Below are 72,089 nucleotides of genomic sequence, written 5' to 3' on the forward strand. Positions count from 1 at the left end.
GTATTCCAAATGTGAGTTCTGGCTAGACGAAGTGACTTACCTTGGTCATGTGATTTCCAAGGATGGTATTGCGGTCAACCCCGAACGAATTCAAGCTATTCTTGACTGGACTCCCCCGAAGAATGTCAAGCAAGTCAGAAGTTTTCTCGGACTCGCCAGCTATTGCCGTCGATTCGTCGAGAACTTCTCCAAGATTGCGAAGCCCTTAACCAACCTGCTTCACAAAGGTGTTAAGTATGAATGGACTGATAAATGTCAGGAAAGTTTCCAGGCGCTCAAGGACAAACTGACGTCCGCTCCAGTACTTGCTCCTCCAGATACGAAAAGGGATTTCGTCATATACTGTGATGCTTCTCGTCAAGGCATAGGTTGTGTCCTAATGCAGGATCGCAAGGTGATCGCTTATGCTTCACGTCAACTGCGTGCTCATGAAGAGAACTACCCAGTTCATGATCTCGAGCTTGCCGGAGTCATTCATGCATTGAAGGAATGGCGACAATACCTTGTCGGTAATCGTTGTGAAATCTACACCGACCATCAAAGTCTGAAGTACTTGTTCACTCAACCGGAGCTGAACCTGCGTCAACAAAGATGGATGGAGCGTATAGCAGATTTTGACTGTAGTATATCATATACCCCTGGCAAGGCTAATGTAATGGCTGATGCCTTAAGTCGCAAGTCATACTACAACCACCTCCAAGTTCATCAGGTTCACGATCGACTACAAGAGGAATTCCGTAAGCTGAACCTCCACATTGTTCCTCAGGGTTACCTTGTTTCCCCCCTGAAGAGTGTCAACAAATGAACCTTCGTGTTGTTAATCATTGTTCCCTCAGTAACCTAGTGGTTGAACCAGATCTTGTGAGCTCCATAAAGAATCTGCAAGACTTTGACGATGATGTCGACAGGATTAAGTGCTATATTGCGAAGGGTAAGCCCTCCTTTTTTACTGTTGATGAAGGTGGCGCCTTGTAGTTCAAGGGTCGCCTATTCGTCCCAAATAAGAAGGAAAATCTCAGGATGACTGGGAAGGTGATGGAAGAAGCTCATGACACACCACTGTCTATTCACCTGGGTAGTACCAAGATGTACCAAGACATCCGGCAAAGATTCTGGTGGCCCAATATGAAACAAGACATTGCACGCTATGTGGCAGAATGTGATATATGCCGGCGTATCAAAGCAGAACACCAAAAGCCTGCTGGAACTCTGCAGCCTATCTCTATTCCTGAGTGGAAATGGGACCACGTTGAAATGGACTTCGTCACTGGTTTTCCCAGGTCTCAGAAAGGTAATGATACTATTCTTGTCGTCATTGATCGACTGTCCAAAGTTGCACATTTCCTGGCCGTCAAGGAAACGATTAATGCTAGTCAGCTGGCAGATCTTTATATGTCAAGAGTTGTTTCACTTCACGGTATTCCGTTGGTAATCAGTTCGGACCGTGGCAGCTTGTTCACTTCAAAATTCTGGGAAAGTTTTAAGAAGGCTATGGGGACTCATCTGTCCTTCAGCACTGCATTTCATGCTCAATCCCAGGGACAAGTTGAACGAGTCAACCAAATTCTTGAGGACATGCTTCGAGCTTGTGTCATTTCTTTCGGTAAGAAATGGGAGGAATCTCTCCCGTATGCCGAGTTCTCTTACAACAATAGCTATCAAGCTAGTCTGAAGATGGCCCCTTTCGAAGTATTGTATGGGCGAAGGTGTCGAACTCCTCTGAATTGGTCAGAAACAGGGGAACGATCACTCTTCGGTCCGGATATTATTCAACATGCCGAAGATCAAGTACGCATTATTCATGAGAATCTGAAGGCTGCTCAGTCTCGTCAGAAGAGTCAGTATGACCGTCATCATCAAGATATGGTCTATCAACCTGGCGAAAAGGCTTATCTTCGTGTCACACCAATGAGAGGTGCACACCGTTTCGGAATCAAGGGCAAGTTAGCTCCTCGTTATATTGATCCTTTCACTGTTCTCGAAAGGCGTGGAAGAGTGGCTTATCAATTGGAACTGCCGGCGAACCTTTCTCAGGTTCACGATGTCTTCCATGTTTCTCAGCTCCGTCGCTGCTTCAAGGACCCTGTTCGAGCAGTGGATCACGATATTCTTGAACTACAACAAGACCTCTCTTATAAAGAGCATCCGGTCCGCATTCTCGACCAAGCTGAACGTAAGACTCGTCGCAAGGTCACCAAGTTCCTTAAGGCACAGTGGTCAAATCACTCTGAAGATGAAGCCACTTGGGAACGCGAGGATCATCTTCGTGATGAATACCCCGGGCTCTTTCCCTCTACCTCTTAATTCTCGGGACGAGAATTCTTGTTAGTAGGGGAGAATTGTGACATCCTCGACTTTTGCTACAGTAATGATTGTAATTAAGCGACACTGATCCCGCGCTAATGATGCCACGTCATCGGAAGTGATATCAATGATCTCGTGTTGGTTGAAACCGAATCAAATTCGAAGCTTTAAAATAAAGTCAGACGAGAAAAGATTTTTGTGTTGTTGAAATAAAAACGTCGGGGAGTTATCAAAAAATTCCCTAACGGATTATCATATCAAATCGGGCACTTTAGGAATTATCGGTAAACACTATATATTTAAATGTGGATATTGAATAAGATGAATAAAGGAAATATAGTATATGTAAAAGAAATAAATAAAAGAAAGAAGTAAAAGTATATAAAATAAATTATAAGAGATTGTAAATAAAATTAGGTACTAAAAGGACTTATAAATAATAGAAAAATAAAACCAAAAACAAAAAAAGGGAAAAAGGGACCCCCACCCCCTGGTCCAGCTCGGCCAAGAGGCCCAACCGGCCAGGCCCCAATCGCTCCCCACCCGAACCCTAGCGCCCCCCCGTGGCGAGGGAGCCCCTGCCTCGCTCCCTCTCCTCCCCTTAGCCGCCGCCACTCCCCACGCTCCCCCTCTCGGTCCCCCTTCTCCCCCCACGACAGAGCCCCCCACCGAGACCCCCATGACAGAACCGCCCCACCTCCCCACGACCCTCCTCTCCTCCCGTCGCCCCCCCTCAGATCCACTCCCTCCCTGGCCGGCGAGCCCCCGTCAGCACCTCCCCCCCCGACCCCCTCCCTTCGGTTCCCCCCCTCGGCCCTCCACCCCGTCGGCAGGAGCCCCGGCCCCCTCGGCCTCCAACCCGCCGGCAGGAGCCCCGGCCACCTCGGCCCTCCACCCCGCCGGCGAGCCCCTCCCGCTCGGTCCAAGAGGGACCGGGCAGGGAGACTCCCTCTCCTCGTCACGCCGGTTGGTCACCTCCGGGAGGCTTCTCCGGCGACCATCCTCACCGGCATCACCACCACCGCGTCATCACCGCCCTCAACCCCGCCTTTCCCGCGAACTCCGGCTTCATCGGGCCGTCTCATCAACGTTGGTGAGCCCCTCCTCGGGCTCCTCCCACCGTCGCGTTCCCCTCACCGTCCCGGTTCCGTTCCGGCAAACGGGACCCCGATCCATCGACGGTAGTGACCGGTAGAAGGATTTGAAGAAGTGTTTTCCTATGTTGAGTTAGCAGAGAGTTCTTTGTCTCTTTGTTAAGAGAGAGAGATGAGAGTGTTGTTGAGTTAAAAGAAAATAAAATAAATGATGTATTAGATGCGTATGAATGTATGTATGTATGAGATGCGATGTATGTATTTGCGTATATGGATATTTGGAGGAATACGATATTTGCACGGTTATGTATCTGTAAAAAAATGAGTAAATAGCCTTAGGTCACTTACCGGTGGGGCCAACGCACCCGTTGTCTATGACAGGGAGGCCCCACGCGATAGTTAAAATAAAAATAAAAATAATGTTTTTATTAAATAAATAAATAGATATATTAGTTAAATTAATTAATTAGAATAATTAGAATATGACACGTGGGTCCCCCACTAAATTAATCTGATTAATTAATAATTAATCTTAATAAAAACTTGTGCCTATGACGTTCGGGACCCGCTGGTCAGTTGACCAGTCAACTGCTGATGTGAGCCTGACATCGCGATGATGTCATAATGGGATTTTATTAAAATAATTAAATCTGTGTTTAATCCCTAATTATTAAATAAAACTTTAAAAATTAATATTAAATAATCCGTAAGTCAGATCGAAATATTTTCAACATGAAAGTTGATCAGCAAAACGAGACGAACCCGGATACACGGTCCATTCGTGTGTCACGCGTCCCTAGCATAGCAAACATGGAACATTTCCATCGTTTCCAGTACTACCGGTAGTAACCCGAGACCGGAAAATATCATCAGATATTCTTCCGACCCGTCTATGACGGATGTTGCTGCGTTAGCTCATGTCTAGCCTGCATCTTGCCATGTCATGCTTTGTATTGCAACAGTGCTATTATTTATTGTTTCTTCCCCCTCTTCTTCCCGGTAGACCCCGAGACTGACGCTGCTGCCGGGTACATCTACGACCCTGCCGATCAGTCCTTTGCCGCAGAGTAGCAAGGCAAGCAAACTCCCCTTGATCATTCCTATATCGCCTATGTCTTTCTTCCTACTGCTTGCATTAGTATTTTGCTACTGTTGTAGATAGCTCCTATATCTGATGCATAGCCTATTTTTGTTGAACTGCTACTTTCAGTCCTGTACCTTTACCCTGCTTAGTATAGGTGGAGCAGTCATCCCCTCTGACCCCGTAGTTCAGTTGCCCCGCTTGTTTTCAAATCTCGATCTCTGATCGACGAGCCAGACCCGACACAACACATACTCCCCTTCGTTGTATGACGCTACAGGGATACTATCGGGTACCGAGGGTGACACCTCGCTAAGTACTCGTGATGATATCTCTGTAGTATAGCTAGTCGGTCATGGTTATCGAGGGTGATTCCTCTTTCACCATTCCCGACGATGCCTCTGTCGTACAACCCCTCAGGTGTGGGACCCACGAGGGTGATTCCTCTAAGCCCCCCCCTTGATGGATACATCGTTCGGAATCCAACGAGGGTGATACCTCGGATCCCCCTCGATGTTACAACCACACAGTTACTCGACCATGTTACTGGGATCATTGGTGTTTAGTTGTAAGACGGGTGGATTCCCGTGAGACTGTGTTGTTGGCCTAATTAAAATGCTAATGGATTTGGGTATTTGATCTGGGTTGGTCGGAGACCTTTTCGCACTAACTGGCTACGCGGGAAGAATTATGGGTACTCGACGTCGCGATATCAGCCGAAGCTTTTCAGATGCCAGCAATGTAGCGGCGCGCGCCCGAGTGGTCCCAAGATGCATCGCGCTTGTGATTAAGGGATGCTAGGACTGACGTCGGCCGCCCACGCCACGTGCAGGAGCGTGAAGGGGAACTGGGCCCACGAACCCTTTGTGCTTAGGATTTAGACCGACGGGCTGGCCTCTCTGATTAGTCTTAGGTGGGGCTGCGACGTGTCGATATTCCGAGGCCGGGCAGGACCCAGAAAAGTATGTCCGGACAGAGTGTTATCGAGCGTGACGGGACATGTGGTGCACCCCTGCAGGGATTATTAACTATTTGGATAGCCGTGTCCACGGTTACAGGACGACTTGGAGTTGTGCCTCGATCTTATACAACTACAATTGTTACTTAACTAGAACTAGTTTGCCTCGGAATTGCTTCCTCGCAGGGAGTTGAGGGAGGATCTTTAGGCGTGACCTCACTTTAATATTGTTGCAACAATATGACTATTAATGTTATCCCTGTTCTACTCTCGTCTATTGCTGCAAGACCCTGAAGATGCTAGTCTTCGATAGGACTAGGCCTTCTCTCTCTATTCTCGCATTGCTGCAGTCAGTCCACATATAACCCCCTTCTTTGATACTGACGCATAATTCGAATAGTTCTGATGTAAGACTTGCGAGTACTTTGGATGAGTACTCACCGCTGCTTTGCTCCCCCTTGTTCCCTTGATCCGTTTGCTGCGACCAGATGATGGAGCCCAGGAGATGGAGGTCCCCGCCGCCGACGACTGCTACCCCGAGGGTGCCTACTACTACGTGGAGGCCGCTGATGATCAGGAGTAGTTAGGAGGTTCCCAGGCAGGAGGCCTCGCCTCGTTCGATCGTTGTATCTTTTGTGCTAGCCTTCTCTAAGGCACCCCATGTTTATGTCTGTACTCAGATATTTGTTGCTTCCGCTGACTCGTGTGTTTACCGAGCTTTCGTATTCTATCCCTCGAGGCCCCTGGCTTGCAATATGAAGCTGATGTTATTTTTATTTGTGTCTAGAGTTGTGTTGTGATATCCTCCCGTGAGTCCTTGGGTTTGATCGTACGCATTTGCGTGTATGGTTAGCGTGCGATTAAATCGAGGGCGTCACATCCTACCTTTAGATATTCATTGGGTTCGACACTCTTATTTATCAAAAAAGGCTACAAATGATCCCCTATACTTGTGGGTTATCAAGACCTTTTTCTGGCGCCGTTGCTCGGGAGCTAGCATAGTGGTTTATATTCTCGTGCGCGCTTGTTTGTTTTATCACTAAGCAATTTTTATTTTGTGTTATTAGTTGTTTTATATCTTTAGTAATGGATATGGAACACGAAACATAAAAAAAATTTGTATTTGCTAGTCATGGAGATGGGGAACCTCCTAAAATCCTCGATGCTTGTTATGTGAAACACATTAATTATTGATTTGATAATCCTCAGAAATACACATTCAACTTGATAATGGGAGACACGTTGGGTCAATGTGAGTACTTTAGGGATTTTTGCTTGTCTCAAAAAGGGAATCACTTATGGGATCAAACTAAATATTGCGTTGGTATGCTTGGGATTTATGCGTGAGAAGTGATTATACTTGTTGCTCTAAGAATAAGGGTCTACACCTCCCCTTTCAATGTGAATTTAATAATAATAAAACCCTGTCTTCTTATGCTAATGGTATATATGATTACTATGATGTGGAAAGGATATAATAATTTGTTGCTTTTAAGAGTGCATATGAAATTGCTTCTTTGATTGAAAAGTATGATGATATTCCTTACAAATCTGAATTTTTTCCCATACTTAAATATTGCTATGAGAATTATGAATACCATGGCGGTATTAGTGAATTTATTGAAAGAATGACCGCTGCCTTTGAAGAGACTAATATTTTGTAGGAATCTATGGAAGAATAAATTGCTGAAACTGTGAGCTCATTAGATGAAAAAGATGAGGAGGAGAACGAAGAACAAAAGGAGGAAGAGCAGATCAGCTACCCGTGCCCACCTTCTAATGAGATTAACTCTTCAACTCATACATTGTTTAGTTTCCCTTTGTGCTTACCGAAGGATGAATGCTATGATGATTGATATGATCCCTTGGTTTCATTTGTAATATCCCTTTTTGATGGACTTGATGCTTGCTATGCTTGTGGCCATGATGCCAATATAAATTATGCTTATGGAGATGAACTTTCTATAGTTCCTTATGTTAATCATGAAATTGTTGCTATTGCACCCATTCACGATAGTCCTATTATCTTTTTGAATTCTCCCAACTACACCATATCGGAGAATTTCACACTTATTAAGGATTATATTGATGGGTTGCATTTTACAAATACACATGATGATTTTGATGGATATAATATGCATGTGCTTTCTGCTCCTACTTGCAATTATTATGAGAGAGGAACCAAGTCTTCATCTTTCTATGTTTCCAATACGATAAAATTGCAAGAAACAACTTCTGCTATGAATTGGCCTTTACATTGTGTGAATGAATTGATGACATGCCAATGCATAGGAAGAGAGTTAGACTTTGTTGCTACAGGATATATATCACTTTGTGCTCACTACTAAATTACAAATCATTGTTAATTAAAATTGGCTTTGATATACCTTGGGATTCGGGTGGATCCATTACTTGAGTAGTGAGCACTATATGCCTAGCTTAATGGCTTTAAAGAAAGCCTTGCCAGGGATACAACCAGGAAGTTTTAGAGATTCATGTACTTCTGTTGTGTGATTTTAAAATAATTGAAAATAAAAAATAAAGTGGGGAACTTAAGACTTTTTCAAAAATAAAAGTAAAAGTGAGAAAGATGAGCATCGTTGAAGTTGGGGCTAGCCTTGAACATGTTCATGCACATGGAAACTTTCTGAATCTTGATTATAGAAACTTTTCAGCAAAAATAATTACCCCCTTCCGTCAATCCATTTTATTATAAAAATAATGTGCCAAGATTTACCTTTAGGATGTTTAAATTGCTTGTTCGATATGTGTTGTGCAAAAACAGAAACTTTAGTTGTAGTGTTCGATTTTTCATATTTTAGTGGAACATCAAAAAAATATGAAATGTTTACACAATACCTTTATACAAATTACCACTTACTAAATTTTCAGAATTTTCCAATTTACATAAGTATACGTTTAATCTTCGTCTATCCATATTGTCCTGTTTTTCACAGATTGTTGTTATAGTTGCTTTGCGTGCTTATGTTTTGAATTATTGTTGAGCCCCATTGACTTGGGAGCCATAGAATCGTGATAGCATACAGTGGGTAATGTTAGATTATAATTATGTCATAATGTTATGGAAGTACATGATGAGATTTGATGTTATATGAACTAACCTCTCTAATGTAAGTTTTGTTAAGTTTTGTGTGGATGAAGTGTTCGAAGATCAAGGAGGTATCGATATGCGAAAATAAGGAGAGAAAAGAGTTCAAGATTGGAAATGCCCAAGGCACACCAAGTAAATATTCAAGGAGACTCAAGCATCTAAGCTTGGGGATGCTCTGAAAGGCATCCCATCTTTCTTCTTCCACAATTATCGATATGTTTTAGTTTTTGTTTTGTCCACATGATATGTGTAAATTCTTGGAGCATCACGTGCCTTTTATTTTACTTTTACCAATTCACCATGCTGATATGGGAAAGTCCATGGTTAATTTATAGAATGCTCTTTGCACTTCACTTATATCTTTTGAGTTGATTTATAGAATGCTTCATGTGCTTCACTTATATCATTTGACGTTGGATGCCTACTTCTCTACGTATAGAAAACCGTTATTTGTACAATGCTCTTTTGCTTCACTTATATTTATTAGAGCATGTACATATATTTTGTATAAATAATTAAACTATAATGCTTCACTTATACCTATTTAGAGAGTCAACATGAATTGGGCATTCACATGGTTAGTCATAAAATCCTACATAAAACTTGTCAATCACTCAATATGATATGCTTGACTCCCTGCAATAGTTTGGCGACATTAACATAGTAATATGTGGGGGCACTAGTTGATGATTGTGGATTAGTAAGAATATTGATGTTAAGGTTTGTGATTCCCAAATTATGCACGCATAGTCTAAAGTTATGCGATGAAGATTGGAGCATAATTTATCCTTGATTCAAATCCTTTGAGCTGTTATAATCGGAGTCGTACGATGGTTATCTCCTCCCAACCTTCTCCCTCGAAGCATGCGAGTAATACTTTGCTTCGAGAGAGCTAATAAAATCTTGCAATAAGTATGTGAGTTCTTTATGACTAATGTGAATCCATGGATATACGCACTCTCACCTCCACATATTTGGTAGCCTCTTCGGTATCGTGCATTACACATTCTCACCTCGAGGATTGGTGCAAACTTCATCGGTGCAACCAAACCCCGTGACATGATACACTCTGTTGCACATAAGCCATCATATATCTTCCTCAAAACAACCATCATACCTACCTATCATGGCATTTCCATAGCCATTTTGAGATATATTGCCACGCAACTTCCATCATCATCATATACATGACTTGAGCGTTCATTGTCATATTACTTTGCATGATCATAAGATATCTAGCATGACATTTCCATGGCTTATCCATTTTCTGATATCTTTGGTACGCTAGATCATCACAAATCCTGGTACACTTCTAGAGGCATTCATATAGAGTCATATCTTCCTATCAGTTTTTCATATCGAGTTGTAAGGAAATAAAAGGGTGATGATCATCATTATTATAGCATTGTCCAACTGAGGAAATAAAAATGGGGGAGGCCAAATGATCCCACTATAAAAAAATGTGGGAGGCGAAAAAATAAAAAATCCCACCATGAAAAATAATAAATAAATAAATAAATGGGAGAAAAATAGAGAAGGGACTTTGCTACTATCCTTGACCACACTTGTGCCTGAAAGTGGCACCATGTTCTTCATATAGAGAGTCTCTTGTTTTGTCACTTCTATATGCTAGTGGGAATTTTTCATTATAGAACTTTGCTTGTATATTCTGATGACGGGCATCCTCAAATGCCCAAGGTCTTCATGAGCAAGCAAGTTGGATGCACAACCACTTAGCTCCAGTCTAGTTTTCATACACTTATAGCTCTAGTGCATCCGTTGCATGGCAATCCCTATTCCTCGCATTGATATCTATTGATGGGCATCTCCATAGCCCGTTGATACGATGAGTTGATGCAAGACTTTCTTCTCCACTTTTACCCATTGAAACCTACCACCATATTCTGTTCCACCTTTATGCTATATCGATGGTTCACGCTCATGTATTGCATGAGTAATAAAAAGCTGAAGCGTGTTAAAAAGTAAAATGCAATTTCTTGGTTTGACATCGAGGTGCTCATGATTTATACTTTATGCTCGGAAGACCAAGCATGATAGGCTATAAATTTTTGTAGGGATAACATTCTTCAAGCATTGTTATTTTGAAAGGACATGATTGTTTGCTAGTTAACCCGAGTATGCACCTCTTTTTATCAAATAACAAACTATTTCCTTGAATCACTTGTATCTTAATATTCATGCCATGATGAGACATTTGTTCAAAATTATGATAGGTAGCATTCCACATTAAAAATTATCATTTTATCATTTACCTACTCGAGGATGAGCAGGAATTAAGCTTGGGGATGTTCATACGTCTCCGTTGTATCTATAATTTTTGATTGTTGCATGCCAATATTCTACAATCATATACTTTCCGTAACATTTTATATTATTTTTGGGACAAACTTGCTTACCCAGTGCTCAGTGCCAGTTCCTGTTTTTGTGTGTTTTTTGTTTCATAGAAAATCCATATCAAATAAAGTCCAAACACGATAAAAATTTACGGAGATTTTTTTTGAATATATGTGAATTTTTGGAGTTGGAATGAACGCAACAAGCTGCCCGAGGGAGGCACAAGTCAACAGAACGTGACCGAAGGGGGGCGCCCTTATGGCTTGTGCCCACCCCTTAAGTCGGCTAGAGCTATCCTTTGGCTGCAAGAAAGATAATTTCATGGTAAAAATCCCCTCAAAATTTCAGCCTGATCGGAGTTACATATCTCCGGATATTTAAGAAACAATGAAGGGCTAGAAAAGAAGTCACAAAAAGAGGAGCATAAAAGAGAGAGATCCAATCCCGGAGGGGCTGCTGCCCTCCAAATGCCATGGTGGCCATGTACCAGAGGAGCCCTCCTCCCACCTAGGGAGGCGGCCAAAGAAGACTAAGAAGGAGGCCGGCTCTCACCTCCTCTCTCCCGGTGGCGCCAGAGCACCGTTGGGGCAACCATCGTGACGACGATCTACACCAACAACTTCGCCGCCGTCACCATAAACTCTCTCCTCCTCTATGCAGGGCTGTAATACCTATCTTCATCGTTGTAATCTCTACTTGAACATGGTGCTTAATGCTATATATTATTATCCAATGATGCGTGGCTATCCTACGATGTTTGAGTATATTTATTTTGTGCTACGGGTTAATTGTGATATGATGTTATTGATATGAGTTGTGTCTTGGTATGGTGATGCCCTAAGGTGCCTTCCGTGAGGCGGACACATGAAGGATACACGCTGGAGGGCTTGCAACATGTTCATGATTCACGTATAGTGGGTGGCTAGACTGACAAAAGCTTACACCAAAGTAAGGGAGTTGTGTGCGTATGGAAGTAAAGAGGACTTGATGTTTAATGCTATGGTTGGGTTTACCTTAATGATTTTTAGTAGTTGTGGATGCTTGCTAGAGGTCCAATCATAAGTGCATATGATCCAAGTATGGAAAGTGTGTTAGCGTATGCCTCTCCCTCATTGCATATGATAAGTATCTATCATGTTATATTCAATTGCCTATGGGCAATCTTTCTCTTCCGTTACACAAAATAGATTTCTACTAAACAACTTGCTTATTAATATTTATCTAAACATCACTTAAATTTTATTTACTTGTTCTTTATTACCTTGCAAAACTATCCATTAAACATACTAAGTACTTCCAGTTTATTTCCCGCAAAGTAGTTTCATACTTGTTCTAGTTAAAGTAAGTGTTAGCGTGTGTAGAGTTGTATCGGTGGTCGATAGAAATTGAGAGAATGTTAATTCTACCTTTAGCTCCTTGTTGGGTTCGACAATGTTATTTATCAAAAAAGGCTACAAATGATCCCTTACAATCTTGGGTTATCAGGTAGCCTCCTACTTGGCCTTGCCTAGTTCGGCTTTGAGCCGCTCAACGTCAGCAACAACAACTATGATGGTCATGCAGATAAATTAAACTTAGGGACAAAAAGATTAAACACCTCACTTTTATGAGAAGTTTTAGCGTTGAACGCTTACCTTGTGCATCCTCAACCCGCTTCTTGAGGCAGTCGATCTCTTCCTCAGAAACCTTTAGTTTTTGGTTCATTTTCGCCAACTCCATGGAGTTGGGGGCCGCGACTGAGGTTGAGGCTTGTAGATAAGAATTTTTAGACTCTCACAGTTCTGAAATTTTTTCGAAATCCTGTGCTAGGTCTTTTTTCTTATCATCCTACGAGAGTCTTGGGGGATACATGCAACTTTTCCCAAACTATTTTGACCCCCATGTGAGTTTTTCCTAACACATGGCTCGGGTGCTAGTGAGCATAAGATTGCTTATAGATAATACAAAAAACGGAATTATTTGTGAAGGAAAAAGTGTGCGGATTACCTTGATACCTGCCAACAACACGTCGAAAGCCTCTTTCAGACTACTCTCAACAGACTTAATTCTTTCAATACCGCAATCAAATGAGTGCGACACTCTTCGGTAGTGTAAGTCATTAAGATCCTTCTCACTGATGGACGACCACCTAGTTCAGAGTAGCTCCGCTATGGATGGCTCCGGGTGCGGCGTAGCAGTCTCCCTTCATGGAGAAACTGCTACTGATGGCACCGGAGCTGAAGGGGCCTCCGAAGTTGCCTTCAGAGGGGACCTAGAATGTCCGTACCCTCCTTCCTTTCTTTCCATGAGCAATTCATCCTCCTGGTCCTTTGTGACCGAGGTATCAACCTCGGCCATGATATCATCACCCCCCGGCCTTGGTTTCCGGCTTGGGGGGGGACTTCTTGAGATTCCACCTCCCCGATCTCCTCGGTGGTGGGGGGAGGTGTGTGGGGGCAAGCCAATCCTTCTTTTAGCCAGATTGGTGGGAAAAGAACCCCCCTCTGAAATCTAATATGTGGGAAAGTCACGCTACGGGCTGCAATACGTAAAACGAGCCTAGTCATTAGAGCCATGACATTTAAAAAGAATGGTGTGTTCGGATTTTTGATAAGTAACTTCATGCTTGGGGTTTCACCCTAAGGATCTTTCGGTGGACTCGTGCATCATCCTCGGACTCCTCATCTGAGTCCGTAACATCTTTAAATAGGTCCTTGGGGGCCTTGTGTTGTTTCTTCGGAGCAACGGGAGATGGATCTCCCTCGACGTCTCCAGACGCCGCTCTCTTCCTTGTGTGGGAGGAGTCGCTCTCCTCCTCCTCAACATCTACTTTCTCTCCCTCCATATTGGAGGGAGCAAGCGTCTCCTTGGACCTGGTGTCTGGTGGAACCTTGGACCGAAGACCCTCTCAGATCTTTTTCTTTCCTTTCTTCTGCTCCTCCTTCGCCCTTAGAGTTGTGTATGGTTTCTCGACCAACATGGCTGTCAATAGTGGCGTCATGTTGCCCTCGGGAAAAGGCACTGGACATCCGATCTGCTGAGACCTTTTCAGCCAGACCTGCAAATACGGGGGAAGGAATAAGCGAGTTCCTTGTGAAAAGGAAGGGATGAAAACTGAGAATGTGATAAAAACCTTATTGGCCTAGGAGGGTTAAGGACGGAAATGCCTGCGTATTCTTTGTCGGCTAGCCAAGCCTTCTGCAGCATGAAAAGCGCCTTACAACTGCGGAAAAAGTTCTGCACAACGCTTTCCATAGTGCCCGGATCGTGCGGATTATGAGCCCATATGGGGATAGACCGATGTTGGCAAGGGAGAAGGTGACGACGCATCATTACCTGGATCACGTTGGTGAGATTGATTTTCTTCTCCACTAAAATGGAGATCTTCCTTGTGAGCTCCTTCACCTCTACAGCCTCCCTCAATCTAGGGCCTTTTCCGTCTAGGACACAAGTTGGGTGGGAGGGCTAGATCTGAATGCCGGACGAGCTGCCTCTCTCGCACCACGCGGTTTGGTGATGTAGAACCATTCTTTTTGCAATGCCTTGATGGTGTTTATGAATGTGTCCTTTGGCCATTTGACCCCAGCAAGCATGCTGATCATCACTCCCCCTGCAGTTAGCCTGCTTGCCGTTGACGACTTTGGGCTTGACGTTGAGAACTTTCAACCATAGACCAAAGTGGGGGTGGACCCGTAAAAAAGCTTTGCAGACTGTCATGAAGGCTGAGAGGTGTGTAATGGAGTTCAAGGGAAGATCATGGAAGTCAAGCATGTAGTAGAACATAAGGCCCCAAACAAAGGGGCGAAGAGGAAAACCCAAACCCCGAAGAAAATGAGGAACGAAAACTACTCTCTCCTCATCTTTTGGCATGGGATAACATGTCCCTTCTTTGGAGCACGGTGGACTATGTCCTCCGTCAGTTAGTCGTAGCTCTTAAACTCTCGGATGTCCTTCTCGATGAATTAGGAGGTCTCCCACTTGCCCTTTAAGCCTAAGCTGGCCATTGACGGATTGATGGAAGAATTTGAGGGAACGAGGGGAGAAGGAGGGCTTGAGTGCTGGAGCTTTGGAGGCAGCGAATGGCAACAACGATGCGAGATCTAGAATACGTGAGGTGGCTATCATGGCGATTTTGCCTTTTATGGCTCATTGAAATATCAAAGGCCCCCTACTTCACCATGAACTTCTCCATTTTCCAATAAAATCGTGCGGTTATGGGCACACGGGATAACCCAAACCCTAAACCGTATCCCTGGAAAAGAGGGACACGATCTCCGTGATGGAATGTGTCAGTAAAAACGGTCTCGAACCGCTCTTTCATAAAGGGTTATAGGCCTTGACCAGCCACAACCTTTCAAGTAGAGGAGTAAACACACTTTTCATGGTCGAGCGGCCGGCCTGGAAATTGAAATTCATTTATGTATCTATGTATCTATATGTTTGAAGGAAGGAAGGTTATCGATAGTTGTGCTATCGTTGATTAAAGGAAGAGGGGAACTCGCCTTGCAAGCCAAAGACTCTATGTATATGAAGCATCCGGAGGTTAACGTTGCAGGCGAGTTAGGGCGATACTGAGGGAGTCCAGGACTAAGGGGTCCTTGGGCTGCTTATCTATTCCCATGGACCAGATGTCGGTGTCAAAACCAGCAGATCTCGCGTAGGGGGTCCCGAACTGTGGACCTTGGATCGATGGCATGCAGGAAGAGGGGGGAGACAGCGGTTTACCCAGGTTCGGACCCTCCTATGGAGGTAATACCCTACGTCCTGCTTGATTGTATTGATGAAGATGATTACAGAGTTGATCTACCTCGAGATCGTATGTTCTAAACCCTAGATGATTCAGCCTCCTCTATACGGATAGGGATCCCTAGTTTATATAGACACCAGGGTCCCTAGGGTTTACAAGTTACCGACTATAATTGGGAATAGATGAGCTAGCCTATCTTTCTAAGCTTGGAGTCCACACCACTCCTCGATGCCTTCCTTCCTTCGTACAAAGTCATCAACTATCCGGGCTCTAATGATTCGGTCCATGGGCCGGCGCCCCGAGGACCCCTTAGTCCAGGACTCCCTTAGTAGCCCTTGAACTAGCCTTCCATACCCTTATGTATAGTCTTCAGCAGCTTACACACGTCTGGTAGTTGGCTTGAAAGGCAAGTTCCTCCTTCAATTCGCAGCACGACGAACTAGTCTTCAGTGAATCCTCGAACATCGAAGCGTCGTGGGACCCATAACCTTCAATACTGCCCCTAAATATTAATAACCTGTTGGGTACCGTGTGTCTTAAAGTTGGCACGCGTCTCACTGATTCAGCAGAACCATCTCTTACATACCATATCTATAATGGCCATATCTCCATTCCTTCCCCCCACAAGCGCATCCAAGGAAACCCTACAATCCTGGGCCCTTGCTTATTATAGGGACTTTGAACATATTTGGACTAACCTACTAACTCAATGCACCCACTGCGTGTTTCTGTGTGCTGATGTCTTTTTTGCAGGGACTTTTACCCAAATTTCTGGAGTCCCAAAAATCCCGAGAAAAATATATAAAAATAAGCGTGATAGAAGCTTCCGGAGCACCAAAGATGGGCGAGAGGGGAGCTAGGGGCTGCCCAGGCGGCCTGGCCCCTGGCCGCGCCCACGGGTCGCTTGGGTGGGGCCCACCTCCTCTCATGCCCTCCTTTGGCCTATGTTTACCACTCCGATCGGAAACCCTTCCATCATATCTAGAATCGTGAATTTCTCCATCGTTACGCCACCGCAGGGCTTCCGAGATCGGGAGCGTTAGGAGACCTCTTCCCGACACCCTGCCGGAGGGAGCATTGATCTCCGGGAGCTTCTCCACTGCCATGGACGCTTCCCGGACGTGTCGTTTGTAGTCCTCCTTGGACCACGAGTCCATGACCAGTAGCTATGTGATGTCTTCTCTCCAATCTTGTGCTTCAATGTTTAGCCCTTGTGAGCTGCCCTACATGATCAAGGCACCCATGTAATTTTCCTGCTATTGCCATGCTTGGCTTGTTGGGTTCCGATGGATTATGAGATTATGTTCAAATTGTGATGAGTTACATATTTGATTATCCTTTTATATTATGTTCTTTAGTGATTCATGCATGTTCTCCGTTTCACTTTATTGCTTTGGCCGAGTAGTAGATTGTAACTCCAAGAGGGAGCGTTATGCATGATTGTGGGTTCATGCCCCCTCATGTCTAGCTTGAGTGACAGAAACATGAGACTAGGGGATGTGCTGTTGCCACCAGGGAGAAAACAACGGTGCTTGTGACCACGGTTGCAAGGATTGTTTACCTTATGCAAAGTTCGTTAATGTAGTTGTTTGTTGCTATGAGTTTACACTTTGGGTGGGGCTCACAACTTAATCCCAGCGAGATGTTCTAGATAGATATCTCAAGGTGGATGATTAGTAAGTAGATGCCAATGAATAAACAATCTACTTGTCTTGGCATACTGCCCATTACTATTGAGCCTCTAACTTTCAAGTAGTATAATTAGCATTGCGGTGCGTTTATAATTCTGTCAATTGCCCAGCTGTAATTTGTTTACCCATGCATAGTTGTTTATCATATTTTGGGAGAGAGACATCACTAGTGAACATCATGTGGCTCAGGTCCATATTACCACCATTGCTTACACCTCCATCATTTACTGCTTTCATTTACTTTTCCGTTGCAATCACTATAACTATCCCCGCTTGTGTTTTGATCCTTTGCAAACTACAAGGCCGGAGAGATTGACAACCTCTCTGTACTCATTGGGAGCAAAGTTATTTGTTGTGTGTGCAGGTCCACGTCTTCTGCTAGCACCAGAGCAACAAACACCTACTTGTTGATCCTCGGAGTCCTCCTGGTTCGAGAAACCTTATTGTCCCCGTGTAAGGGAAATCTGCTGCTGACTACATCTCCACCTTCCACTTGGGGTAACCAACGAGGGGCGAGAAGTGTATCCATCAACCCGGCATCAAGCAAATTTCTAGCGCCGTTGCCGGGGACTCCAGTCTTCAAGATAGGGGAGTTGCACACAATCCTTTACCTTTGCTTTTAGTCTTGTTAGTTTGCTTTCTAATTATTGAGAAATTTTCTATGGTTAGGCTTAATGGAAAACAACAAAAATATGAGAGAGCTTTATAAACTTTATATTGAACTAGGACATGAAGTGTTTGAGGAGAAAATTTAAAAACCTGTGGAACTTTATTATTTGCATAACAATTATGTTGGTGGCAATGTTATTAGTATGCTTTCTTTAAATATTAATATTGCTAATGACATGGAAAGCTCTAAGCTTGGGGATGACGGGTTTGATGAACATGATATTTTTAGTCCCCCAACTTTTGAGGAGAAAATTTGCTTGGATGATACTATGCTTCCTAAATATGATGATTACCATGATGATAATGATTGCTTTACTCTCACTATTCCTAATAAGAAAGATTTTGCTTATAAGAAGAGTAATGATACTTTTATGCTTTTGAATCATGGAAATAATGCCTTATGTGATAGTTACATTGTTGAGTTTATTCATGATCCCACTGAAAATTATTATGAGAAGGGAACATATGCTTATAGATATTTCAATAATATCAATTTCACTCTCTTTATGTCGAAAGTTTTGAAGCTGCACTTGTTTTGCCTTCCTATGCTTATTGCTTTGTGCTTCAATGAATTATTCTATTGCAATATTCCTATGCATAGGAAGCATGTTAGACTTAAATGTGTTTGGTATTTGCTTCTTGATGTTATCTTTTGTTCTACAACTCTTATTCCTATGAGAGCATAATTAAAATGTTAAGCCTATCTTTATGGCTATAAAGAAAGAGCTCTAGGGAGACAACCCTTGTTATCTTTACTTTGAGTTTTTACTTTCAGTTTTTAGTGGTCTTGATGTGTGTTACTACCATAGCAACATCATTGTATCTTTATTTTCAAGCTTTGATCCAAGTTTTAGCCTCCGATTGCAAGAAAGTTCAAAAGTTGTGACATGTCCAGAAACAGATTTTGTGTGCTTGACGGAAAAATTCACCAAAAATTACCAGATCATCTTTGTGATATGAATTTTTTGACAACATGCTCTATATAATTGTCTTTCTATCGTATGTTCTGAGTTTTTTGATTTGAGTTGCAGAAGTGCCCCGAAAAAATTATTTACTACCTGTTGTTCTGTTTTTCACAGATTCTGCCACGTTTTGCGTTTTCATCATTTTGCAAATCTTAAGCTTGATTTTCCTTTGCAAAAATCTTTTGGCAATCATGAGAAACAGTAGCTCTTCATGAAAATACTTATTTTCAGTAGGGAATAATTTTTTTATTATGGGCACTAACCACTCTAATCAGCTTATGATGAGTTTCGTATGAAGGGAGTTTTCAAGTATGCGATGGAAGATGATGAAAGAAGATCCAGGAGTGTCAAGCGCTCAAGCTTGGGGATGCCCCCATGCACCCCCCATAAATATTCAAGGAGACTCAAGCATCTAATCTTGGGGATGCCTCCATGCATCCCCTTCTCCATCAACAATCATCAGTTTTTCCATCTCCATGCTATATTTTTATCACTTCATATGTTATGTGCTATGCTTGGAGCGTCACGCTCTATACTTTTTAGTTTTTTTAGTTTTGCTTGCTGTTCGTAAAAAGTTGGAACCTAGCCTTCTTTATTTGGTAGAGAAACACGCTCCACTCCACCCTAGAACACAACATATGTTTTCATGCTTATCTTTTTGTGTGTTCTCTATCTTTTCATAGATGATGTCATGCTTAGCTCTTAGTTTTCATGCCTTATCTTTTAAGAGATTTTATCTAGGTTGATTTTGGAACTCTCTTAAGTTATCATGCTTATCTTGTTAGAGAGTTTGCTTGTTGCACTGAGTTGTGTGTCTTGCATGAGTAGGCAATTGAAGTTGCTATTTAAGTATAGTAGTAACTTGCAATAGTTTTGAGGTATTGATTTGAGTAATGTTTGGACTATTGGTGCCAAGAGCTTGAGCCTATTAGTGATAGGTGTCGTATTTTGGGAAATCTGTGTATTTTTCAAAAACTAAAAATTAGTTGAGAACTCTAATTACTAGATCGATCACTAACCTCTGGAGGTGTTGGAATATATAGAGTACCCTCACGTTACCATGGGTCGAGGATGCGCAAGGATAAACAAACCCCCAAGCACTCCTCATAGGGGTACTTGTCTCTTCATGAATCTCCTAACTAGATAGAGAGTTACCGATAATAAGTGTATGAGTTCTTTGGACTAATGCGAGTATTCGATTGTTCGCACTTCCACCATCCATATTTTGCTAGCCTCTTCGGTACCGTGCATTGCCCTTTCTCATATTGAGAGTTGGTGCAAACTTCGCGAGTGCATCCAAACCTTTGGCATGATACGCTCTGTCATCATAAGCCTCATTATATCTTTCCTCAAAACAGCCACCATACCTACCTATTAAGGCATTTCCATAGCCTTTCCGAGATACATTGCCATGCAACATCCACCATCTCATGACTTGATCTTCATGTCATACATGCTTTTGCTTAATCGAGGAGCCGCATGCTAGTTGGGCCTTGCCCTTATTATTGCTACATGACAAGCTAGTTTCATTGCATATCCTGCTACACTCGCAGAGGCATACATTTGCATACATCATGATAGTTTTCATTTGTCTTTATGTGAGTACTTCTTATAAAGTGTGATGATCTTCTTTTTATTCTTGTAGAATATAGAGTGTTGCCCTTAAGTGAGGAAAAGATCCCAAAGAAGACAAATTAAAAGATCCCAAAGAGGACAAATGAGAGATAAACAGAAAGAGCCAAAGAGGACACACAAAATAAAAATAAAAGAAAAGAGAAGAAAGAAAAAAGAAAGAAAAAGAGATAAGGGGGCAACACTACTATTCCTTTTGAAAGATCCACACTTGTACTCCATTGTTATATTTGTACTACATAGAGATTATCGTTCATGCATAACTATGTGGGACCCTTACACTATAGAACTTGGCTTGTATATTCCAATGACGAGCCTCCTCAAATGAGCTATAGGTCTTCATGAGCAAGCAAGTTGGATGCACCCCACTAGTTCCATTGAAGATCTTACCTTAGATCATATGTGCATCTGTTGCATGGCAATCCCTACTCCTCACATCATATCTATCATTTGGCTTTCTCTCGCCTATGGTTGTCCTCATTGATGTGAACCTTTCACACCTTTTTGTCTTCCTTCCCCATCATTATTCTATTTGCCATCCTAAGTGCCAACATATCTTGCTTGCGCTCATCCATTGCATGAGTGCTCAAAGTCGAAAGGGAGAGGATCATTTTGACTTGTGCCTGACTAGTGGTTTGGGGATGAGTCAAAATAAGATTCCGAAGGAGACCAAGTGTGAATTTTAGTAGATTGAGTTCTCAATTAAAAATATATTTTTATTCTCTAAACCCATCTCACACTTCTTGCACGCAAACACCATTTGGAGAGATTCGAGTCACGGACAACGAGAGCTCTTGCACCTTTGTGTTCTTACTTTGCTAATTTCAATACTAAATATAGACTCTTGCTTGTTATTGTCTTGACTTGAATTGCATATCTTACTTGCTTGACTTTGAAGTTCTTATATGTGTGTTAGCATGTCACCATAGAAATTATTTGTGTTATCATTTACCTACTCGAGGACGAGGAGGAATTAAGCTTGGGGATGTTGATACGTCCCAAACGTATCTATAATTTCCGCTTGTTCCATGATCTTTTGGGTGACATTGTTATATGTTTTGCTACACTTTTATATCTTTTTACACATATTTGGACTAACCTACTAACTCAATGCACCAAGTGCCAATTTCTGTTTGTTAATGTCTTTTTTTGCAGGGACTTTTACCCAAATTTCCAGAGTCCCAAAAATCCCGAGAAAATATATAAAAATCAGCGTGATGGAAGCTTCCGGAGCACCAAAGATAGGCCAGAGGGGAGCGAGGGCTGCCCGGGCGGCCTCCCCGCGCGGCTTCGCCCCTGACCGCGCCCACAGGTCACCTGGGTGGGGCCCACCTCCTCTGACGCCCTCCTTTGGCCTATATTTACCCCTCCGATCGGAAACCCTTCCATCATATCCAGAATCGTGAATTTCTCCATCGTTCCACCGCCGCAGCGCTTCCGAGATCGGGAGCGTCACGAGACCTCTTCCCGGCACCCTGCCGGAGGGAGGATTAACCTCCGGGAGCTTCTCCACCGCCATGGACGCTTCCCAGACGTACCGTGAGTAGTCTTCCTTGGACCATGAGTCCATGACCAGTAGCTATGTGATGTCCTCTCTCCAATCTTGTGCTTCAATGTTTAGCCCTTATGTGCTGCCCTACATGATCAAGGCACCTATGTAATTTTCCTGCTATTGCCATGCTTGGTTTGTTGGGATCCGATGGTTATGAGATTATGTTCAGATTGTGATGAGTTATATATTTGATTATCCTTTTATATTATGTTCTTTAGTGATTCATGCATGTTCTTTGTTGCTCTTTATTGCTTTGGCCGAGTAGTAGATTGTAACTCCAAGAGGGAGCGTTATGCATGGTTGTGGGTTCATGCCCCCTGATGTCTAGCTTGAGCGACAGAAAAATGAGACTAGGGGATGTGTTGTTGCCACCAGGGAGAAAACAACGGTGCTTGTGACCGCGGTTGCAAGGATTGTTTACCTTATGCAAAGTTCGTTAATGTAGTTGTCTATTGCTTTGAGTTTGCACTTTGGGTGGGGCTCGCAACTTAATACCAGCGAGATGTTCTAGATAGATATCTCAAGGTGGATGATTAGTAAGTAGATGTTGATGAATAAACGACCTACTTGTCTTGGCGTACTGCCCATTACTATTGAGCCTCTAACTTTCAAGTAGCATAATTAGCATTGCGGTGCGTTTAGAATTCTGTCAATTGCCCAGTTGTAATTTGTTTACCCACGCATAGTTGTTTATCATCTTTTGGGAGAGAGACATCACTAGTGAACATCATGTGACTCAGGTCCATATTACCACCATTGCTTACACCTCCATCATTTACTGCTTTCATTTACGTTTCCGTTGCAATCATTATCACTATTCCCGCTTGTGTTTTGATCCTTTGCAAACTACAAGGCCGGAGAGATTGACAACCTATCTGTACTCGTTGGGAGCAAAGTTATTTGTTGTGTGTGCATGTCCATGTCTTCTGCTAGCTCCAGAGCAGCGGACACGTACTTGTTGATCCTAGGAGTCCTCCTGGTTCGATAAACCTTACCATTCCCGTGTAAGGAAAATCTGCTGCTCACTACATCTCCACCTTCCACTTGGGGTAACCAACGAGGGGCGAGAAGTGTATCCATCAACTCGTAATAACGCGTGCCGACCTAACCGCCTACAACGGCGAGGCCTTCGCAGAACAATCCCCCATTCCAGAAAAAGGCGAAAGGGTCTACTTTACTTCCTTCCTACTGCGTGGGCTGGGATTTCCAATCCATCCTTTTCTGAGAGGTTTGTTGGAGTTTTACGGGCTGTAGCTCCATAATCGCATGGGTAGGAGAGGTTGATTTGGTGGAAAGCAGTTTGGGAAGGCTAGAGATTAAGATTCAAATGAATTGAGTGGAATATCTTGGTCTCAACACATTAGTAGGTGGTTCTCTCTTAGAAAATGGATCTAGATATGAAGTGTGTGTTTGGAGTGCTTCTCCCATGAATGAGAGGTGGGTGAAGGGGTATATATAGGCAGCAGCCAAAATCCAACCATTACACACAAAGTGGCAAACTCGATGACACCGAAGTTGAAAACTCGGTGGTACCGATTAGCACAAAGGTGTGAACTTTCGAATCTGGGTGAGACCGATATGTGAAACTCGGTGGCACTGAAAAGGTAGCTAACGGTCAGATGGCAAAATTCGGTGGCACCAATACTCAAACTCGAAAGTTCTCATTTTCTGTATCGAGGCACCCGAAAGTTGGTCACCCAAACTCGGCAGCACCGATATGGATTCGGTTGCATAGATTTGGTGGCAGTGGCTAGGGTTTTTGTCTAAGGTCAAACTCGGTGGGTTCGAAATATGAAAGTTGGTGACACCGAATTTGTGTATGTGGATTTTGACAGAATGGATATGTGGGAAAAATGACTGAGTATTTTGGTGGCTAACTTAGAGCACTTTGAGCAATCAGTTCATCTTACTACCTCACCCCCTTTTAATAGTTTTGGCTTTCCTATGGACTCAAAAGTGTTTTGTCATAAATATAAAATTAAGAGTCTTCGAGCTTGAAGCTTGAGCCAATATTATTCCTTTCTTGCATCAAGGAGCATCTCCACATAAACCTTTAGCCAAAACATCTTTTGAACTTTTTTGAAATATACTTGAAAAACATATTAGTCCAATGATGCATATGTTGTGATCAATTATCAAAACCACCCTAGGGAGCAATTGTGCTTTGAATCTCCCCTTTTCAGTAATTGATGACAACATATAGATCAAAGCTTCGACAAAAGATATAATCATGATTAGCATTGACACTTTGAGAAGTATGTGAAAAGCAAGATCTCCCCCTAAATTTATGCATTATTTAAAATTTGTGTTTGAATGCACATGCACAATCAATTAGGATCATGGGTCACTCTTCCATGTAACATGCATCTTGGTGGTTTGTAAACAAGATAAGAATGAATAGTAAGCACATGACACTAACAAGATAAGTGAGTGATCATCACATGGATAGCTAAAAGATAGTAAAGTAGCATCACACAGGATAAAACGTATGAACACACACAAGATAAGTTCATCCAAACGATCAAAGTTTTAAAACCAAATGAGAGCAAATAAAGTCAAAATCTCTCTCTCTCTCTCTCTCTCAGTCTATGATCTATACATTTCTCTCTCTCGAAGTCTATGATCTATACATTTTTTGGCAACAAGTTACCAAAAAGTTCAAAAAGTATAGAGCTACTCGTCTCTCTGGGCAACAGATGATGGGGTCGACAGAAGAGTGTCCGCGAAGTCTTTTGCAGAATGTCCGGGAGCTGGAGGGGTGAATATTGGAGGTGCTTGAGTTGATGTTGGAGGTGGAGCTGAAGGTGCATATGCTTGACCTGATGACGTCTCTCGTGTCTCCGGAGCAGGTACAACAACATATCTAGGCTTGATGCTGAACTGAGTGGTAGGGCGAGGAGGTGACTCTTTGTCATCATCATCACTGTCGTTATCATCATCTGAGCGAGGAACTTGCACTGAGTCAACTTCATGTTGAAGATGTTTGACTATAGTGTTCAATTCAGTGACCTTCACATCCATGTTATCAAATTTTGTCTCCACAACTCTCTAAAGGCTCTTCGGGTTTTGCAGAATCTCCTAAATTTTATTCTCCATGCCTTGGACAGAGCTAACTAGAAATGCCATTTTCTCAGCTTGAGTCCTGAGGTGTGGAACTGGTGGCGGCCTGTTTCTAGCAGCCTCATCTTCTGCTGCCTCTGTTGCGATTCTGGCTGTAGCAGAACTGGGATCATTGTCATCCATCACCACTTCATTGTCTTCAAACTCTGGTTGAAGAGGTAGATGGGACGATCAAGTAGATATACATGCTTGCCTAGCTTGGCATTGATAAGCATATGAATGTATGGGGCATATCCACATGATCTCTTTTGATCAGCAGCAGTCCTTCAGATAGTCTCTACTATCAAATCCATGACTCCGAATCTGGTGTGAGTGTCCAAGTGGTGCAACAAGTTGATGGAGTGTCCTCTGATCATCTTCTCATCAGCTGATTTAGGCATCAAGGTGTATCTCAGAATAGTATTTGTTATGGGTATTCCTGCTTGCAAGAAATAAACTGAGCCCATCTTGTGACTAGCCAAATAATCATGAGGAATTGGCTTGTACATATTGGCCATGGAGTTGTGACTCTTCTTTGCTTCAGAATACACATCAACATCACTTTCTTTTTGCTTAGGGGCACCAATGGTAGTTTCCCACTCATCAATTGTTGACTCATATCTCTGACCATCCGCCATCCAGACAATGTAACCATCTCCAGAGAAATGAAAAGTCGAGTAGAATTGCATGATCAGCTCATCATTCCATGGGGTCATCTCCTTTCCAACAAAATCTTCAATGTCGACACACTTGAATTTGTCTTGAACATGAGGAAAGTAGTCTTCATTGGCTTTGATATAAGCCCAGTCAACAAATCTCATATCACTGACAGCTGGGGATTTATCAAGCAAGACAGTCTCATAGAAATCTTGTTGTTCCTTGGTATGAAACCTTGGATCAATAGTAGTTCTCCTTCGGACAGCATATGGGTCAGTAGCTCTCCACTTTTGTAGACCTGCATCCTTTCTCTTCTTCATGTCTTTAGGTATAGGATGAGCATCATTATTAATTGGCAGATGTGGTCTGAGCTTCTTGAGAATGGTTGCATCCTCATCATCTTCTTCCTCTCAAGCAGGGTCACTGGAAGCAAGGCCTTTCTTTTTAGCAGCTGCAGGTATGTCCTTTTAGTCTTCCGGTGAGCTACATACTGTTGGGGAACGTCGCATGGGAAACAAAAAATTTCCTACACGCACGAAGACCTATCATGGTGATGTCCATCTACGAGAGGGGATTTCCGATCTACGTGCCCTTGTAGATCGCACAGCAGAAGCATTAGTGAACGCGGTTGATGTAGTCGAACGTCCTCACGTCCCTCGATCCGCCCCGCGAACCGTCCCACGAACCGTCCCGCGATCCGTCCCATGATCTAGTGCCGAACGGACGGCACCTCAGCGTTCAGCACACGTACAGCTCGACGATGATCTCGGCCTTCTTGATCTAGCAAGAGAGACGGAGAGGTAGAAGAGTTCTCCGGCAGCATGACAGAGCTCCGGAGGTTCGTGATGATCTAATCTCGGCAGGGCTCCGCCCGAGCTCCGCAGAAACGCGATCTAGAGGTAAAACCGTGGAGTTATGTGGTCGGGCTGCCTTGGAAAAGTTGTCTCAAATCAGCCCTAATTGCTCCATATATCTAGGAGGAGGGAGGGGAGGCTTGCCTTGAGGCTCAAGGAGCCCCAAGGGCTGCGCCACCAAGGGAGGAGGAGTCCTCCTCCAATCCTAGTCCAACTAGGATTGGAAAGTGGAGTCCTTCTCTCCTTTCCCACGTCTCTTTTTTTCTTTTCTCTTTGATTTTCTATCCTTGGCGCATAGGGCCCTCTTGGGCTGTCCCACCAGCCCACCAAGGGCTGGTGCGCCACCCCCAAGGCCTATGGGCTTCCCCGGGGTGGGTTGCCCCCCCGGTGAACACCCGGAACCCATTCGTCATTCTCGGTACATTCCCGGTAACTCCGAAAACCTTCCGGTAATCAAATCGATCATCCTATATATCAATCTTCGTTTCCGGACCATTCCGGAAACACTCGTGACGTCCGTGATCTCATCCGGGACTCCGAACAACATTCGCTAACCAACCATATAACTCAAATACGCATAAAACAACGTCGAACCTTAAGTGTGCAGACCCTGCGGGTTCGAGAACTATGTAGACATGACCCGAGTGACTCCTCGGTCAATATCCAATAGCGGGACCTGGATGCCCATATTGGATCCCACATATTCTACGAAGATCTTATCGTTTGAACCTCAGCGCCAAGGATTCATATAATCCCGTATGTCATTCCCTTTGTCCTTCGGTATGTTACTTGCCCGAGATTCGATCGTCAGTATCCGTATACCTATTTCAATCTCGTTTACTGGCAAGTCTCTTTACTCGTTCCGTAATACAAGATCCTACAACTCACACTAAGTCACATTGCTTGCAAGGCTTGTGTGTGATGTTGTATTACCGAGTGGGCCCCGAGATACCTCTCCGTCACACGGAGTGAAAAATCCCAGTCTCGATCCATACTAACTCTACGAACACCTTCGGAGATACCTGTAGAGCATCTTTATAGTCACCCAGTTACGTTGCGACGTTTGATAAACACAAAGCATTCCTCCGGTGTCAGTGAGTTATATGATCTGATGGTCATAGGAACAAATACTTGACACGCAGAAAACAGTAGCAACAAAATGACACGATCAACATGCTACGTCTATTAGTTTGGGTCTAGTCCATCACGTGATTCTCCTAATGACGTGATCCAGTTATCAAGCAACAACACCTTGTATATAATCAGAAGACCCTGACTATCTTTGATCAACTGGCTAGCCAACTAGAGGCTTGCTAGGGACAGTGTTTTGTCTATGTATCCACACATGTATATAAGTCTTCATTCAATACAATTATAGCATGGATAATAAACGATTATCTTGATACATGAATTATAATAATAACTATATTTATTATTGCCTCTAGGGCATAATTCCAACACATACTTCTTGTCCTTAGGAGGCTTTCAAGCAGTCTTCTTGGTCATTGCATCAGCCATGAGATTCTTCTTGGGAGGAGCTGGAATCTCATCTTCTTCTTCAGCAGCTTCTTCAGGGTCTTCAAACATGGAAGTTTGTCTTCCAACAACACGAACTACCCTCTTCCTTGCTATCTTCGTTCCAGTTTTCTTAGGAACATCATATGTGGAAGGTCTTGTGTTTTTCCTTACATAGTCAAGTGTTCTCAGATCAGCAACACTAGCAGATATCTCCATGACAACTTTCCTTCGGGGAGCCTTTGGAGGAGCTGAAGATTCCACTGGCACAAAGTCTTCATCAGAATTCAGTTTCTTCCTGTGCCTGGTGGCCGCCTTGGGCAAGCCATGGGAGTTGTAGGACCCAAGGTCAGAGTCAGACTTCTCTGGACTACTGCGTGAGTCCATGTCAGCACTTGGTTCTCTGAAATCATTTTGACTGTCATATGAACCAGACATCTTTGACAAGCAAGCATAACCTTAGCAGCAAGCAGCAAATCCTGTGAAGCAGATATAGGAACAACACAAGGCTTGAGCATCACAAAATTCAGATGTTTTCAAAAATTTGAACAAAGAAATCCTTAGTTTGAACTTTCTGTAGAACACATTTCGGTAGCATCGAGTTTGAACTTTCGGAGTCACCGAGACACATGAACTCCTTAACAGAAAATTGGTCATGACTTTCGGTGGAACCGAAAATGACAACTTGTTTTCACCGAGTTCATTCTCAGGAACCCTAGGTCCAGAATCGGTAGCACCAAGTATTGCAACTCGGAGGTACCGAGATGGGGTCTGCGGACAACTAACCCTAAAAACTTTCTCGTTCGCTAATCTATAGAAATTTTTGGTGGATGGAGAGGTTTGCACATGGTGGATTGTGGATAAAACTTTCCAATGCATGAGAATTTGATTGAGGAACGTAGAGGAGGGTCCAAACCACACCCTAACCTGGTGGTGCTTCGGCTACAGCGGCGACGACGGTGAAGAATCTGTCGATGGCGGCATTTCCCAGCGGCGGAGATGCACGGGGAGTCAAGGGCGACGACCAGGCGTTGAGGAGGCAGCGTAGGGTTTGGGACAAAATGACTTTGACGATTCGAAATGAAAGATTTGTTTCGCTGGAATATATACCCGTTCGTTCTTAGTGTCACCGAGATTACTAAATCCGTGACATCGAGTTCCTCTACTGCCAGTTGACAGGGAAACTTGGTGTAACGGAGTTTGTGATTTCGGTGGTACCGAGATGAAAAATCCTAGATCAACTCTAGAATTCGGTGGAACCAAGTTTGCGGAGTTGGTTTCACCGAGTTCATTTTCACATAGGTTTTGGTGGTCAACCATTGACGATACGGAACTCCGAGTGCTTCTTCACACAGAGGGATCGACAAGTGCTTTTTCAAGTTCTCTGATGAAGCATGAATAGAACTTGAGATGATATATCATAGATATCTAGAGAAGGGTCCTAGGCATTCTTGTCCATCCAGTTGGCAAAAGATAAATCAAGAGCCAAATAACAATAATTGAATGTCCTCGAATGACCAAACACATGTAGACCAACATTCTCACACAATAAGATGATAGATAAAATATGGTGAACATGCACAAACATCCTAGCATCTATCAAGCACTTGGGTGATGACAAAGATATATATATATATATATATATGAGTATATTGACTCAGGAGCCAAGTAAGAATACTTGATCATAGGTCATACTCATTGTTAAGAACAAGTGGGGTTACCACTCTTACATAAGCATTAATGTGTTCACATCCTTAGGAGATGCTTATACTCAAGATTTAGAGTAAAGCTCCCCCTTTATATGACATCCCCCTTAAGAGGGTCAAACTGACGTTGGGTTTTGTCGTAGAAGACTTCAAGTAGGTGAAGTAGTGGTGGATGCTCAATGTTGATGAAGATCATCTTGAGTTGGGAGAAATCCTTGTTGTTTCTTACTCTTCTCACTTATATGGGTTAGACCCAAAGCAAAAGGAACATATGCAAGAATATCCATGGACATGAAGTGAAAAACAAATGGGATGATGTCCAAAGCTGCATTAATTACCTTGTCCCTTGCTTACCTTCGAGGGAATGTGTGACTCCTTGAACTAATGCATATGGTTGAGGTTGATTGCATATAGTTCTTGCCAAACTGAATAAGTGTGAATTTCATTGGCAGAGTTACCCCTCAAGAACTCTCTAGTTCTTCCTCTTGGGAATCCACATCAACTTGATGGGGATCCTTGGAGTTGTGGTAGCACTAGTTGAGGTAGAGCTAGAAGTGTCTTTGGGAATCCACTTGACCTTGACTTGGGGTTCTTCTTCATAAAGGTCAATGTCATCTTGAAGCTTTCCCTTGACTTTGTAGTCTTGTGGTAGAAGACCATCTTGTGAGCTTGTTCCTTCAGGAGGAGTAGGCTCATACTCCTCTTCTTGGGCAACAAACTTAGGAATGGGGTATGGACCTTCTTCCCAATCATCTTCGTTGAAGTTGAAGTAGCCAACACCTTGTTTCTTCTGATGTCCTCCTTCCTTGCGTACAATTTCCTCAAATTTCTTACTTCTGGCAAAACTCTTGAAAACACTTCTCTCTATAATTCCTTTCAATAAATCATTTTTTTGCTCAAGTGTAACTTGGCTAAGAAAATCATTAGTGGAATCAAGAGAGCTACTAGCAACAATATAAAGGTTAGCTTTAGCATTGTTGTTACTAGATGAAGAAACTTTCCTGCCTTTCTTACTAGTGTTCCTAGGTTTAACTTGTGGAACAAAAGTATACAAGAGTAATCATTTGGCTAGATAAGAAGAACTCTTATTTTGAAGATCATCATTGATTGCTTTTAGGAACTCATGCTCTTGCTCCAAATTGAGCTTCTCAAAGCGTAGCTTCTCATGGGTTCTTGCAAGCTCTCTATGATATTCTAGAGTAGTCTCATGAGCTAACTTAAGAGTGTTTAACTCTCGAGTTAGTCGTTCGATCTCTTTCTTATCATCATCATTTGATTTCTCTTGACTAGCATGATAATTAGCAAGTTCATTTTCATTGCAATCACTAGTTTTATCAAAGAGAAAGTCATCTTCTCCTAACAAGTCATCCTCATCACTACTGAAATCAAGATACTCGGGGTGTGATACCTTGGGGCCTTTAGCCATGAAGTAGTTTCCGATTCCCTCATTTGGTGAATCAAATAAGTCGTAGGAGTGGGAGGAAACGAGTGCAATGCCGACAACACCTCCTTCTTGACTATAGTCAGAGTTAGGGTGATAGCTTCTCTCGGTGTGGTGATCACACTCGGAGCCAAAAACCCATTCACCAACATGAGCTTGATATCTTCTTCTTGAGCTGCTCTTGGTGTATTTGTCCTTCTTCTCCGATTCCTTGCCTATCCATGAGTGTCTTCGTTCACAACGATCTTCTCTAATCCTTCTCTCTCTGCGAGGTGACTCATCTCTCGAGCTTTGTCTTTGAGCTGACTCTTCTCTTTGTTTGTAGGGAGCTGAGCACTCATTGGAGTAGTGTTCGGGCTTCCCACAATTGTAGCAGTTTTGGTCACGACTGGACGAACGCTTCTCATCATATCTTGAGCTTGAGCTCTTCTCTTTACCTCTACTCTTGTAGAACTTGTTGAATTTTCTGACCATGAGGCTTATCTATTCATAAGTGACAAGATTGTCCTTTAAAGTAGCGGGAGCATCACATGAAGCTTTGTAAGCACCGCTTGACTTGTTGTGCAACCCATCTTTGTCCTTGAGTGACATCTCATGAGCGACAATCCTACCAATGACTTCAGTTGGCTTGAGATCTTTGTAGTTTGGCATCATTTGAATCATTGTGCATACCGCCTCATAATTTCCATCAAGAGCTCTAAGTATCTTCTTGATGATGAATTTGTCGGTCATCTCTTCACTTCCTAAGCCGAAAATCTCATTGGTGATGAGAGCTAGCCTAGAGTACATTTCAGTGACACCTTCACCATCCTTCATCTTGAATTTGTCAAGCTGACTTTGAAGCACATCCAACTTAGATTCTCTGACAGAATTAGTACATTCGTGCATATCAATCAAAGTATCCCAAATCTCCTTTGCATTCTCAAGGTGGCTGATTTTGTTGAAATCTTTGGGGCAGAGATAGTTGAAGATGATGTCGCAGGCTTGTGCATTAAGTTTCAACATCTTTAGTTCATGTCCTTCTCCAATGAAGTTACCTTGCACCCCAACACGAATAACAGCCCAAACACGAGGATTAAAGCCAAGAATATACATCTTCATCTTATGCTTCCAACTAGCTAAATTAGTGCCATCGAAATATGGACCTCTACGGTGATAATTTCCCTCACTAGACGCCATACACTCCTAGGTTGTTAAACCAATGAAATGGAGACCAAAGCTCTGATGCCACTTGTAGGATCCAAAGTATGTCTAGAGGGGTGGTGATTAGACTACTTGACAAGATAATTTTTTTGCCTTTTCCCAATTTTAGTTGGGTGGCAGCTATGGCAGTTATAGAAAGTCAAGTACACCCTACACATGCAGTTCTAAGAGTGTAGTAGCGGAAAGTAAAACATGCAAGTGTAAAGTAAAGGAGTAAGGTAGGGAGATCAAACACATGAGGTTGACACGTCAATTTTTGGCATGGTTTCGATAGGTGGCGCTATCGTACGTTCATGTTAGAGGAGACTTCAACCCACAGAGGGTAACGATCGCGAGAGTCCATGGAGGGCTCCACCCACGAAGGGTCCACAAAGAAGCGGCCTTGTCTATTCCACCACGGCTTCCATCCATGGAGGACTAGCCTTACTCATGGTAGATCTTCACGAAGTAGGCGATCTCCTTGCCCTTACAAACATATTGGTTCAATTCCACAACACAAAGTAGGAGGCTCCCAAGCGACACCTAACCAATCTAGGAGGCACCACCCTCCAAAAGGTAATAGATGTGGTATATCCATGAATTCCTTGCTCTTGTGATTCTAAAGATAGTCTCCTCAACACAAAATCACTCTTTCACAGAATATGCATGGGTAGGAGAGGTTGGATTGGTGGAAAGTAGTTTGGGGAGGCTAGAGATCAAGATTCAAAAGAATTGAGTGGAATATCTTGGTCTCAACACATGAGTAGGTGGTTCTCTCTCAGAAAATGCATCTGGATATGAATTGTGTGTTCTGAGTGCTTCTCCCACGAATGAGAGGTGGGTGAAGGGGTATATATAGGCAGCAACCAAAATTCAACCGTTACACACAAAGTGGCAAACTCGGTGACACCGAATTTGAAAACTCGGTGGTACCAATTAGGACAAAGGTGTGAACTTTTGAATCTCGGTGAGACCGATATGTGAAACTCGATGGCACCGAAAAGGTAGCTAACAGCCACATGGCCAAACTCGGTGGCACCGATACTCAAACCCGGAAATTCCAATTTTGTGTATCGAGGCACACAAAAGTTGGTCACCCAAACTCGGCAGCACCGATATGGATTCAGTTGCACCCATTTGGTGGCAGTGGCTAGGGTTTATGTCTGAGGTCAAACTCGGTGGGTCCGAAATATGAAAGTTGGTGACACCGAATTTGTGTATGTGGATTTTGGCAGAATGGATATGTGGGAAAAACGACTAAGTATTTCCCTGGCTAACTTAGAGCACTTTGAGCAATCAGTTCATCTTACTACCTCACCCCCTTTTAATAGTTTTGGCTGTCCTATGGAATCAAAAGTGATTTGCCACAAATATAAAATGAAGAGTCTTCTAGCTTTAAGCTTGAGCCAATATTATTCCTTTCTTGCATCAAGGGGCATCTCCACATAAACCTTTAGCCAAAGCATCTTTTGAACTTTATTGAAATATACTTGAAAAACATATTAGTCCAATGATGCACATGTTGTGATCAATTATCAAAACCATTGTAGGGAGCAATTGTGCTTTCAATGTGACACCATGGACATACGCACTCTCACCTCCTCATATTTGTTAACCTCTTCGGTACTGTGCATAGGCCATTCTCACCTCGAGGATCTGTGCAACTTTCGCTCGTGCATCCAAACCCCGTGACATGACATGCTCTGTTGCACATAAACCTTTTTATATCCTCCTCAAGACAACCACCATACCTACCTATCATGTGATTCCCACATCCATTCCAATATATATTGCCATGCAAATGCCATCGTACTTCACATGACTAGTTCGTTCATCATATTTTTGTGGTAAAGCTATCATTCATCATATAGAGTTGACATAGTATTTGTGGTAAAGCGGCTGTTCATCATATTTTTGATACATGTCGTGCTAGATCTTTGCACATCCATGTACACTACCAGAGGCACTCATTCACAATCATATTGTCCTATCAGTTTTCATATTGAGTTGTAAGTAAAAAAAGTGTGATGATCATCATTATTAGAGCACTGTCCCAGGGAGGAAGTACAAAATGGGGGGCCAAATGAGTCTAGCATAAAAAATGAATGCGAGAAAAAGAGAAAAGGGATTGTGCTACTATCATTCACCACATTTGTGCCTCAAAGTGGCACCTTGTTCTTCATATAGAGAGTTTCATGTTATATCATTCATATGCTAGTGGGAATCACTTTTTCATAAACTTGGCTTGTATATTCCGATGACGGGCTTCCTTAAATTCTTGAGGTCTTCATGAGAAAGCAAGTTGGATGCACATCCCACTTAGATTCAGTGGAGCTTTCATACACTTATAGCTCCCGTGCATCATTTGCATGGAAATCCATACTCCTCGCTTCGATATCTATCGACGGGCATCTCGATAGATTGTTGGTATGCCTAGTTAATTTGAGACTACCTTCTCCACTGTTACCCATTTGAAACCTAGCACCATATTATATTCCACCTTTATGTTATGTCCAATGGTTCATGCTCATGTATTACATGAAGAATAAAAAGTTAATGTATATTGAAAAAGTATGACCCAATTGTTTGACTTGGACACCGTGGTGCTTGACATTTGTATTAATGTGGTGAAGATGGTGCCATGCCTTACTAATACAATAAAGATGGATGGGGGTAACACAATATTTAAGGATCATATACTTTGAAAAATTAATGATTTGTTGCTTGTACCTATAAGTATTGCTATGTTAATGTTTGTTAACTCATCATTTCTCAATGAGCATCCATGAATAAGGTTACATCATGGATAGCATGTCACATCAAAAATTATGTTTTTATCATTTACCTACTCGAGGATGAGCAGTAATCAAGCTTGGGGATGCTTGATACGTCTCCAACGCATCTATAATTTTTGAATGTTCCATGTTGATATATTATCATTCTAGAATACATTTGGTGTATTTATTTACCATTTTAAATTATTTTTGAGAACTAATCTATTTACCGATTGCCCAGTGTCAGTTGTTGTTTTCTGCGTGTTTTTCTCTTTTCGTATTTTAAAATCCAAACAAAGTCCAATTACCCTGAAACTTTCTGGTGATTTTTCTGGAGCAAAATAAGACCAACGAGCATCACAAGAAGGATGGAGGCCTCACGGGGGGGGGGGGGGGGAGGGGGGCACAAGCCAACAGGTCGCGGCCTGGGTGGTGCCGTGATGGCTTGTGCCTCCCTCGTGGCCCTCCCGACTCCATTCTTTGGCTTATAAATTCTCATTACCCTAAAAATACCAGAGGGAGTCCCTAAACACTTTTTATGCCATCGCAAGTCTTTGTTCCGACAGGAGACCATCTGGAGTTCCAATCCAGCACCCCGCTCGAGGGGGATCGATCACGGAGTGCCACTTCATCAACCTTGTTGCCCTCACGACGATGTGTGGGTAGTTCGCGACAAACCTATGGGTCCATGGACAATACCAAGATGGCAATATCTCTCTCTCTCTCTTTGATCTTCAATACAACGATCATGGCATCTTCGCTTTGATCCATACGATGTAATTCCTTTTGTGCAGTGTGTTTGTTGGCATCCAATGAATTATGGGTTTATGTTCAGATTAATCATGATAAATATTTGAGTCTCCCTTGAATACTTGTATGATTCTTATGTGCGTGATTATGATACCTTCGTAATTCTCTCCGATCTATTTAAATAGCTTGGCCAACTAGATTGATATTTCTTGGGTGAGAGAGGTGCCTTGTGGTAGGTTCAACATGGTGAATTTCTATATCCTAGTGACAGAACGGGACAAGATGCATCTTTGTGTTGCTGCTACTATGGATAAAACTATGAGGTTTATTCATATTGCTTGAGTTTACTTTGCCTACATCATGTCATTTTTCTCCATGCATTACTCTGTTTTACTTAATACTCTAGATGCATGCTTGATAGCAGTCGATGAGTGGAGTAATAGTAATATGTGCAGGAAGGAGTCATTCTATTTGTTTACGCACGTAATGCCTGTATGCATATGATCATTGTCGTGAATATCGCATAACTATCCGCTTTTCTGTCAATTGCCCAATAGTAATTTGTTTACCCACTGTATGCCATTTTTCATGAGAGATGTCATTAGGGAAAGCTATGGCCCCCAGGTCTATTCACAACATATTAATAAAACCTTCATTACCTTGTTTCCATTTACTTGTTTTTATTTTATCTTTTCTATCTACAATTATCTACACATCTCACTTGCTTGCAAATAACAAGTCAAGAGGATTGACAACCCTCTTGCCCGCATTGGGTGCAAGTTGTTTATTCTTTTGTGTGCATCTGCTAAAGAAGGTTGTAGTTCATATTCTTGTTGGTTCAATAAACCTTGGTTTTATAACCGAGGGAAATACTTACCCACATTGTGTTGCGATAACCCGTTCCTCTTCATGGAAAACCCAACCCAGATCACAAGTATCAGTAACCCCGAGTGTTATCACCGGAAGAGGGTTCTTTGGTGTGTGGTGGGGTGGCATTGTCCTAGGGGTCAGCCTACCACGACTAGTTCTGCCAGACCTGACTATTGTTATCGCTGGCGTTGTTGTTGATGTTGTCGCCCCAGCGACCACCTCTGTCCCCGCCACTACGACCCTTGCCATGCTTCTTGCGGCTGTCGCAGTACTCTGTGTGGCCCTCGCAAAGCAGCTTGAACTTGTAGCAGTATTTAGTGTTGTGGGAGTTCACGTTTTGGTAGGAGCTAAGAGGACGGTCGACCTTCTTGGCCTTTCCGCGGTCGTGGCCATGCTTGTAGTCCGGCTCCATCGCAAGCACGACAGAGCTCTTGCGCTTGGTGTCCTTACCCTTAGAATTTGTTGTGCCAGGCTCAACGTCAGGGTCGTTCTGGAGGAAAAGGCGTCCCTCTTTGGCCTTGGCTCAAGGTCGGTGAGGATGAACAACTCTGCTGCGGAGTCGAGCTCGTCCCAGATGGGGAGCTTCTCACGCATCTTTACGTTTGGTACGCCATTGGTGAAGGCGAAGATGATCGCGGCGTGGGAAGCCTTTGGGATCCTGCTGCACACTTTGCTAAAGCAGTGGATGAACTTATGAAGGGGCTCGCTCGGGCGCTGGAGCACAACCTGTAGGCTGTTGAGCGTGAGGAGACAGATGCTCGTGCCTGTGAAGTTGGTGATGAACTGCTTGCACGTGTCCTCCCATGAAGAGATGGATGCCTAGGGGAGGTTTCATGGGCCACGTGCACGTGGCGTCTTTGAGGGCCATGGGAAACGAGTTCGCCATGCCCTGGTCGTCTTCCTTCGTGGCCTGAACACTAATGGTGTAGAGCAGGATGAACTCCGTGGGGTTGGCACTGTCGTCATAGCTGGGAGGGAGCTCTAGCTTGAATTTGTCAGGCCACACCACACGGTGTAGCATGGCACGAGAGCCAGGTAGCCCCTGGTGGCGACAATGGCTCCGTCGAGGTTCGCGCGGTTCTCGCGCCTAATCGCAACAACGTCATGGAGAATGCAATCCTCACATTAGCGCACCTTCTCGAGGATCATGCGCGTGTCCGGGAGCACATGGATAACAATCTGACAGCTGTCACCCTAGTCGGCCGGTGCAGACGACCCGTAGGACGGTTCCTGAGCGTGTGCCGCAGGGCGCTGTTTGGGCATGTCGGTGGCCAGAGGAGGAGGAGCGTCGCGACCAGCTTGGTTGGCGCGCGACGACAAAGCAGGTAGGGAGTGGGAGGGCAACTGGCTATCGCACACAACATCGACAAGCTCAGTGATGCGCCCAAGCCAGGCATCGTAGCCGCCCTCGGTAGCGCAGCAGCTCCTGTCCCATGAGCAGTGCGGTGCACAAGCGAGGAGGCAGTGGTCGAGCGGCCACGCGTTTTCTCGTTTACCGATGGGTGAACGGAGGAGGCCACCGGCTCCCCAACGGGCTTGGTGGCGGCGCCCCGGGGCACCTCGGGCGGCGGGTGCCGCGTGGACCTTGTCGGGGCAGCTCGGCACGCGACGCGTTCCTAGCGAGCAGCAACATCATCCATGTCGATGTTGGCATCGAGTTTGAAGTCACGAAGATGGAAATTCCACCTACCTAGCGCGCCAAATGCTGGAGTTGAGGATCTGCGTCCATGAAAGTTATCCAAAAACTAAGGTTTGAACTCCGGGGGACTTTGCTTGGCAACCTATGACCCGACGACAACTATGAAGAGACCCCGATGAGTTCACTCACTCAAAGTGGACACGAAGGGTACACGCGAGCTACCTAGGTTCAGGCCACCATGCGGTGTAATACCCTACTAATGCGTGTGTTGAATTACTTGGTAATGGACACCTTGTGACTCAATGTATATGAGGTGTGGGGGAGAATGAATTGATCCTCTTACATGGATGCGACCCTACCCCCTTTGTAGTGCCTTGGTGCTCTCCCCCGAAAATGTGAGCATGAAAGGGTGGCCATAGGTCAGCAATTCTAAGGGAACAGGCGCCCAACCTTATCCTGACTAAAGGCGGTCTCCCCATGATAAAGGAGTCATCATGATGCGCTGGTGGGCTTGGTAATGACCTCCGTCCCAGTGCGCCGATCCATCCTGGTCTCCTTGCAATAAAGAGGAAAGCCTTTGGGACTTGCTTTGGGGGACGCAGACGTCGTTTCTCCCTTATCACCATAATGGAAACTAGCTTCGGTCCCACCGTCCTTATCCTAACACAGGGACATCACCCACATGATGGGCGTGGAGCCCCGTGGCCGGCGTCTCATACGTCTCCATCGTATATACTTTTCCAAACTCTTTTGCCCTTGTTTTGGACTCTAATTTGCATGATTTGAATGGAACTAACCAGGACTGACGCTGTTTTCAGCAGAATTGCCTTGGTGTTATTTTTGTGCAGAAATCAAAGTTCTCCAAACGTCCTGAAAATTTACGGGGAGCAGCTTTGAAAAATATCAAAAATATGTGCACCAAGTTCCACCTCAGGGGGTGGGCCAGTGGGCCACAAGCTCCTGCTCCGCCACCACCCCCGTGGTGGCGGTGGGCAGGGTTGTGGGGCCCACAGGCACCTGCCACAACCAACTCCATCTCTATAAGTTACCTTTCGTCCCAGAAAAAATAAAAGAGAGAAGTTTTTGTCACGTTTTCGATACGGAGGTGGCCACCTCCTGTTCTTCATCTGGAGGGCAGATCTAGAGTCCGTCTTGGGCTCTGGAGAGGGGAAATCGTCGCCATCGTCATCATCAACCTTCTCCCCTCTCCAATTCCATGAAGCTCTTCGTCGCTCGTGAGTAATCTATTCGTAGGCTCGCTGGGCGGTGATGAGTAGGATGAGATCTATCATGTAATCGAATTAGTTTTGATGGGGATTGATCCCTAGTATCCACTATGTTCTGAGATTGATGTTGCTACTACTTTGCTATGCTTAATGCTTGTCACTAGGGCCCGAGTGCCATGATTTCAGATTTGAAATTATTATGTTGTCACCAATATATGTGTGTTTTAGATCCGATCTTGCAAGTTGTAGTTACCTACTATGTGTTATGATCCGGCAACCTCGGAGTGACAATAACCGGAACCACTCCCGGTGATGACCATAGTTTGAGGAGTTCATGTGTTCACCAATTGCTAATGCGTTGGTCCGGTTCTTTATTAAAAGGAGAACCTTAATATCCCGTAGTTTCCTTTTGGACCCCGCTGCCACGGGAGGGATGGACAATAGATGTCATGCAAGTTCTTTTCCCTAAGCACGTATGACGACACACGGAATGCATGCCTACACCACATTGACGAACGGGAGCTAGCCACATATCTCTCCGTGTTATAGGTGTTGCATGATGAATATCATCCAAACAAATCACCGACCCATTGCCTACGAGTTTGTCCTACTGCTGTTACGTGTTTTGCTCTGCTACTGCTAGTACTATTACTTGTCTTGCTCTGCTGTTACTGTTCGTATTAGTGTCGCTTGCTACTGTTGCTACTTGCTACTGCTGTCACTATTGCAGTTCCTTGCCGCTGCTATTGCTCGTTACACTGCCGTTAGTCGCTACTTTGCTGTTACTACTGTGCTTGCAGATACTAATCTTTCAGGTGTGGTTGAATCTGACAAATTCAGCTGCTAATTTTGAGAGTATACTCTCACCTCCCGACTAGTAATCCAACAAATTGGGTCGAATACTCTACCCTCGAAAACTGCTGCGAACCCACGCGCTGGTGGGCCGTCAACAACATTCTTCTAGTCTCATTACTGGGGAGTGCTTTCAGCATTCTTCTGGTGCCGTTGCAGGAGAAGGTTTGTTGTCATAAGCATTCGTCTAGCTAACGGCAGAGATTGCAGATCAGCATTTTTCTGGCGCCGTTGCCGGGGAGGTATTGCTATATTCTTGGAGTCACTTGGGATTTATATCTTCTGATCACTATGAAGAATCTGAAGGATCCGAAGACCAAAGTCTTACCCTCAACTACGAGGGGAGGTAAGGAATTGCCATCTAGCTCTGCACTTGATTCACCTTCAGTTATGAGTAAGTTTGCGACTTCACCTCCTGCTAGAAATCTTGATATGTCGCCTGTGCTTCATGATGCTTGTGATACTACTGCTAGAGATGCTATGCTTGATACTATGCCTGATGATACTATGCTTGATACTGCTAGAGATGCTATGCTTGATACTATGCCTGATACTGCTAGAGATGCTACGCTTGATACTGCTTTGCCTGATGATGCTAGAGATGCTATTTTGCCTGATGATGCTATGCTTGATACTGCTAGATATACTCCTTTGCCTGATGTTCCACTAGGAGTGTTCCTTGATGCTCATATTGCTAGAGTTACTGCCAATGCTCATGATGCTTCTGAAACTACCGATACCATTGAGATAGAACCTGCTTTTGCTCCTGCTAGATCCAGCTCTCCTATATATGAATTGCCTGATATACCTGAGGGTTACTTTATGGAGGGAGAGATAGCTGAGGATTTTCTTGCATGTAAGGATGCCTATGACGGCGAGAAATTACTTCTCAAGTGGAAGGAAAAATCTCGGGAAGCTAGGATGAAAAATGACCCGAAGTTTTCCACTTCACCTATCTTTGTCACCGATAAGGATTATGAATTCTCTGTCGACCCTGAGATAATCTCTCTAGTCGAATCTGATCCTTTTCACGGTTATGAGTCTGAGACAGTCATAGCCCATCTTGCCAAACTATCCGAAATAGCCAACTTCTTCACTAATGAGGAGAAGATCCGCCACTACTATATCCTTAAGCTGTTTCCTTTCTCTCTAAAGGATGATGCTAAAGCCTGGTTCACCTCTCTTTCTCCTGGATGTGTGCGTAGTGCCCATGAGATGCTCTATTACTTCTGTGAGAAATATTTCCCTGCCCATAAGAAGCAAGCTGCCTTGCTGGAAATATACAACTTTGCTCAACTCCAAGAAGAGAGTCTTCCACAAGCTTGGGGGAGGCTCGTCCAGCTACAGAATGCTTTGCCTGATCACCCTCTTAAGAAGAACGAGATACTTGATATCCTCTATAACGGACTTACCGATGCCTCTAGAGACTACCTAGATAGTTGTGCCGGTTGTGTTTTTAGGGAATGAACTATAGAACAAGCTGAGACCCTACTGAATAATCTCTTGATCAACGATAATGCTTGGACTATTCCCGAACCACCTCCTAAGCCAACCCCTAAGAAAAGAGGTATTCTATTCCTCAGTCCCGAAGATATGCAAGAAGCCAAGAAATCTATGCAATAGAAAGGCATTAGATCTGAAGATGTCAAAAATCTACCACCCATCGAAGAGATCCATGGTCTCGATAACCCGATACAGGTAGTGGAAGTGAATTCTCTGCGTAGGTTTGATGAGAGTGATATTCCTTTTGATAAACCTGCTAGCCTATGCTTTGATGAATTTGACAACTCTGTTGCCAAACAACAGAGTTTCAATGATTATGTTAGCAGACATTTGGAACAAAGTGCTCGTATGCTTAGCCATTTAAGTGCTTGTGTAGACAGAAATGTCAATGCTTTGAAGCTTCTAAGTAAACATACCTCTATGATTACTACTCAGGTAGAACAAGTACTTAAAGCTCAGAATGACTTGCTCGATGAATTAAATGACAACTCTGTCAGAGTCATTACTAGAGGAGGCAAAATGACTCAGGAACCTTTCTATCCTGAGGGTCATCCTAAGAGAATTGATCAAGATTCTCTAGGAATCAATGCTGATACACCTAGTCATTCTAAGGAGAAGAAGAAGGATGATAGAAACCTGCACGCCAGTTCACCAAATACTGTCACACCTGAAGAACCTAATGATATCTCTGCGTCTGATGTAGAAACACAATCTGGTGATGAACATGAACCTGGTGACACCATGGACAGTGATGTTCATAATAATGCTCAAACTAGCCATGATGAGGATGTGGAGATTGAACCTACGGTTAATACTGATAATCCACAACCTAAGAGATACGACAAGAATGACTTCACTGCTAGGAAGCATGGTAAAGAAATGGAACCATGGGTTCAGAGATCTATGCCCTTTCCTCCTAAGCCATCCAAGAAAAAGGATGATGAGGATTTTGAGCGCTTCGTTGAGATGATAAGACCCGTCTTTCTGCAGATGCGGTTAACTGATATGCTCAAGATGTCTCCGTATGCCAAGTACATTAAAGATATCGTGACTAATAAACGGAAGATACCAGATCTTGAGATATCCACCATTCTTGCCAACTATACTTTCAAGGGTGGAACTCCTAAGAAACTTGGTGATCCCGGAGTGCCCACTATACCTTGCTCCATTAAAGGAAACTACGTAAGAACTGCCTTATGTGACCTTGGAGCTGGTGTTAGTGTTATGGGGCACTCTCTTTATCATAGACTTGAGTTGGATAAGTTGACACCCACTGAAATTTCTCTGCAAATGGCTGACAAATCAACTGCTTTGCCTATCAGCGTTTGCGAGGATGTGCCTGTTGTGCTTGCTAATACCACTATCTTAACAGACTTTGTTATCTTGGATATTCCCGAGGACGATGCCATGGCTATCATCCTCGGAAGACCCTTTTTAAACACTTCAGGGGCTCTTATAGATTGCAACAAAGACAATGTTACTTTCCATGTCAACGGTATCGAGCACACAGTGCACTTTCTGAAGAAACGATATCCAGTACATTGCATCAATGCTATCGAAAAGACTCCATCGATTCTCATTGGGAGCTTTGAATGCCCTATTCCTCGTGTCAAGATGAAGTATGATTTGCTTGTTGGGGAGATACATATCCCCGTTGAGGTGACTTAGTGGCTATCCAAAAATTCTCCGTTCTCTCTTGCAATTCGAGAAGGTTTTGTCATAAGGACTTGATCAATCCCATTGACGGATTTCTTTCGATGACCATGAGACGGATGAATCAAAGAGTCACATACCTCTGTTTTGAGTTTTCCTTTTCTATTGCTTAGAAGAAAAATTGATAGAATTAGTTTAGCTTTTTCTGTTTTCTGTTTTAGCGTCCCGGAGAAAAATACCTCGAAAATAAAAGTTCTCCGATGGTCCTGAAAATTTAGTATGATTTTTCTGGAATTTTTTAAAATTTCTGGGCCTGAGAGCTGGCTTGGGGGCCTGACCAGTGGGCCACAAGCCCCCCACCGCCACGTACCCCCCTGGTGGCGGGGTGCAAGCTTGTGGTGCCCACATGCACCCCCTCCACTCATTCCAGCTCCCAGCCTCTTATTCCACCTCCAGAAAAAATTGTTTCGCAGCTCAAACCCGTGTTCTTGCTCATTTGGCTGAGATTTTTGATCTCCTTGCTCAAAGCACCATTCTCCGAACCGTTTTGGGGAAATTACTCCTTGGTAAGTGACTCCTCCATTGGTCCAATTAGTTTTTGCTCTAGTGCTTTATCCTTCATGTATTCTTGCTACCTTGGTGACCCTGTTCTTGAGCTTGAAAGGTTGATTTTAGCTGGTCCCAAGTAGTTTTAGCGCGTGATACGGTCTCTAGGCACTAGTAGAAGTAGTTGCTACAAGGTGTGGTGGGTCTTTATTCACTTTTCTCTTGAACTTCAAAAATTTCAGCATAAGGAAATTATGTTCAGGAGGAAGTTTCATGGAGGTTCCTCAAGTAAGAAGGGTCCTCGTCTCTCTTTTCGGGAGCCCGAACCTTTTCAACTAAGGGACGCACCGGTACAACCATGTGAATGGCCTCCTGATGAGTTCATGATCGAAGCAGGCTTCAAGGATGAGTTCGATGCACTTGTCCGCAATGCCGGGTTAGAAGAATTCCTCTCAGATAAATGTGAACAGTATGCTATGCTCACTGCCTCTTTCGTGCGTAGATTTAAATTTTTAGCTCGCCGTGAATCATCCATACTGTTTGATCTGTACGATAAATCCTATACCGTGGATCTAGAGGATTTCAATAGGATTTGCAAGATACCCGATGGGGGTAGTGTTAATGATCCTCCTAAGTTTTCGGTCAGAGACTTTGTCTCCAGTATAACTGTGGGAGAAACCAGAGATATCACGCAAGCCACCATAGGAAGCATCCATTTCCCTGCCTTCCACTACGTTGCCCTCTTCATAGGTAGGTGCATTAACGGCAAGGGTGCACATTGTCACCTATGTGCTTCCGACCTTAGTATCCTTAAGAGCGCAGTAACATGTGCATGAGCTTCAATATGGGAGCTATTATAGCAAGGAGGCTGAATAAAAATGCCAGTGAGGGGGATTTCTTTGGTGGGGTTTATGCTACACGCTTAGCAAATTTTCTGGGAGTATCCATCCGTCCATAAGACCCTCCTCTCCGTACAGCCTACCTTGATCGTGTCGCTCTAACACGCTACCAGTTCCTTGAGAGAGATCATGGATCCCTCCTATACCGCTTGATATTTAACCGGCAGCGTGTTTTCCATATTACCCTTCCTGCTCCTGCTTTCTTTGACTTTCAGGTTAAACGAAGATACTACATAACCATAGGAGAGGCAGAGGAGTATGAGAGGGAGGCGACTGCTGCTCGACTTCGTGAGGCAGCTATTCAGGCAGTGGCTGCAACACTCCCGTATAACACCCATTATGACTTTGGGTTTCGCCAGGATCATCCTTGGGAGTAGATCAAGCTAGGCCAAAAGCCTAAGCTTGGGGGAGTACATGTTCTCACCGACTTTACATTCATGCTTATGCTTTCACTTTGTTAGCCGGTGTTTACACTTTGCCACTGTATTATCCATGCTAGTTTCTTTTCATTTTCTTGTTTTCTTGCTTTGTGTCCTTTTGAGAAAACCCAAAAAGATTTTTCTTTCTTCTTTTGCTTGTTGGGAGCTTTCCCGTGTAAATACTTTTCTTTTTCTTTGTGTCAAGGTAGAAGGTATTGGTTACAATGTTTATTGGTTCTTACATGCTTAACTGTTTAGCTTTCAAAGAGCCATATTATTTTGTCTTCTCCTTTGTGTTTGCCTGCAGATTCAGCTTAGTCCAATGCGCTTATTATTGTTTATATCGTTCGATCGTGCAAATGAAAGGCAACAATGATGATATATGATGAAGTGGCTGAGACTGAAAAGCTGGTATGAACTCTATCTATTTTGTTTTTGTAAATATGACTAGCTTGTCGACCCAGATTTAGCTTTGTTGTGAGAGAACCATGTTTGCAATGACAACTTAGAGATCATAGTTTCTGATGCCATGCTTATTTAGCTGAGAGCTTATAATGGTTTGTCTTGGATGCCAATATAGATTTTGAGATGACTATGAGGTAGTATGATAGGATGGTATTCTCCTTTGAATGTTTCAAGTGGCTTGACTTGGCGCATGTTCATGCATGTAGTTGAAACAAAATCAACATAGCCTCTATGATGTTCGTGTTCATGGTGATTTATATCCTGTTCATGCTTGCATTCAATGTTAGTCAAACTCATTGCATCTTGATGACTGTTGTCGCTCTCTAGTTGGTCGCTTCCCAGTCTTTTGCTAGCCTTCACTTGTACTAAGCGGAATACTGCTTGTGCATCCACTTCCATAAACCCAAAAGTTTTTCCATGAGAGTCCACCATACCTACCTATTTGCGGTATCTACCTGCCGTTCCAAGTAAATTTGCATGTGCCATTCTCTAAACCTTCAAGAAATAAATCTGTTTTGCATGCCCGAACCGCTCATGTGTTGACAGAGGGCTATTGGTATCTTCCATGCTAGGAGTGTTATCCTCGACATGTGTTTATTCACAGACATTCACTAGAAAGGGGCCGGTATTTGGGATGCCCAGTTCCACGCTTAAATCAAAAACATAACTGTAAAACAAGACTCCCCCCGGATTGATGTTAGTATGGACGGTACCCGAGGATTCGGCTAGCCGTGGAGTGTGATTGATTGGTGGTGGGGGAGTTAAAACTTTACTTTTCTGTTTGGGAACCGCCTTTAGCATGAGTAGCATGGAAGATATTGAGAACTCTTGGTCATGGCATTGATAATGAAAGCATGCCACCCAAAATTATTATCTCTGTTTTCAAAGCTTGAGCTCTGGCACCTCTGCAAATCAATGCTCCCCTCTGCGAAGGGCCTGTCTATTTATTTTCCTGTCGAGTCATCCTCCTCTTATATAAGCACCAATTAGAGAGCACCTCTGTCATTTCTATGCTTTGCCTTTGATTGATATTGAGTATGACTATGACTGGATCTTCGTTGCTATGAATTACAATGTTTAGTCAGCCCTTGATCTTTGAAAGTGCTCTCCGTTTATGTTTTGTGGTCTCAGAAAGAGCTAGTGAGATACCACCTATTCATATTGCTTCATGCTTGTTTTGATAGAAGTGTTGGTATTTCAAACTCATTATTATTTGCTCGCTAGCTGATTATGCCATTGATATTAGTTTACCGTGAGACCTTTGTGTCATTTGCTTATGTGGTTGACTTGTGATCTTGCTGAAATTCTGGTTATGAGTTAGACATAGTTGCAACAACAAGATCAAACAGAGTTTGTCAAAGTTATTCTTTCTCTCTCAGTTTGTCAACTGAGTTGCTTGGGGGAGTTGATACGTCTCCATCGTATCTACTTTTCCAAACTCTTTTGCCCTTGTTTTGGACTCTAATTAGCATGATTTGAATGGAACTAACCTGGACTGACGCTGTTTTCAGCAGAATTGCCTTGGTGTTATTTTTGTGCAGAAATCAAAGTTCTGCAAACGTCCTGAAAATTTACGGGGAGCAGTTCTGGAAAATATCAAAAATATATGCACCAAGTTCCACCTCAGGGGGTGGGCGAGTGGGCAGGCTTGTGGGGCCCACAGGCACCTGCCCCCCAACTCCAGCTCTATAAGTTGCCTTTCGTCCTAGAAAAAATAAAAAAGAGAAGTTTTCGTCGCGTTTTCGATACGGAGGCGTCGCCACCTCCTGTTCTTCATTTGGAGGGCAGATCTGGAGTCCGTCTTGGGCTCTGGAGAGGGGAAATCGTCACCATCGTCATCATCAACCTTCTTCCCTCTCCAATTCCACGAAGCTCTTCGTCGTTCGTGAGTAATCTATTCGTAGGCTCGCTGGGCGGTGATGAGTAGGATGAGATCTATCATGTAATCGAGTTAGTTTTGATGGGGATTGATCCCTAGTATCCACTATGTTCTGAGATTGATGTTGCTACTACTTTGCCATGCTTAATGCTTGTCACTAGGGCCCGAGTACCATGATTTCAGATATGAAATTATTATGTTGTCACCAATATACGTGTGTTTTAGATCCGATCTTGCAAGTTGTAGTTACCTAATATGTGTTATGATCCGGCAACCCCGGAGTGACAATAACCGGAACCACTCCCGGTGATGACCATAGTTTGAGGAGTTCATGTGTTCACCAAGTGCTAATGCATTGGTCCGGTTCTTTATTAAAAGGAGAACCTTAATATCCCGTAGTTTCCTTTTGGACCCCCCTGCCACGGGAGGGATGGACAATAGCTGTCATGCAAGTTCTTTTCCCTAAGCACGTATGACGACACATGGAATGCATGCCTACATCACATTGACGAACGGGAGCTAGCCACATATCTCTCCGTGTTATAACTGTTGCATGATGAATATCCTATGAGTTTGTCCTACTGCTGTTATGTGTTTTGCTCTGCTGCTGCTACTACTGTTACTTGTCTTGCTCTGCTGCTACTGTTGCTATTACTGTCACTTGCTACTATTGCTACTTGCTACTGCTGTCAGTATTGCTGTTCCTTGCCGCTGCTATTGCTCGTTACACTGCCGTTACTCGCTACTTTGCTGTTACTACTGTGCTTGCAGATACTAATCTTTCAGGTGTGGTTGAATCTGACAAATTCAGCTGCTAATACTTGAGAGTATACTTTCACCTCCCGACTAGTAAACCAACAAATTGGGTCGAATACTCTACCCTCGAAAACTGCTGCGAACCCATGCGCTGGTGGGCCGTCAACAACATTCTTCTAGTCTCATTACTGGGGAGTGCTTTCAGCATTCTTCTGGTGCCGTTGCAGGAGAAGGTTTGTTGTCATAAGCATTCGTCTAGCTAACGCCAGAGATTGTAGATCAGCGTCGTACGACATGCCTCGTGAAATGGCCTTGCATGGGGGCTCGCGAGGCGCTTCGGTACTTGGTGGCCTTAGCTAGGCTTAGCCTGGCAGTGGGGGCCCTCGCGAGGATAGCCCCTCACAAGGCGGCTTCTTTTGGAGCGGTTGTGGCTAAGCCATCCTCGACGGGGCGGCCTGTTAGGGCATATTTATGCCTAAGTGATTTTGGTTATTGATGACAGTACCTGAGTGGACTAATAGTGTGCATTGAGCATTTCAGACAATGCATGACAAGGGCACAAGACGATTCGGCACCTCTCCGGGAAATTGAAGCACGGTGTCTTCTACGATTTTCTTTGGTGGTTTTGAGTCATAGGAACGCCATACTATTAAGAGGGGATCCGTGTGGGAAAGGTTTGGGTGGAATCAATCTCGCACGCACACATTTTATCTCCACCTCTTTTCCCTTGCAACTATGGAGCCTATTTCCTCCTTGATCTTTCTCTCTCTCTTTAGAAAAAGGTCTCTAGCGGTAGTACCGCTGGAGGTGAGCGGTAGTACCACTCGGTCCCAGCGATAGTACCGCTGGGCTGGCGGTAGTACTGCCCGAGCCTGGCGGTAGTACCTGTGGCAGGCGGTAGTACCGCCCCTGGCCAGCGGTAGTACTGCTCTAAGATTGTAGTACCACCATCCTTGCGGCTATACTGCGTCAGACTTTTTGCGAAGAATTTCTTGGCGGTTGTAGGCCCGGTAGTAGTCCTTGCACTACCATGGGCCCAACGGTAGTACCGCTCAGTCCCAGCGGTAGTACCGCTAGAGCTGGCGGTAGTACCACTGGAGCTGGCGGTAGTACCACTGCTGCCAGCGGTAGTACCGCCCTGCTCATGCTAAAAGTGAGGATAACGGTCGGAATTGTTCCCTCACTATATAAAGGGTTCTTCCACTTCAAGAACCCTACCTTTGACCCTCCAAGACTCCATTGTTGCTCCCTAAGCTCATAAGTGCCCGATCTCTCTCCCTATCCAATCAAACTTGTTGATTCTCTAGGGATTGGTAGAGAAGGCCTAGATGTACACTTCCACCAAGAGAAATTTGATTCCCCCCACTAATCCCTTGCGGATTTTGTTACTCTTGGGTGTTTGTGCACCCTAGACGGTTGAGGTCACCTCGGAGCCACATTCCATTGTGGTGAAGCTCCGTGGTCTTGTTGGGAGCCTCCAAGCTTTGTGTGGAGTTAGCCCCAACCTTGTTTATAAAGGTTCGGTCGCCACCTTCAAGAGCACCCATAGTGGAATCACGGCACCTTGCATTGTGTCAGGGCATGAGGAGAATATGGTGGCCCTAGTGGATTATTGGGGAGCATTGTGCCTCCACACCGCTCCAACGGAGACGTACTTCCTGTCAAAGGGAAGGAACTTCGGTAACACATCCTCGTCTTCATCGGTTCCACTTGTGGTTATCTCTAATATTTACATTGTGTATGTTATTGTTCTAGACCATTTCTTACTTGCCTTAGCGATTATAGTTGGTAGCATCATATAGGTTGATCACCTAGTTGTCATTTTAGAGAACCTTTATGTTGCTAACCCTAACTTGTTAAGAATAGTTAAAAATGGTAGTTGCCTATTCACCCCCCTCTAGTCAACCATATCGATCCTATCAATTGGTATCAGAGCCACGTCTCTTTAATAAGGGTTTCACCGCCCGAAGAGTATGGATGATGATGAGGGAGGACCCCATGGGCAACCTGAGGCCATGGCCTTGACTTCGATCACTAGGGATGACTTGAATGCGGCTATGGCCAATCTCAGGACGTTCTTGACGAACGAAGTCAAGACCATGCTTAAAGAATTAATTGAGGGAATTAAAAGTTCTCCCGAACCGACGTTAGTGGCTAAACCCGTCAACACGGATTCAGAGGCCAATTCCTCCAAGGAAGCGGTTAATGGTATGCAACCTTCTTCCCCACACAATATTAATGGGACTGGAATCTATTCATCAGTTCCACCTCCCATGGTCTATGAAGGGCCGATTCCTACTCCGCCTATTATTCCTGTAGGTCCTCCTCCTAAGCTTGTTAAGGGTGATTTTGCTAACTGGGTATTTTCCATTAAGTCTCATTTGAATCACAGCTCAACAAATTCATGGAGTATCATTGAGCAAGGCTACTATCCACATGATCCAAGCAACCTCACTCCAAGAGAAGAAGTGGACAATCAATATAATCACTCCACATTGTTTATTCTCCAGTCTGCAGTGCCTCCTGAAGATCTTCCTCACTTGTGCCCCTTCACTCTATCTAAGGACTGTTGGGAGCACATTATGGTGTTGTACAAGGGAAGCTCAAGCATTCTACGGTCCAACTATGAAGTGGTGCTTGATGAGGCCTATGAGTTTGTGATGAAGGAAGATGAGGACCCTCGTGATCTCCATCGAAGGGTGACTGCTATTGTTGTTGCTCTCAAGGATCATGGGAGCAAGGATGTGGATGACACATGGATCAAGCGCAAGTTTCTCAAGTCCATCATGCCATTTAGCAAAGCCATGTCATCCGTCATTCGCCAACGACCAGATTTCCACTCCTTGTCCTCCACTGAGGTGTTGGATGAATTCATTGCAATGTCAATCATGAACAAGACCGCTGATAATGCACTTGCTCGCGTTCGGCCAAAGACAACTTCACCCAACCTTGCTTTAAAGGCAAAGGCTTCTTCTTCTGAAGAAGATGAGGATCAGGAAGAGGAGAGCTACCCTAAAGACACTAAGTATGCTTATCACGAGCACATGGCTCTTGCGTCAAGGCAATTCTGGGGCAACAAGAGGAACTCAAGGCCCAACTTCTCCAAGAATAACTCAAGTGGGTCCAAGTCCAAGCAACGTGTGAGGACATGCTATAACTGCGGCAATGTGAGTCACTTCGTGGAAGAATGTCCCTATGAGAAGAGGGAAGACAACGGGGGCAAGCTCATTCACAAAGACAAAGCCAAGTTGTTCCCAAACAAGAACAACTTTGTCAAGAAATCCCATCCAAAGGGTATGGTGGCACTTGAAGAGTACCCCTCCGATGATGATCACGATGACGATGTGGTGGCAACTGCGACTGTAGCCATTGCCACCCCTTCTCCCAATATGTCTCTCTTCAACACCCCCAACGATAACCACATCGCGAAGTGCCTCATGGCCAAAGGTATCGATCAGGTAACACCCAACATTAAGACCACCATCACTACTGCTCCTTCATTGTTGAATTGTGTTGATGATAGTGATGTTGTGGAACTTAATGAGCATGATTTTGAAAAATTTCTGTGTAAGATCAAAGGAGAACCCAAGAAGCACTTTGTTGCTCTTTTGGAACAACTAGGTGAGGCTAATGACCTCATCGAGTCTCATGAGGAGACTATCTCCGAGCTGCAAGGACATAGTCGTGACTATGCCGATGAGATTGCTGAGTTATCTATTGCACTAGAAAAGGAGCGCACTCTTCGTTTGGTTCTTGAGGAGTCACACAACGATGACTGCGGTAAATTGCAAAAGGAACTAGATCATGCTATTGTTCTTACTCGTGTGCTTAAGTCTGAAAAGGCTACACTTGGGGTTGGCCATGACAGACTCAGAGCGGAGTTTGACAGACTTGACAAGGCTCACAAGGTCTTGAAAGGTGCTCATTTCTCCCTGAAAGAGTCTCATGATCAACTCCAAGCAAAGCTTACCAAGGAGATCTCTACTTGTCCCCCTTTTGTTATAATTGGTAATGCTTGTACAACTAACACCTGTTGTGAGCATGTACATCTTGTGGAGGAAAATGCCAAGTTGAAGGATCAACTTGAGAAGGGCCTTGTGTCATGCATCCAAGGCGAGAAGAACCTAAATGACCTCTTGAGTAATCAAAAGGGTGTTGTAGGAAAGGAGGGACTTGGACTTATATCCAAGTCGAAAAGAAAAGGAAGAACAGGAACAAACGATCCCCTACCCTCATCGACATCTTTGATAAAGAGGGTGAAGGGACTCAGAAGGAGAACAGGAACAAGGTGGAGAATGGTAGCATCAAGAAGGGAAAAACCATTCCTACCAACACAGCCGGCAAACTCAATCCATCCTATGTTTTATGTCGTGCTGGTGATGGGCACGTTTATGCCAGATTTGTTGGTTCTTACTATGACTCCATTGAATGGGCTATTTGGGTTCCTAAGACCCTTGTCTCTAAAATTAAATGACCCATTCAAAAATGGGTACCTAAAATCAAGCCTTGATCTATTGCAGGAATTTGCTTCCGGTGGGGGTGTCATGGTTGCTCGATAGTGGAGCAACAAATCATATGACCGGAAGCAAGGACTTAGTGGTGGATGTGCATCCTTCCCCATCTATGCCCACCCATGTCCAATTCCCCGATGCATCAACGTCAAAGGTATTGGGATTTGGTAAGGTGGTCATCTCTCAAGAGTTATCTATTGAGAAGGTCATGCTTGTTGAGTCCCTTGCTTACAATTTACTTTCGGTTCGTCAACTTGCAATTACGGGCTTTTCCACATTCTTTAATCTTGATACCGTGGTCCTTTTATGGAGCAAGACTCTTAAAGTAGCCTATGTTGGATATGTTGAAAATGGTCTCTATGTGGTGAACTTTTCAAAGCGACCCACTAAAACTGTGACTTGTCTAATGGCTAAAGTTGATGTGGGCTGGCTTTGGCATCGTCGACTAGCTCATGTCAATATGAGATCATTGCAAAGTCTCCTCAAAGGGGACCATGTTCGTGGACTAACAAGTGTGAGTTTTGCCAGAGATCGTGCTTGCAGTGCCTGCATTGAAGGGAAGATTCATGAAACTGCTCATCATCCAACGACTCTCATTTACACTAAGAGGCCGTTGGAGCTCCTTCATATGGATCTCTTCGGCCCTCCATCATTTGATAGTCTTGGGGGCAGAAAGTAATTCTTGATGATTGTTGATGATTACCCAAGATACACCTGGGTATATTTCTTCAAGAGGAAGAGTGAGACTCAACAAACCGTCATCAACTTTGCTAATGAAGCTCAACGACAAAATGAAGCAAATATTTTGATTATTAGAAGTGACAACGGCACCGAGTTCAAGAACTACACCTTGGGTGATGTTCTAGGTGATGAGGGATTCAAACATCAATATTTCGCACCATACACCCCTCAACAAAATGGTGTGGCGGAAAGGAAGAACCGGACGTTGATGGACGCAACAAGAACAATGATGGCGGGATTCAAATCTTCGTATAACTTTTGAGCCGAAGCCATCAACACAACATGTCATGCATCCAATCGGCTCTATATCCGCAAAGGCTTGAACAAGACCCCATATGAGATTCTCACTGGAAACAAACCCAATCTCAAGTACTTCCGGGTATTCGGGCGTAAGCATTTCATTCTCAAGAAAGGTGCTCGTTTAGCTAAATTTGATTCTAGAGCTCAAGAGGGCATCTTTGTTGGTTATGCTACAAACTCTCATGCTTACCGTGTCCTCAACAAGTCCTCCGGGCTCACTGAGGAAACATGTAACATGGAGTTTGATGAAAATAATGGCTCCCAAGTGGAGCAAAGTGGTCTCTGTGATGTAGGTGATGAAATTCCTCCCCAAGCCATAAGAAGAATGGGGATTGGTCAAATACTCCCCATTGAGGAACCCCTTATGACCGAAGGAGAAGGACAATGCTCTACTCAAGTGGAGCCATCATCCTCACAAGCCCCACACGCTTTCGATGAACAAAGAGAAAACCCTCAACCAGCTGAACAGGTTCAAGGACAAGATCAATTTCTCAAACATGGTGATGTGCCCCATGTTGTCCAAGTGCTTACACAAGGTTCCGAATCTGCTCAAGATCAAGATCAAGTGCTACTACAAGATCCGGACCAAATTGAGGCACAAGATCAAGATCAAGAGCAACCACAAGATCAAGAACAAACCAGTGAGCCTGCTCAAGTCGAAAATCAAGTTGATCAGGATGCTGTCTCTCAATTTCCTTCTGCAGCACCTAAGAGGGATATTGGTGACAAGGGAGGATCAAAACGCAAGGCCAAGCAAAGTAATCAATTCGATGCTCCCCAGTTATCAAGAGCAGAACTCTTGGAGTGTCGTGCAACCAAGATTGCAAACAAGCTGAGAGTCAAGTCACATCTTATGAAGAACGTGCTTGGTAGTTTAAAAAGGGAGTATCCACTTGTCAACAAATTTCGAATTATTGTGAGCATCACGCATTTTTTTCGTATTGTGAAACTCAACAGGTACAGGAAGCGCTCGATGATGAGGATTGGCTTATGGCCATGCATGAAGAACTCAACAACTTCGAGCGTAATCAAGTCTGGAAATTAGTGCCAAGACCAAAGGAGGAACATAATGTCATCGGGACCAAATGGATCTTCAAAAACAAGCAAGATGCCAATGGGATTGTGGTTCGAAACAAGGCAAGATTGGTGGCTCAAGGCTACTCCCAAGTCGAGGGTATCGACTACGGTGAAACCTTTGCCCCTGTTGCTCGTCTAGAATCTATTCGCATGCTGCTTGCATTTGCTTCTCATCATAATTTCAAATTACAACAATTGGATGTAAAAAGTGTTTTTCTTAATGGTCCTTTAAATGAGTTGGTCTATGTCAAACAACCCCCGGGATTCGAACATCCCAAGCTCCCCAATCATGTGTACAAACTTAATAAGGCACTCTATGGCCTTAAACAAGCCCCACGTGCGTGGTATGAGTACCTTACTGAGTTGTTACAAGATCGTGGGTTTGAAATTGGGAAGATAGACCCCACTCTTTTTACCAAGAAGGTCAAAGGGGATTTGTTCATATGCCAACTATATGTTGATGATATCATTTTTGGTTCCCCTAACGAATCTTTTAATGAAGAATTTGCTGCGCTAATGACCGAGAAATTTCAGATGTCAATGATGGGTGAGTTGAAGTTCTTCCTTGGGTTCGAGATTAAACAAGGTTTAGAAGGGACCTTCATCAAACAAGCCAAGTACACTCAAGACATGCTCAAGAGGTTCGAGCTAGAGGATGTCAAGCCGGTCAAGTTTCCCATGCCAACCAGATGCAAGCTTGACAGTGATCCCAATGGTAAAGAAGTGGATCAAAAGGTATGTCGCTCCATGATTGGATCCTTCTTTACCTTTGTGCATCTAGACCGGATATCATGTTGAGTGTAGGGATTTGTGCATGGTTTCAATCTGCACCAAAAGAAATTCATTATATGGATGTTAAGTGAATCTTTCGATATTTGTCTCATACCCCAAACTTTGGCCTATGGTATCCCAAAGGAGCAAACTTCAACCTAGTGGGCTATTCTGACTCAGATTGGGCGAGATACTGTGTGGAGAGGAAGTCAACTTCTGGAGGATGTCAATTCCTTGGTCGTTCACTCGTAAGTTGGTCTTCAAAGAAGCAGAGTTGTGTCTCACTATCTTCCACTGAAGCTGAGTATGTGGCATCTGCGAGTTGTTGTGCACAGTTGCTATGGATGAGGAAAACTTTAAAGGATTACGGTGTCACTTGTGACAAAGTGCCTCTTCTATGTGACAATCAAAGTGCTATCTAGATTTCCCTCAATCCGGTGCAACATAGCAAGACCAAGCACATTGATATTCACCATCACTTCATTCGTGAACATATCAAGCGAGGTGATATTGAGGTTCACTTCATCAACACTGAAGAGGAACTTGCAGATATTTTCACTAAGCCCCTAGATGAAGCAATGTTCCGGGAGTTAAGGCATGAGCTAAATATCATTGATTCAAGTAATGTGGATTGAAACTAGGCACTTTGCACCTCACTCTGCATTATATCTTGCTCTAGGTGTAGGCATGGACATAGGGGGAGTGTTGTTCTCTCAATGAACTTTCCCTCCCCCCATTATGAATAAATCAATCAAGTATTTCACTTTGACCATTATTAAATGGTACTTGTGCTTCAAAGACGATCGTTGGTCATGAACCCAAGGATAATTCTTCGCGGTGTCATACCTTTGTCTCAAACATTGGTGACTCTAGCCACCGCCCACCTTTCTCTCTCATTGAAGGAAGGTTACAAAATGACTAGTCAGCATATTCTTCGTATGTTTCCTCTTCCTCTACACTCACTAGTCGTTGCCCACAACATTTTTCTCATCATTCTATGGCTCTATGTGTTTTTCTGCAGCGGTACTACCGCCAAGGGGAGCGGTACTACCGCTATGATCCCAGCGGTACTACCTCCAGGGGGAGCGGTACTACCACAATGCCCAACCGATCCTAGGGCATTTAGGGCTGTCTCAAGGGGGAGTGGTACTACCGCCCGGGGGAGCGGTACTACCGCTATGATCCCAGCGGTACTACCGCCAGGGGGAGCTGTACTACCGCTATGACCCCATCGGTACTATTGCCAGGGGGAGCGGTACTACCGCTGTGATCCCAGCGGTACTACCGCCCTGCCCGTGACCTAAGGGGTATATAAAGGGAGGGGGGCCGGTTTTCTTGCCCCTGTTTCTTCTTCTTCATGGTGCTCTCTCCCTCCTCACCGAAATCGCCCGATTGGATCTCCCTCCGCGGAGCCTCCCCTCTCCTTCCGGTTGGAGGGGTTGCTCCCCTTCTCCGTCCTCCTTCACATGCAATGGATTCCGGTACATCTCCTCTCCTTTCTCTCTTGGTTGGTGTTTTTGTTTCTAGGGTTAGGAGCTTGATGTACTAAATCCATGGATATGCTATATGCTTAGTTTTTGGAGGAAACGGAGGAGAAATCTTAGGAGATTCTAGGGCTAATGTTCTTCTTTGCATTCATCTAACATGCCATAGTATTCTCCATGTTTGAATCTGATAGTTCTTGTCACAAGCCTTTTGGATTTGGTTTAGATGTGGATCCCATTGACTAGATTTGTCTCCATCTAAATATCCTAGATTTCCACATGTTTTAAGGATTCTGTCACATTTGTCAAAAGGTTATATGCTAGATGAGGATCTCTAAATAAATCTAGTTATTTTTCCGATTTTATCTCTGCCTAGATCTGAAAATTCACCCCCGAGCGGTACTACCGCCATCCTGCGGTACTACCGATGTGGGGGGTAGTGGTACTACCGCTGTCCTGGCGGTACTACCGCTGAGGGGGCAGCGGTACTGCCGCTGGCCTGGCGGTACTACCGCTATGACCCCAATGGTACTACCGCCAGGGCGAGCGGTACTACCGCTCCCCCCAACATTTTGTTTTGCATTTTCATGGCAACTTGTGTTTCCTTTTTGATCTGAATGTTGCCTTTGACTCCTTTCGTCGCTCTTTTTGTGTGTGTGTCTTGTGTGTCCTAGGTGGTTCTCGTCGCTCGAACCTTGTGCGTGAGACAACGTCAAAGCGGTACCGCATTACCAAAGCTCCAGAAGGTTCCGCAACTTCCAATCTTAAACCAAAGCGACCATTCAAGAAGACTGCCTCAAAGTCCAAGGAAGCCAACCTCAACCTCCGCACTATGCCTCCCAAAGAGTTCATCGCACTCCGCGGCCGCGACCCTTATGTCAATGAAAGAGCTCACCTCAAGAACTGTTATCTATTTTGGTCAAGGCAACATGCAATGATTTATCGGGACGTGATTCTGGACTTCAAGAAGGCTTATGTCCTATTGCAGTGGATTGACCTCCCTCACCTTCAGCGGAATCCTGAGTACTTTGGTGAGGCCCTCAAATTGATTCAGCAACTTGGCATTCAGGACATCATCACCTTCCATAATGACTTTGATCCAGAGCTTGTGGCCTAGTTCTATGTTACTGTTCACTTCCACTCCGACGAAGATCGCACTATGACTTGGCTGACGCGTGGTCAGAAATTGACTCGCACATGGGTTGAGTTCATGCAGCTGTTGAAGGTAGAAGACAAGGGGTCACAGACTGTTGTTGGATTGTGTGCTCATAACCAACCTGGCCCCACCCCCAAGAACAAGCTGTAGCATATCTATGTGAGGAAGAATGTGCTTCCCGCGCACCTGGATATTATGCACCGGATCTTCCGCAACACGTTGTTTCCTCGTATTGGCAACAAGGGCGAGGTTCACTCCTATCTGGTGGATTTTCTTCTGATGTGTGAGGAGGCAAGGACGAAGAACACCGGACATCTCGACATATCTGATGTGATGTTCAATGAGCTCAAGAACTGCATCCTGCACTGTAGGGTTCCCATCTATGGGCCTTACCTGTTCTCCTTTATTCAGCAGAAGTTGGGAGAAACCTATCCAGATATACCCCTCCCTGTTGAAGCTAACTATATCACTCATGATCCTATCAAGCTGCATTAGAAGGAGAAATGGGGCAACACCTCTACATCTTTTCATCCCATGGAGACTGACACAGAGACTGATGCTGCTGAAGGAGGCCCTGCGTCGCATACTCTCTCCTCTGCTATGCCATCTTGGGCTGAGAAGCTGAAAGATCAGATGAAGACTCTCTTCTGCATGCAGGCCAAGGGACAGTATCAGTCTCATGTGGCCCAGAAGGAGAACCGTCATAGGCACAAGCGTGTCTTGAGGACCCTTGATGTGGAAATATCGAGCGGCTCTGAGGACATCATCACTCCGGAGACTGACTGGATGAAGGCTCAAGGCTACCAGTGGTATGGGTCCGATATTGAGGAGGAGGTTTCTGATGAGGACGAGGAGGATGAGGAGGATGCTGATGCTACCGAGGAGTCTGATGCGGCTGCTTGAGTGACAACCTGTGTCCTAGGTGTCCTCTCTGTCCCCTTTTGGTGTCTTGATGCCATAGGGGGAGAGAGTGTAGGGGTTTTCTTTGCTTTATCTTTATCGTTGCTTTGCTTTCTAAGTATTTCTATGTTGAACTTGGTTAGTTTTATCATGCTGGATTACTTATCATGGTTGTGAGACTGGTTTAATCATATGGTGTGAGACATATGCTATTCCTAAATTATCCTTATTATTATCTTCTTATCTCCCCATATGATAGCCTGTGAGTTAATTATCTTGTGCCCATATCTTCATACTCACATGATATACCTTGCTTCTTCACTTATTATTGTCTCAGGTCATTGCAAGGAGTATCAACTTATGTTTTCTAGGGGGAGTTATATCCTTGGACTAAGTGCACTACATTTCATTGCACTATCCTAAAATCATGCACTTATCTAGAGGGAGCGAGTCCCTGGATCATAAACTTTGGGTTTGCTATTATATTCAATACTCTTTCTTTTGTGCAAATCAGGTATTGTCATCAATTCACCAAAAAGGGGGAGATTGTTAGGGCATATTTATGCCTAAGTGATTTTGGTGATTGATGACAGTACCTCAGTGAACTAATAGTGTGCATTGAGCATTTTAGATAATACATGAAAAAGGCACAAGACGATTGGGCACCTCTCCAGGAAATTGAAGCACGGTGTCTTCTACGATTTTCTTTGGTGGTTTTGAATCATAGGAACGCCGCACTATTAAGAGGGGATCTGTGTCGGAAAGGTTTGGGTGGAATCTCGCACGCAAACATTTTATCTCCACCTCTTTTCCCTTGCAACTATGGAGCCTATTTCCTCCTTGATCTTTCTCTCTCTCTTTGCAAAAAGGTCTCTGGCAGTAGCACCGCTGGAGGTGAGTGGTAGTACCACTCGGTCCCAGCGGTAGTACCGCTGGCTGGCGGTAGTACCGCACCTGGCCAGCGGTAGTACCGCTCCAAGATTGTAGTACCGCAATCCTTGCGGCTGTACTGCGTCGGACTTTTTGCGAAGACTTTCTTGGCGGTGGTAGGCCTAGTAGTAGTCCTTGCACTACCATGGGCCCAACGGTAGTACCGCTGGAGCTGGTGGTAATACCGCTGGAGGGCCAGCAGTAGTACCGCTGCTGCCAGCGGTAGTACCACCCTGCTCGTGCTGAAAGTGAGGATAACGGTTGGAATTGTTCCCTCACTATATAAAGGGTTCTTCCACTTCAAGAACCCTACATTTGACCCTCCAAGACTCCATTGTTGCTCCCTAAGCTCATAAGTGCCCGATTTCTATCCCTAGCCAATCAAACTTGTTGATTTTCTTGGGATTTTCTTGGGATTTGATTCCCCCCACTAATCCCTTGCGGATCTTGTTACTCTAGACGGTTGAGGTCACCTCGGAGCCACATTCCATTGTGGTGAAGCTCCGTGGTCTTGTTGGGAGCCTCCAAGCTTTGTGTGGAGTTAGCCCCAACCTTGTTTGTAAAGGTTCGGTCGCCGCCTTCAAGAGCACCCATAGTGGATTCAAGGCACCTTGCATTGTGTGAGGGCATGAGGAGAATACCGTGGCCCTAGTGGCTTATTGGGGAGCATTGTGCCTCCACACCGCTCGAACGGAGACGTACTTCCTGTCAAAGGGAAGGAACTTCGGTAACACATCCTCGTCTTCATCGGTTCCACTTGTGGTTATCTCTAATCTTTACATTGTGTATGTTATTGTGGTAGACTATTTCTTACTTGCCTTAGCGATTATAGTTGGTAGCATCATATAGGTTGATCACCTAGTTGTCATTTTAGAGAACCTTTATGTTGCTAACCTAACTTGTTAAGAATAGTTAAAAAGTGGTAGTTGCCTATTCACCCCCCGTCTAGTCAACCATATCGATCCTTTCACGGCCCAAACGTCGCCTTCTGGGTTGGAGGCAGACGGGTCGTGGTACCCTGGTTCCCACTAGGTCGACACTAATATATCCAAAACCATAAGCTTGGGGATGCTATATTCGATGAAAATGACATATTTAGTCCCCCAAGTTTTGATGAGCAAATTTATTATGATGATAGCTTTCCTCCTATTTATGATGATTATATTGATAAAAGTGGGTTTGGAAGAGTGTCAACTTTAGGTGATTATTAACGCACTATATTGGAGGGTGTTGGATCTTATTATAATGATAAAAGTGGATTCGTATAGGTCGTGACTTTATTTAGTGATGATTCCACTATCTTCTAAGCGGTTTTAATTGATTATTATGACAACAAAGTTGCTACTTATGATTATTATTACGATGAAACTTATGTTATAAAAAGTAGTGTTGATTATTATTATAAAACTTGTCATAATTATGAATACCCGTTTTGAACATTACTCTTTTAATGTGGAAATGATGACCCACAAGTATAGGGGATCAATGGTAGTCCTTTTGATAAGTAGAGTGTCGAACCAAACGAGGAGCACAAGGAAATGACAGCGGTCAAGAATATCCTAAAGTACCTGAAAAGGACTAAGGAGATGTTTCTCGTGTATGGAGGTGACGAAGAGCTCGCCGCAAAAGGTTACGTCGATGCAAGCTTTGACACAGATCCGGACGACTCTAAGTCGCAAACCGGATACGTATTTATTCTTAATGGGGGTGCGGTAAGCTGGTGCAGTTCCAAGCAAAGCGTCGTAGCAGATTCTACATGTGAAGCGGAGTACATGGCTGCCTCGGAGGCGGCTAAGGAGGGTGTCTGGATGAAGCAGTTCATGACGGATCTTGGAGTGGTGCCAGGCGCACTGAATCCAATAACCTTGTTCTGTGACAACACGGGTGCCATTGCCTTAGCAAAGGAACTATGGTTTCACAAGAAGACCAGACACATCAAACGACGCTTCAACCTCATCCGCGATTACGTCGAGGGAGAGGACGTAAATATATGCAAAGTGCACACGGATCTGAATGTAGCAGACCCGCTGACTAAACCTCTTCCACGGCCAAAGCATGATCAACACCAGAACTGTATGGGTGTTAGATTTATTAGAATGTAATTCACATGATGATGTGAGGGCTAGATTATTGACTCTAGTGCAAGTGGGAGACTGTTGGAATTATGCCCTAGAGGCAATAATAAATATAGTTATTATTATAATTCCTGTATCAAGATAATCGTTTATTATCCATGCTATAATTGTATTGAATGAAGACTCATTTACATGTGTGGATACATAGACAAAACACCGTCCCTAGCAAGCCTCTAGTTGGCTAGCCAGTTGATCAAAGATAGTCAGTGTCTTCTGATTATGAACAAAGTGTTGTTGCTTGATAACTGGATCACATCATTAGGAGAATCACGTGATGGACTAGACCCAAACTAATAGACGTAGCATGTTGATCGTGTCATTTTTTTGCTACTGTTTTCTGCGTGTCAAGTATTTATTCCTATGACCATGAGATCATATAACTCACTGACACCGGAGGAATGCTTTGTGTGTATCAAACGTCGCAACGTAACTGGGTGACTATAAAGATGCTCTAGAGGTATCTCCGAAGGTGTTAGTTGAGTTAGTATGGATCAAGACTGGGATTTGTCACTCCGTGTGACGGAGAGGTATCTCGGGGCCCACTCGGTAATACAACATCACACACAAGCCTTGCAAGCAATGTAACTTAGTGTAAGTTGCAGGATCTTGTATTACGGAACGAGTAAATAGACTTGCCAGTAAACGAGGTTGAAATAGGTATGCGGATACTGACGATCGAATCTCGGGCAAGTAACATACCGAAGGACAAAGGGAATGACATACGGGATTATATGAATCCTTGGCACTGATGTTCAAATGATAAGATCTTCGTAGAATATGTAGGATCCAATATGGGCATCCAGGTCCCGCTATTGGATATTGACCGAGGAGTCTCTCGGGTCATGTCTACATAGTTCTCGAACCCGCAGGGTCTGCACACTTAAGGTTCGACGTTGTTTTATGCGTATTTGAGTTATATGGTTGGTTACCGAATGTTGTTCGGAGTCCTGGATGAGATCACGGACGTCACGAGGGTTTCCGGAATGGTCCGGAAAGGAATATTGATATATAGGATGACCTCATTTGATTACCGGAAGGTTTTCGGAGTTACCGGGAATGTACCGGGAATGACGAATGGGTTCCGGGAGTTCACCGAGGGGGGGGGGGCAACCCACCGCGGGGAAGCCCATAGGCCTTGAGGGTGGCACACCAGCCCTTAGTGGGCTGGTGGGACAGCCCAAAAGGGCCCTTTGCGCCTAGGAAAGAAAATCAAAGAGAAAAAAAAGAGGAGGTGGGAAGGGAAGGAAGGACTCCCACCCACCAAACCAAGTCCAACTCGGTTGGGGGGGGGAGCCTTCCCCCTTGGACTCGGCCGACCCCCTTGGGGCTCCTTGAGCCCCAAGGCAAGGTCCCCTCCCTCCCACCTATATATACGGAGGTTTTAGGGCTGATTTGAGACGATTTTTCCACGGCAGCCCGACCACATACCTCCACGGTTTTTCCTCTAGATCGCGTTTCTGCGGAGCTCGGGCGGAGCCCTGCTGAGCCAAGGTCATCACCAACCTCCGGAGCGCCGTCACGCTGCCGGAGAACTCTTCTACCTCTCCGTCTCTCTTGCTGGATCAAGAAGGCCGAGATCATCGTCGAGCTGTACGTGTGCTGAACGCGGAGGTGCCGTCCGTTCGGTACTAGATCGTGGGACTGATCGCGGGATTGTTCGCGGGGCGGATCGAGGGACGTGAGGACGTTCCACTACATCAACCGCGTTCACTAACGCTTCTGCTGTACGATCTACAAGGGTACGTAGATCACTCATCCCCTCTCGTAGATGGACATCACCATGATAGGCCTTCGTGCGCGTAGGAAAATTTTTGTTTCCCATGCGACGTTCCCCAACAGTGGCATCATGAGCTAGGTTCATGCGTAGATGTCTTCTCGAGTAGAACACAAAAGTTTTTGTGGGCGGTGATGTGCGTTTTGCTGCCCTCCTTAGTCTTTTCTTGATTCCGCGGTATTGTTGGATTGAAGCGGCTTGGACCGACATTACTCGTACGCTTACGAAAGACTGGTTTCATCGCTACGAGTAACCCCGTTGCTCAAAGATGACTGGCAAGTGTCGGTTTCTCCAACTTTAGTTGAATCGGATTTGACCGAGGAGGTCCTTGGATGAGGTTAAATAGCAACTCATATATCTTCGTGGTGGTGTTTGCGTAAGTAAGATGCGATCCTACTAGATACCCATGGTCACCACGTAAAACATGCAACAACAAAATTAGAGGACGTCTAACTTGTTTTTGCAGGGTATGCTTGTGATGTGATATGGCCAACGATGTGATGTGATATATTGGATGTATGAGATGATCATGTTGTAATAGTAAATATCGACTTGCACGTCGATGGTACGGCAACCGGAAGGAGCCATAGGGTTGTCTTTATAGTAACGTTTGTGCTTGCAGATGCGTTTACTATTTTGCTAGGATGTAGCTTTAGTAGTAATAGCATGAGTAGCACGACAACCCCGATGGAAACACGTTGATGGAGATCATGGTGTGGCGCCGGTGACAAGAAGATCGTGCCGGTGCTTTGGTGATGGAGATCAAGAAGCACGTGATGATGGCCATATCATGTCACTTATGAATTGCATGTGATGTTAATCCTTTTATGCACCTTATTTTGCTTAGAACGACGGTAGCATTATGAGGTGATCTCTCACTAAAATTTCAAGACGAAATTGTGTTCTCCCCGACTGTGCACCGTTGCTACAGTTCGTCGTTTCGAGACACCACGTGATGATCGGGTGTGATAGACTCAACGTTCACATACAACGGGTGCAAAACAGTTGCGCACGCGGAACACTCGGGTTAAGCTTGACGAGCCTAGCATGTGCAGACATGGCCTCGGAACACATGAGACCGAAAGGTCGATCCTGAATCATATAGCCGATATGATTAGCATAGGGATGCTTACCACTGAAACTATACTCAACTCACGTGATGATCGGACTTGAGCTAGTATAAGTGGATCATGAACCACTCAAATGACTAGAGAGATGTACTTTTTGAGTGGGAGTTTAGCAAATAATTTGATTAAGTTAAACTCTAATTATCTTGAACATAGTCTAAAGTCCACTTTGAATATATTTGTGTTGTAGATCATGGCTCACGCTACAGTCATCCTGAATTTTAATACGTTCCTAGAGAAAGCTAAGTTGAAAGATGATGGAAGCAACTTTGTAGACTGGGCTCGTAATCTTAAGCTAATCTTACAAGCTGGGAAGAAGGATTATGTCCTTAATGCTGCGCTAGGAGATGAACCACCCGCTACGGCTGATTAGGATGTTAAGAACGCTTGGTTAGCACGTAAGGAGGACTACTCAATAGTTCAATGTGCAGTCTTGTATGGCTTAGAACCGGGACTTCAACATCGCTTTGAGCATCATGGAGCATTTGAGATGTTCCAGGAGTTGAAGTTTATCTTTCAGAAGAACGCCCGGATCGAGAGGTATGAGACCTCCGATAAATTCTATGCTTGCAAGATGGAGGAAAACTCGTCTGTCAGTGAATATGTGCTCAAAATGTCTGGGTACTCAAACCGTCTAGCTGAGCTGGTGATTGAACTCCCGCAAGAGGCTATCACTGACAGAATCCTTCAATCACTGCCGCCAAGCTATAAAGGCTTTGTGTTGAACTACAACATGCAAGGGATGAACAAGTCTCCCGGCGAGTTGTTTGCGATGCTGAAAGTCGCAGAGTCTGAACTCCGTAAAGAGCATCAAGTGTTGATGGTGAATAAGACCACTAGTTTCAAGAGAAACGGCAAAGGCAAGAAGGGTAATTCGAAGAAGAGCGGCAAGCCTGTTGCCAATCCGACGAAGAAACCCAAAGCTGGACCTAAGCCTGAAACGGAGTGTTACTATTGCAAGGGTATGGGTCACTGGAAGCGCAATTGCCCCAAGTATCTGGCAGATAAGAAGGCGGCCAAAGAAAAATCAGGTATATTTGATATACATGTTATTGATGTGTACTTAACCGGCTCTCGTAGTAGTGCCTGGGTATTCGATACCGGTTCTGTTGCTCATATTTGCAACTCGAAACAGGAACTGCGGAATAGACGAAGGCTGGCGAAAGATGAAGTGACGATGCGCGTAGGAAATGGTTCCAAGGTTGATGCAATCGCCGTCGGCACAGTTTCACTTCAGTTACCATCAGGATTAGTGATGAACTTAAATCATTGTTATTTAGTGCCTGCGTTGAGCATGAACATTATATCTGGATCTTTTTTATTGCGAGACGGTTACTCTTTTAAGTCAGAGAATAATGGTTGTTCTATTTCTATGAGTAACATCTTTTATGGTCATGCACCTAATGTGAGAGGATTGTTCATATTGAATCTTGATAGCGATACGCATATACATAACATTGAGACCAAAAGAGTTAGAGTTAACAATGATAGCGCCATATTTTTGTGGCACTGCCGCTTAGGTCATATTGGTGTAAAGCGCATGAAGAAACTCCATGCTGATGGACTTTTGGAGTCACTTGACTTTGATTCACTTGACACGTGCGAACCATGCCTCATGGGCAAGATGACTAAGACTCTGTTCTCCGGAACAATGGAGCGTGCAAGTGACTTGTTGGAAATCATACATACCGATGTGTGTGGTCCGATGAGCGTGGAGGCACGCGGCAGATATCGTTATTTTCTCACCTTCACTGACGATTTGAGTAGATATGGTTATGTCTACTTGATGAAGCACAAGTCTGAAACATTTGAAAAGTTCAAGCAATTTCAGAGTGAAGTGGAAAATCATCGTAACAAGAAGATCAAGTTCTTACGTCTGATCGTGGGGGTGAATATCTGAGTTTCGAGTTTGGTACTCACTTAAGACAATGTGGAATCGTTTCACAGTTAACACCGCCTGGAACACCAAAGCGTAATGGTGTGTCCGAACGTCGTAATCGTACTCTATTAGAGATGGTGCGATCTATGATGTCTCTTACTGATTTGCCGTTATCATTTTGGGGTTATGCATTAGAAACAGCTGCATTCACTTTAAATAGGGCAACATCAAAATCCGTTGAGACGACACCATACGAACTGTGGTATGGCAAAAGGCCAAAGTTGTCGTTTCTTAAAGTTTGGGGATGTGATGCTTATGTCAAAAAGCTTCAGCCTGAAAAGCTGGAACCCAAAGCGGAAAAGTGCGTCTTCATAGGTTACCCAAAAGAGACAGTTGGGTACACCTTCTATCTCAAATCCGAGGGCAAAGTGTTTGTTGCTAAAAACGGAGCTTTTCTCGAGAAGGAGTTTCTCTCGAGAGAATTGAGTGGGAGGAAGATAGAACTTGACGAGGTTGTCGAACCTCTCATCCCTCTGGATGGTGGCGCAGGGCAAGGGGAAACCTCTGTCGTTGCGACGCCGGTTGAGGAGGAAGTTAATGATGATGATCATGAAACTCCAGTTCAAGTTTCTGTCGAACCACGCAGGTCGACGAGACCACGTGCTGCTCCAGAGTGGTACGGTAATCCCGTCTTATCAATCATGTTGTTAGAAAACAATGAACCTGCAAATTATGAAGAAGCAATGGTGGGCCCAGATTCCAACAAATGGCTAGAAGCCATGAAGTCCGAGATAGGATCCATGTATGAGAACAAAGTGTGGACTTTGGAGGTACTACCTGAGGGCCGCAAGGCTATTCAGAACAAATGGATCTTTAAGAGGAAGACGGACGCTGACGACAATGTGACCGTTTATAAAGCTCGACTTGTGGCAAAGGGTTTTTCACAAGTTCAAGGAGTTGACTACGATGAGACATTCTCACCCGTAGCGATGCTTAAGTCCGTCAGAATCATGTTAGCAATAGCTGCATTTTTCGATTATGAAATCTGGCAGATGGATGTCAAAACGGCGTTCCTTAACAGTTTCCTTAAGGAAGAGTTGTATATGATACAACCCGAAGGTTTTGTCGATCCTAAGAATGCTAACAAGGTGTGCAAACTCCAGCCATCCATTTATGGACTGGTGCAAGCATCTCGGAGTTGGAACAATCGCTTTGATGAGGTGATCAAAGCATTTGGGTTTATACAAGTGGTTGGAGAATCTTTTATTTACAAGAAAGTGAGTGGGAGCTCTGTGGCGTTTCTAATATTATATGTGGATGACATATTACTGATTGGAAACAACGTGGAGTTTTTAGAGAGCATAAAGGATTACTTGAATAAGATTTTCTCTATGAAGGACCTAGGAGAAGCTGCTTACATTCTAGGCATTAAGATCTATAGGGATAGATCAAAACGCCTGATAGGACTTTCACAAAGCACATACCTTGATAAAGTTTTGAAGAGGTTCAAAATGGAACAGTCCAAGAAAGGGTTCTTGCCAGTTTTACAAGGTACGAGATTGAGTAAGACTCAGTGCCCAGCAACTGATGAAGATAGAGAGCATATGCGCTCCGTCCCCTATGCTTCATCCATAGGTTCTATCATGTATGCAATGCTGTGCACTATACCGGATGTTATCCTGGCCATAAGTATGGCAGGTAGGTTCCAGAGTAATCCAGGAGTGGATCACTGGACAACGGTCAAGAATATCGTAAAGTACCTAAAAGGACTAAGGAGATGTTTCTCGTGTATGGAGGTGACGAAGAGCTCGCCGTAAAAGGTTACGTCGATGCAAGCTTTGACACAGATCCGGATGACCCTAAGTCGCAAACCGGATACGTATTTATTCTTAATGGGGGTGCGGTAAGCTGGTGCAGTTCCAAGCAAAGCGTCGTAGCAGATTCTACATGTGAAGCGGAGTACATGGCTGCCTCGGAGGCGGCTAAGGAGGGTGTCTGGATGAAGCAGTTCATGACGGATCTTGGAGTGGTGCCAAGCGCACTGAATCCAATAACCTTGTTCTATGACAACACGGGTGCCATTGCCTTAGCAAAGGAACTACGGTTTCACAAGAAGACCAGACACATCAAACGACGCTTCAACCTCATCCGCGACTACGTCGAGGGAGAGGACGTAAATATATGCAAAGTGCACACGGATCTGAATGTAGCAGACCCGCTGACTAAACCTCTTCCATGGCCAAAGCATGATCAACACCAGAACTGTATGGGTGTTAGATTTATTACAATGTAATTCACATGATGATGTGAGGGCTAGATTATTGACTCTAGTGCAAGTGGGAGTCTGTTGGAATTATGCCCTAGAGGCAATAATAAATGTAGTTATTATTATAATTCCTGTATCAAGATAATCGTTTATTATCCATGCTATAATTGTATTGAATGAAGACTCATTTACATGTGTGGATACATAGACAAAACACCGTCCCTAGCAAGCCTCTAGTTGGCTAGCCAGTTGATCAAAGATAGTCAGTGTCTTCTGATTATGAACAAAGTGTTGTTGCTTGATAACTGGATCACGTCATTAGGAGAATCACGTGATGGACTAGACCCAAACTAATAGACGTAGCATGTTGATCGTGTCATTTTGTTGCTACTGTTTTCTGCGTGTCAAGTATTTATTCCTATGACCATGAGATCATATAACTCACTGACACCGGAGGAATGCTTTGTGTGTATCAAACGTCGCAACGTAACTGGGTGACTATAAAGATGCTCTACAGGTATGTCCGAAGGTGTTAGTTGAGTTAGTATGGATCAAGACTGGGATTTGTCACTCCGTGTGACGGAGAGGTATCTCGGGGCCCACTCGGTAATACAACATCACACACAAGCCTTGCAAGCAATGTAACTTAGTGTAAGTTGCGGGATCTTGTATTACGGAATGAGTAAAGAGACTTGCCGGTAAACGAGGTTGAAATAGGTATGCGGATACTGACGATCGAATCTCGGGCAAGTAACATACCGAAGGACAAAGGGAATGACATACGGGATTATATGAATCCTTGGCACTGATGTTCAAACGATAAGATCTTCGTAGAATATGTAGGATCCAATATGGGCATCCAGGTCCCGCTATTGGATATAGACCGAGGAGTCTCTCGGGTCATGTCTACATAGTTCTCGAACCCGCGGGGTCTGCACACTTAAGGTTCGACGTTGTTTTATGCGTATTTGAGTTATATGGTTGGTTACCGAATGTTGTTCGGAGTCCCGGATGAGATCACGGACGCCACGAGGGTTTCCGGAATGGTCCGGAAACGAAGATTGATATATAGGATGATCTCATTTGATTACCGGAAGGTTTTCGGAGTTACCGGGAATGTACCGGGAATGACGAATGGGTTCCGGGAGTTTACCGGGGGGGGGGGGGCAACCCACCCCGGGGAAGCCCATAGGCCTTGAGGGTGGCACACCAGCCCTTAGTGGGCTGGTGGGACAGCCCAAAAGGGCCCTATGCGCCTTGGAAAGAAAATCAAAGAGAAAAAAAAGAGGAGGTGGGAAGGGAAGGAAGGACTCCCACCCACCAAACCAAGTCCAACTCGGTTTTGGGGGGGGAGCCTTCCCCCTTGGACTCGGCCGACCCCCTTGGGGCTCCTTGAGCCCCAAGGCAAGGTCGCCTCCCTCCCACCTATATATACGTAGGTTTTAGGGCTGATTTGAGACGATTTTTCCACGGCAGCCCGACCACATACCTCCACGGTTTTTCTGCTAGATCGCGTTTTTGTGGAGCTCGGGCGGAGCCCTGCTGAGACAAGGTCATCACCAACCTCCGAAGCGCCGTCACGCTGCCGGAGAACTCTTCTACCTCTCTGTCTCTCTTGCTGGATCAAGAAGGCCGAGATCATCGTCGAGCTGTACGTGTGCTGAACGCGGAGGTGCCGTCCGTTCGGTACTAGATCGTGGGACTGATCGCGGGATTGTTCGCGAGGCGGATCGAGGGACGTGAGGACATTCCACTACATCAACCGCGTTCACTAACGATTCTGCTGTACGATCTACAAGGGTACGTAGATCACTCATCCCCTCTCGTAGATGGACATCACCATGATAGGCCTTCGTGCGCGTAGGAAAATTGTTGTTTCCCATGCGACGTTCCCCAACAGTAGGGAGGGCCACGGGGTAGGCACAAGCCATTAGGGCGCCCCCGGCCGTGCCCTATTGTCTTGTGGGCCCTCATGAGGCCTCCGACCTTCTTCCGATGCTCGTTGGTTTTCTTTTGGTCCAGAAAAATAACCAAAACATTTCACGACAATGGGACCTCGTTTGGTATGGAAAACCTTCAAGGTGAAAAGCATGCAGAAAACAACAACTAGCACTTGGCACTGGGTCAATAGGTTAGTGCTCAAAAATAATATAAAATGGTAAATAAAGCCAATTTTATCCTACAACAAGAGGGGCTGGAAGCAAAATATTACTA

The sequence above is a fragment of the Hordeum vulgare genome, chromosome 3H (assembly GCF_904849725.1).
Source record: "Hordeum vulgare subsp. vulgare chromosome 3H, MorexV3_pseudomolecules_assembly, whole genome shotgun sequence".
Classification (NCBI taxonomy): Eukaryota; Viridiplantae; Streptophyta; class Magnoliopsida; order Poales; family Poaceae; genus Hordeum; species Hordeum vulgare.